This window comes from Emys orbicularis, chromosome 21 (assembly GCF_028017835.1).
Source record: "Emys orbicularis isolate rEmyOrb1 chromosome 21, rEmyOrb1.hap1, whole genome shotgun sequence".
NCBI classification, from domain to species: domain Eukaryota; kingdom Metazoa; phylum Chordata; order Testudines; family Emydidae; genus Emys; species Emys orbicularis.
Window position 1 is genome coordinate 5978110 of NC_088703.1, and position 68843 is coordinate 6046952.

The 68843-nt window shown below is 62.0% G+C and overlaps 1 protein-coding gene across 1 annotated transcript; it reads left to right on the forward strand.

Moving 5' to 3' along the window:
- The first annotated feature begins 15051 nt into the window (after positions 1 to 15051).
- On the forward strand, positions 15052 to 59940 carry EML2 (EMAP like 2). Its single transcript, XM_065421040.1, has 22 exons — positions 15052 to 15118; positions 26376 to 26558; positions 27483 to 27615; positions 29731 to 29844; positions 35574 to 35602; positions 35871 to 36000; positions 37261 to 37410; positions 37776 to 37845; positions 38145 to 38255; positions 38965 to 39060; positions 39151 to 39285; positions 46029 to 46128; positions 46807 to 46961; positions 47485 to 47610; positions 54531 to 54662; positions 54773 to 54840; positions 55374 to 55462; positions 56865 to 56962; positions 57330 to 57417; positions 58564 to 58659; positions 59336 to 59466; positions 59815 to 59940. The coding sequence occupies exons 1-22, from the start codon at positions 15052 to 15054 to the stop codon at positions 59938 to 59940; spliced, it is 2427 nt and encodes an 808-aa protein (XP_065277112.1).
- Positions 59941 to 68843: the final 8903 nt, after the last annotated feature.

Sequence of the window (68843 nt, forward strand, 5' to 3'; positions counted from 1 at the left end):
CTCCTTCCTATGCCTAGGGGAAGGGTGGGGAGGAGCCCAGCAAATACCGAGGGCGCAGGGACCCCCCCGGCCAGCAGGGGATCCTCCCGGCCACGCGCAGCATCCGTGGAGCGGAATGGGCTGGAATGGGAGATAGAGCTAAAACTGAGAGAGCTGGAGGATCGTGAACAACAGAGACAGCATGAACGGGAGGAGAAAGAGAAACTGAGGCAGCATGAACGGGAGGAGAATGAGAGACAAAGGCATCATGAACTGGAGCTGGCGAGGCTGAAGGGCCGCGAGCCCCCGGCTGCGGTGAGTGAGGGGGGACCCAGGACTGCACGGAGCTTTGATAAGTGCATCCTGGCCCCACGTAAGGAAGGGGAGGACATGGATGACGTCCTGGATGCCTTTGAGACGGCCTGCGAGCTGCACCAGGTTGATCCTGCGGACAGACTCCGGGTTCTCACCCCCTTACTGGACCCCAAAGCCGTGGCCTTGTACCGCCAACTGGAAGAGGCGGAGAAAGGGAACTACGAGCTATTCAAAAAGGCCCTGCTACGTGAGTTTGGGCTGACTTCTGAGATGTACCGGGAAAGGTTCCAGAGTCAGGATAAAACCCCTGAGATCTCATATCTGCAACTAGCCGTCCGCATGGAAGGATACGCCAGCAAGTGGGCTGATGGGGCCCAGACAAAGGAGGACCTGGTTAAACTGCTGGTATTGGAGCAACTGTATGAGCGGTGCCCATCCGACCTGAGGCTGTGGTTGAGGGACAAAAAACCAGAGAACCCGCGACATGCAGGCCGGCTGGCCGATGAGTTTGTGAAGAGCCGGTCAGGGGCTGGCAGGGAGGAGTCCCAAAGGAACAGTCCCACCACAACGCAGAGCGAGAGTCACCATGGGCCCTCCCAGCGGGAAAATACGGAGAAACCCCACCAAAGGGGAAGATCCAGCGTCAGGTCCATCCAACCCACTCGAGGGGACCCCTGGGACATGGTCTGCTATCACTGTGACCAGAGAGGTCACATACGGGCCCAGTGCCCCAGGCTCAGGGACAGACTGAGCAGACCAAACCCACAGAGGGTTGACTGGGTAGAGACCCAGCCGGGCGAGAGGCAGCACTCCCAGGGAAGGGGGGCTGGCAGAGTACCACCTGCTAAGGAGGGAGGAGAGCTCCAGGCCAGCTCCTCTGGGGGGCTGGATGCTCCAGACTCAGGGTTTTTGGTTTATACGGTGGGCGCGGGGCGGTCCCTCCGGAGAGAGTACCTTGTTCCCCTGGAGGTGGATGGGAGGAAGGTCGATGGATACTGGGATACGGGCGCAGAGGTGACACTGGTCCGGCCCGAGGTGGTGGCCTCAGATCTGATGGTGCCCAACACCTTCCTGACTCTGACGGGGGTGGGTGGGATCCCATTCAAGGTACCTGTGGCGAGGGTACGCCTGAAGTGGGGGCCCAAGGAGGGCCCCAAGGACGTGGGGGTACACCCGTATTTGCCCACTGAGGTGTTGATGGGGGGGGACCTGGAGGACTGGCCAAGCAACCCCCAGAATGCACTGGTTGTGACCCGCAGTCAGAGCCGGCGAGGAGCACTGCGCCCTGGCCTTGGGGAGGGTGCCTTGCCCGAGGCGCAGGACCCTAACCTGGTGGGGAGGGAACGCCCAGGGACACGGCTCAGGGAGGCTGCGGCTTCAGACCCAGCCGGCGAGAGAGAGCAGGTGGCCATCCCTGTCCCAGCTGCTGAGTTCCAGGCCGAGGTGCAAAAAGATCCCTCCTTACGGAAGATAAGGGACCTAGCCGACCTCGGTGCGGTACAGACCATGGGGAGAGGTGGCCGGAAAAGGTTCCTGTGGGAGAAGGGGTTCCTGTACCGAGAATGGGCTCCCCCAGGGAAGATGGGGTCAGGGGGGATCAGGAGGCAGCTGGTGGTACCCCAGAAGTATCGCCGCCAGCTGCTGTACCGGGCCCATGACATTCCCCTCTCAGGGCACCAGGGAACCTGGCGTACCCAGCAGAGGCTGCTACGGAGCTTTTACTGGCCTGGGGTCTTTGTTACTGTCCGGCAGTACTGCCGGTCCTGTGACCCCTGTCAGAGGGGGAGGAAGGCCCGGGACAAGGGGAAAACGGCTTTAGGACCCTTGCCCAGCGTAGAGGAGCCTTTCCGGAGGGTGGCCAAGGTTAAAAGGGGGGCTCTGAACCAAGAGAGCCCGAAGCACAGACCTCCAGACTGGAGCGCTGGGAGAAGACCACAGCCCACTTGGAACCCCAGGGGTATTGGGGTGGGAAAAGGGCACAGGCCGCATAACCCTTCCCACATGCGAACTGCGAATGCCCTCGAGCACCCCCGACCTAAGGGGGGGCGTGAAACTGGAGGGGCCTGGTGTAATTCTCACCAAGGAATGGGAGGGATGCTGGGGCATCCACGGGAACGGGGGTAGGTTCGAACTTCCCCGGGTCACTGGCTGAAGTGACCCCGCTCAGTTCGGTCTCGAAGGGGGGAGATGTGACGAACTGGGACTGTTCTTACTGTGGTCTGTGAGTGCTGACAGGGGAGTGTGGCTGGGATAGTCTGCATTGGGGGATGGGAGACTGACTGAAAATACCTGAGCCTGTAACATGAGAACCCAGGAGGGGGCTGGGGCGAGGTGACACCTTTGCCCGGGAAACTGAACAAAGGCTGTGGGAAGGGTCGCTGAAGGCAGAGTCTGGGAAGCTGGCTGGTGAGGTGGCTGGAGGCAGGGAGGGCTCTGACCTCTGGAGGGGGGCTGAGGTGCCCGAGGACCCCAGGATGGACCTAACTGAGGGGTATCCTGTTGTCTGTGCCTGCAAGACCTGTCTCGGGCTGTATTCCCGTCGTCTAAATAAACCTTCTGCTTTACTGGCTGGCTGAGAGTCATGGTGAATCGCAGGAAGCCGGGGGTGCAGGGCCCTGAGTCCCCCCCTACTCCGTGACAACGTAAAATTGTCCACCTTCCCCAGTTTCTCTTTTTCAATTTTGATTTCTGTACCTGTAGTCCCCATTAACAGGACTTTACATTTTTTTGCATTGTAGCTCAAACTTATCTTCTCCATTACTTCTTTTACTTGGTTTGTGCATTTTTGTAGCCCGTTGGCATCTTCATTGATAAGAACGATGTTGTTAGTGAAGTCTAGATCAAATAGCCTTGAATTGTTCCATTGTAGGCCATATGTATCATTGTCACATTGACTATGAATTAAAACAATGACTAGTATAAACAAAAAAGGAGACAGGACTTACACCTGTCTTGATGCTGAATACCTCACTCCGCCAGTGCCGGTCCCAAGCCCGGATCAAAAAGGAGGAGGGTTGTCAATGGGGCGGCTTCCCGTCACCGTAAAAAAAAAAATTCTAGCTACAGAAACTACTCACATAAATCACATAAACCAAAGCTCACGGCCTGAGGAGGATGGAAAGCGTTCGGATGCACATACGACAGCAGATGGTCAAATCCATCGGGAAGTCACCCGCTCGAGGGTCCAAATTCTGACGGCCAAAAAGAGTACATCCATTGCTACCTGGAGCGTACAAACTCTGAATAGTGCAGGAAAATTAGCACAGGTAACCCAAGAAATGGATAGATATAAAATTGTCATCCGAGGACTTTGTGAAGTTAGATGGAAAAATCAAGGCATGATAACATCTGAAGAAAAAACAGTGTTATATTCAGGTGGAAGCCAACATGAGAGAGGTGTAGGAATCATCATGAATAGCACTGCAAAGAAATCACTTATGAACTGTCTTCTTACCAAGATGGTATTCCTATCATCCACACTGGGGGCCAATGTCTCTGGGGGGCTGCATCTGCTCTCTCAGACACTCCTAGGGGAGACCGCTGTTATTGACCGAATTGTATCCAGCTGCCAATGCCATGGCTGGCCTGGGAGGAGCTAGAAGACATCGAGGGACAGTGCCTTCTGCTCCCTCTACTGGAGAAAAGGAGAAAGACAGCCTTGCAAGCTCGTTTACATGAATTCAAATAGGATTTACCCATAATTCCACTGACTCGGGGTTGTGGTTTTGGCTGAGTTTTGTTTCCATTTTGATGTGTGACTGTGATAACTGAGGATTATTTGTGATGTGCTCATGCTAGGACAGATGGATTTGTGCTGGATATGGCCAGGGTGAAGGTCACCCTGACTGAACAAGCATCAGACTTGGGCTAGTAACAAATATTGGCAAAGGAAGGGTTTTCCCCACAAAAAAACGTGTGTGTGTGTGTGTTTTTGAGATAAAATGTTTGGGTTTGTTGCAAAATTTTCTCTCATTTTATTTTTGAAAAATTCAAAACTCTTTAAAAATGGAGAAAATCAAAAGTAAACATTTTGTCCAACTCAAAATAGAGATTTGACTTTTCCATTGCCCAGAAATGCCAGCAAGGTTTGGTTTAAATCCAACCGCAACCCATTTTTAAAATTCTTTTCGAAATTTCCAAAGAACTAGAAAATCTGTTATTTGCCCAGCTCCGGTGCTGACGCAATAAAGGGGACACTGCTTTGTCCTGGCAATGAGGGGTCTGGTCCAGCCGAAGCCCTGGCAGAAGGTCTGGGTCATTCTGGGTCCTCTGAAGCGTCTGGTCTCTGTGCAAAGGATTCCAGCAGGACTGCCCGGGTCAGGGCAACAGCAGAGCAGAGCTGACTCCATCAGTGCAGCGGTGACCGATTGCACGGCACACCGGTCCAGCTGGCCTGTGGGCACAGAGCTGAACTGGCTGAACTGGACCAGGTTGCTTGTTAGGGAGGGATATGGTGGGGTGGGTCCAGGGCCGGCGCTTCCACTAGGCGACCCTAGGCGGTCGCCTAGGGCGGCAGGATTTGGGGGGCAGCTTTTTGCCGTCCTCGGCGGAAATTCGGCGGCGGGGGGTCCTTCCACTCCGGGTCTTCGGCGGAAATTCAGCGGCGGGTCCTTCACTCGCTCCGAGACCCACCGCCGAAGTGCCCCGAAGAAGCGGAGCGGAAGGACCCCCGCCGCCGAATGCTCAGAGGAGGAGCGCTGCCGCCTAGGACGGTAAAAACCCTGGTGCCGCTCCTGGGTAGGTCTATCCAGACTGGAGCAGAGCAGTGGAGACTGCCGGAGACTGACGCCCCATGGGCATAGCCTCATGGTGAGGCAGGTTTTCTGGCCCTCCGGCAGCCGGACATTCACTATTAAGCTGGGGTGGCTGACCCCACTCCTGGGCTGTGGATCAGGGTGGTTTGGTTGCTTATTGGCCGAGCACAGCACGGTCCTGCACGCAACTCGACAGCATGTGTCTGTAACGCGATCACTTCCGAATGCCACTTCCAGAACTCCAGGGGATGTTTGAGGCAAAACCTTCCTGATCTGGGGGGAGAGCGGAAAACCAGGCGGGGAAAATGGGGAACACATGGCCTGATTAGCAAACCCTGTAGCTTCAACCCCCTCTGTAACTGTCTATACAGCAAAGATGCCTGGCAGCCACCAGCAAATTTCAGAAAGGGGAATGACCCAAAAATGAGGAAAATGGAAATTAAAAGGTACAGTCCCCAAAGTGAAACGCCTGCAAACTGCATGGAAACTTTTAAAAAATGCCATAATTGAGGCGCCGAATAAATGCATATCCCCCAATTAAAAAACATAGTAAAAGGACCAAAAAAGTGCCACTGTGGCTAAACAACAAAGTAAAAGAAGTGGTTAGAGGCAAAAAGGCATCTTTTAAAAGTTAAATCCTATTGAGGAAAATAGAAAGAAGCATAAACTCTGGCAAGTCAAGTGTAAAAGTATAATAAGGCAGGCCAAAAAAGAATTTGAAGGGCAACTAGCCAAAGACTCAAAAAGTAACAGCAAAAAAAAATGTAAGTACATCAGAAGCCAGAAGCCTGCTAAGCAATCAGTGGGGTCACTGGATGATCGAGGTGCTAAAGGAGCACTCAAGGACGATAAGGCTGTTGCGGAGAAACTAAATGAATTCTTTGCATCGGTCTTCACTGCAGAGGATGTGAGGGAGATTCCCACACCTGAGCCATTCTTTTTAGGTGACAAATCTGAGGAACTGTCCCACACTGAGGTGTCATTAGAGGAGGTTTTGAACAAATCGGTACATTAAACAGTAATAAGTCACCAGGACCAAATGGTTTTTACCCAAGAGAAAGGAACTCAACTATGAAATGGCAGAACTACTCACTGTGGTATGTAACCTCTCTCTTAAATCAGCTTCTGTACCAGATGACTGGAGGATAGCTAATGTGATGCTAATTTTTTTTAAAGGCTCCAGAGGCGATCCTGGCTATTACAGGCTCATAAGGCTAACTTCAGTACCAGGCAAATTGGTTGTATACCTTGGGGGAGCATCCCGGAACCCCCATATTCCTCGTTTTTATATCATCGTGATCTTGCATATAAAGCATGCCTTGTAAGGTATCAGGGGAAAGGTTATGATCGGCAGAAACCCACTGGTCTATCTAAATATGTATATCTTTAGTGCATATGAAGTTATGAGATTGTATTGTAGGGTTGTCAGTAAAACATGCTGTAAGTTGGGGAATCGGCCAGATATTAGCTCCCCAGAGACAACTGCAAGGAAAGTAACCAACTCCCGGGTGGGTGTCAAACAACCATCAACAGCCATTGTCCAGCAAGGGAGCTACAATGCAACGACTCACCTGCATGAGGCCACCCCAGGGGAATTGCTCAGCCTTGCTTGGAGAGACTCAGCAGTGCCCCCCAGACACGCCTGGACTTGTGCTCCCCAAGCACATGGGACTGAGGATATAAAGCAGAACACAGGGGCCACATGCTGGGCCTTTCTCCTGCCCCCACCTACGCTGCAAGCAACAAGGACACTCTGAAGGCTCCAACTGAGGGGACTGGCCCAGATTTCAAGGGTGAAACCTGTGTACTATGAACTGCAATATCCAGTGGGGTGAGAAAAACTGCTTACTCTAGATGTTGCCCAGGCTCATAGTGTTGAGAGTTTAGACCAGTGGTCTCCAAACTTTTTTGATCCCACACCCCTATCAGTAAAAAGTTTTTGAGCACGCACCCCCCTGCCGCGCCGGCTCTACCATTTTTGCCAAAGCAAAAACAAAACAAAACAAAAAAACGTTCCTCCTGTCGCGCACCCCCAAGAATCCTCTTGCGCACTCCCTGGGGTGCGCGCATCCCACTTTGGAGACCACTGGTTTAGACTGTGGGGTTATATTTTATTTTGGTAACTAACTCTGACTTTTTGCCTATCACTTAAAATCTCTCTTTTGTAGTCAATAAACTCCTTTTACTGTTTATCTTTACCAGTGAGTTTGCCTGAAGTGTGTGGCACATCTGCTCAGGTTAGCAAAGGCTGGTGTATGTCCACTTTCCATGGATGAAGTCAGGGCCATCCTTTGGATTTATGGGGCCCTACGCAGGATTATTAAACTGGTGCCCCTGTGCCCGACTTGCTCTTAGCAACACAAACATAAGCTGACAGTATTGGAAAACTTGCCACATGCACTTTATTAAAACCAGTTTAAACTAATTAAGCACACTGTAATGCTGATGGACTCTACTTGCACTAAAGGAGTAGCGCTATAGCAAAAATTCTGATTTATTGGCAGAATGATGCAAATAATATAACTTTTTTAATTTGTCAACATTTTATTGGAAATTTCTATGAAGAGGTATTGAAACAAGGATTTGTTTTTAATTAAAAGCAATCTTTCCGGCTTTTTTGGCTGCAAAATCAGTAATAATGTCATCATATGACAAAGACAAAGTGATGTCTTGTTCGATTGCAAGAACAGCAAGACCAGTCAAGTGTTCCTGACTCATTGTAGAGCGGAGATAATTTTTAATGAGCTTTAGTTTTGAGAAACTCCGTTCTTCTGATGCTACTGTTACAGGAAGTGTCAGTAGAATACGAGTGGCAATGTACACATTAGGATATATGTCAACAAGTTTGCTGGTATGAATAAAACTGTACAATGTCCATCACCGATTTTGCATGTGACAACATTGATGACAATGTACTCAATTCCTTGTACAGTTCAAGTCCATTTAAATCAGAACTATCACCGTGCTTCAGGAGGCGCTCTCGGTTCTTGCACTTTGTCATTTGCTGCTCTTGTTTTCCTATTTCGTTGAATTTAGTTATGTCATACAAAAATCCAAACTGTTCATGGTGTGCTCGTAAGGTATTAAACCTTTCATCAACGGCAGATATTGCTTTATCCATCACAACATTAAAAAGTTCAACCTCAAATTTCCTTTCTGGACCTTCTATGAGCTCATCTGCTCCTTCATATTCCGCTTGCCGTTTTTTCCTCGAAACTCTTGTCATGTTCGGACATGGAAATTTTGGTTCTACACCGAGCGCCTGTGCAAGCTCTTTTGCTGTAACCTGTGCTTCTTTGAATCCATTTTCTCTGTATTTCACTAAAAAGTCTCGTGTGGTGTTTATAAGGTAAGTGTTGAATCAAGCTGCATCGTTGGACTCTGCATTATTTTGCTTACACTTGAGATTTTAACAAGAATGTCATACCAGATTATGACAGATGTTAGAAACTTGAAGCTGGATAGTTCAGAGGCCAATGATCGTGCTTCACTTTTAGCTTTTGGATCTCTGGCTTCTTCCGAAATAGCAACCAGCGCTTCGTAAACTTCCTCAGATTGATATCGCAATGTTTTTGCACTTTCCCAGCGTGTCTCAGATAGAGGCTTAATGGTAATACCACTGACATGCGCTTTGAATATTTGCCATCGTTGAGTGGAAGCTGAAAAGAGCACGTAAATGCATTGCAGCAAACCAAAACAAGAAATAGCTTCTATAGAAGACATGGCCATATCACACAAAATCAAATTAAGGCTGTGGCATGCACACGGAACAAAAAAGGCTCGTGGATTTTCTGCCAACAATCTAGCTTGCACGCCAGAAATGCATCCTCTCATATTGGCGCCATTATCATAGCCTTGTCCTCTAATGTTCATTACGGACAATCCCATTCGTTTTAGTTCATCAAGGAGAGCCTGAAGAAGTCCAAAACCTGTAGTGTCCTCTACTTCTAAAAATGGGATAAATGATTCCTTAACTGTAATCTGTGCTGAATCACTAATGTCGACAAATCTCACTACTAACGACATCTGTTCTTGATGACTTATGTCTAAATCAGGTGGACCCGCCACGGGAAGAGCACGGTGAGAACAGGGATGCTGAATGCTCTGAGGTCAGACCAGGAAGGCCGTAGCCGAGGATGCTCCTTGCCCAGGACAACGTGCCCTGAAGGGAGTCACGCTCCCCAGAGTCCTGGCTGGCTTCATCCAGAGCAGTGTCAGAGCATCGGGCCTGCGACTCTGTCACACCCCACTCCATGAATGTTCAAACATGACAAATGACTGAAGGTTGGTACTTCACGACGTCAATAGCCCGAGGCGACCGTCTCTTTGAATTGCTCGGCGAGCGCCCCTATCAGCCCTTTAGGGGGAACTCTGACGGGGATGTGCTAATTATCTCAGAACCGTGCGTTCGAACCCCAAAACGTTCTGAGCTCCCGTCCAACGCAAAAGAAATCCCAACGTGTTGACGTCTAGAAATGCACAGCTGGAGCGATACTGCTTGGGGAGAGGGAATGAAGGGTTGTGAGTTCAATCCTTGAGGGGGCCATTTAGGGATATGGGGCAAAAATCTGTTGGATGATTTAATTGGGGATTGGTCCTGTTTTGAGCAGGGGGTCGGACTAGATGATCTCCTGATGTCCCTTCCAACCCTGATATTCTATGATTCTATGAAATACCTGATGTGCTTTAGCTAAAGTGGTCCCAAAGACACCGGAATGCCGTAATCAGCTGGTTTTGCGTTGCATCAGCTGGGGTGAGTCAAGGTTCTTGCCGAAGGAGACGCTTTCCGTTATGCATAAAGGGGAACTGATCATTAACCTTTAACGCCGAAGTATTTACGTACACAAGATGTCAGGCGGTTTGGGCGAGCAGGTTTTGCGGTAGGGCGGAGTTAAGGTTGTTGGGTGTCCGGCCTGTGCATTCCCAGGTCTTAATGTATCAGGACTTTTTAAATTTCACCTTAACTGTAAAGATTGTGGTTGTGGCTCTGGGCTGATTGCAATCTCCTAGCAAAGGGGTCAGTTCTTGTCTGGGAATCGATATTCCCGGGTGTCTGGCAGTGTCTGTGTTTAATTGCCCCCAAACTTTGTGAACCGTTGCCTTGAACTGCTTCAGAAGCCACAATGATGAATTGAGCCAGTCCTTTAAGGACCCAGACAGCGAGGTGACACATACCCCTCCTGTGCCCTGCTCTGCCCCAACCGCCGCTGTTTAACCCTTTGCACTCTGTGCAGGGCAGTGCAAAGCCCAGGGGGAAACTGAGGCACAAGTAGGCATCTTAAACATATTACCAAAATTCTCCCTTTGTCTGGCTTTGCCTCGCCAGGGCCTCTGGCAGCCTCTCCCAGCACCGTTCCTGCTCCGGCTCCTCAGTGACACCCTGTTCCTACAGGCTCTTTACACCTGCCCCCTTCTCAGCCCTGTCTGATTAATGAGCAGCGTCGCTGGGCCCAGGCCACTGGTCCTTAAAGGGCCGGCCACCCTTTACCCATCCCTCCAATGTCAAGCCTTGGGCCTTTACGCCCACCTGGGCTGGGATCCCGCAGTTCTCCTGAGCTCAGGGCGTGCACCCCATTTACTGACCACGCTGACCCAGCAGGTCCAACGGGGCTTGGCGCCTGCTGTTCCTGTCATTGGGGGTCAGAGACCCGGCTGCCTGCTCCCACCAAAGGGGGTGTTATTTTGCAGTAGGAACCAATGACTAGAGGAAATGAATTTTAAACAACAGTCTGTATGCATGGGGAGGGGGGATGCCCTGCTATAGGGGATGGGGGAAGGGGGGATGCCCTCCTATAGGGGATGGGGGGGATGGGTGCACTGCTGTGTGGGGGAGGAGGGGAGATGCATGCCATACTACAAGGGAGTGGGGGGATGGATGCCATGCTATAAGGTGAGGGGGATGAGAACTGGGAGGGAAGTAACTCAGTGTGCAGGCAGGGGGTAGCTCAAGGTCCAGACAGGGGGTAGCTCAGGGTGCAGTCAGGGGGTAGCTCAGGGTGCAGTCAGGGGGTAGTTCAGGGTGCAGGCCGGGCGTAGCTCAAGGTCCAGACAGGGGGTAGCTCAGGGTGCAGTCAGGGGGTAGCTCAGGGTGCAGGCCGGGCGTAGCTCAAGGTCCAGACAGGGGGTAGCTCAGGGTGCAGTCAGGGGGTAGCTCAGGGTGCAGGCTGGGCGTAGCTCAAGGTCCAGACAGGGGGTAGCTCAGGGTGCAGGCGGGGAATAGCTCAGGGTGAAGGCAGCGGGTAGCTCAGGGTGCAGGCAGGGGGTAGCTCAGGGTATAAGCAGGGGGTAGTTCGTGGTGCAGGCAGGGGGTAGCTCAGGGTGTAGGCAGAGGGTAACTCAGGCTGCAGGTAGGGGGTAGCTCAGGGTCCAGGCAGGGGGTAGTTCAAGGTCCAGGCAGGGGGTAGCTCAGGGTCCAGGCGGGGAATAGCTCAGGGTGCAGGCAGGGGGTAGCTCAGGGTGCAGGCAGGGGGTAGTTCATGTTGCAGGCAGGGGGTAGCTCAGGGTGCAGGCAGGGGGTAGCTCAGGGTGCAGGCAGGGGGTAGCTCAGGTGCAGGCAGGGGGTAGCTCAGGCTGCAGGTAGGGGGTAGCTCAGGTGCAGGCAGGGGGTAGCTCAGGCTGCAGGTAGGGGGTAGCTCAGGGTCCAGGCAGGGAGTAGCTCAGGTGCAGGCAGGGGGTAGCTCAGGTGCAGGCAGGGGGTAGCTCAGGGTGCAGGCAGGGGGTAGCTCAGGTGCAGGCAGGGGGTAGCTCAGGGTCCAGGCAGGGGGTAGCTCAGGGTCCAGGCAGGGAGTAGCTCATGGTACAGGCAGGGGAGTAGCTCAGGGTCCAGGCAGGGGGTAGCTCAGGGTCCAGGCAGGGGGTAGCTCAGGGTCCAGGCAGGGGGTAGCTCAGGGTGCAGGCAGGGAGTAGCTCAAGGTCCAGGCAGGGGGTAGCTCAGGGTGCAGGCAGGGGGTAGCTCAGGTCCAGGCAGGGGGTAGCTCAGGGTCCAGGCAGGGGGTAGCTCAGGGTGCAGGCAGGGAGTAGCTCAGGGTCCAGGCAGGGAGTAGCTCATGGTACAGGCAGGGGGTAGCTCAGGGTCCAGGCAGGGGGTAGCTCAGGGTGCAGGCAGGGAGTAGCTCAAGGTCCAGGCAGGGAGTAGCTCAGGGTGCAGGCAGGGGGTAGCTCAGGGTCCAGGCAGGGAGTAGCTCAAGGGCCAGGCAGTGGGTAGCTCAGGGTGCAGGCAGGGGGTAGCTCAGGTCCAGGCAGGGGGTAGCTCAGGGTCTAGGCAGGGGGTAGCTCAGGGTCCAGGCAGGGGGTAGCTCAGGGTGCAGGCAGGGGGTAGCTCAGGGTCCAGGCAGGGCAGCCAGCTGTATGCTCAGTGCCTAGTTGGTACAGTGGGGGCAGTTCCGTGGGGCAGGGGCTGGGGTAAGGGGTGCATTCTGCCTGCCCAGGTGCACAAGGGTCAGGGAGGAGGGGGACACCCCGACATCAGCTCCCATGGGCTCTGGTCCTGAGCAGTGCTGCCAGGGGCGGCTCCGTGGCTGTGCGGGGCGGGGGGAGGATCACCTGGGAACCTGCAGATGGTAGCAGAGCTGGCAGCGGGAGTGGGGGGCAGTACTATCTTCCCTCCTGCTGCAAACGTCCCCCAAATGTGGCACAAAACTCGGGGGGCAGGTGCCTCTCCACCCCTGCAGTCCCTAAATGGTGCCCCCGCACTGGGTGTCACCACAGGATGTGTCAGGCAGGGCCAGGGTTTCCATGGGCAGTGGCATGGATGCCCTGAGATAGATAGATAGATAGATAGATAGATAGATAGATAGATAGATAGATAGATAGATAGATAGATAGATAGATAGTCTATGGGGATAGAGAGAGAGTAAGAGAGTTGGGGGTGTATGGGGATCGATACTGTGCAGGGAAGCAGAGGCGTAGCGAGCGCCCTCCGTACCCTCTGACCGGAGGGGGCCCCGCAAGGAAGGGGGCCCCTAAAAGTGGCAAAAGAAATACCGCATTCCAGTTTCTGCATTGTAAGGGGCCCCACCCGGAGGGGCCCCGCAAGGAAGGGGGCCCCTAAAAGTGGCAAAATAAATACCGCATTCCAGTTTCTGCATTGTAAGGGGCCCCGCCCGGACATATGTTCGGAGGGGGCCACCGTTCAGAGGGGGCCACGTTCTTTGTTGCTACGGCCCTGCAGGGAAGGACAGACAGTCAGACGCTGTGGACAGAGGGACGGATGCTGTCCGTGGAGACGGGGGAATCTCTGCCTGGTGCAGCAACTCCCTCTCCGTGCCCCCACCCCCGTCCCTGCTCCCAATGAATGCAGTGGCTGTGGCAGCCCCCCCTGTCTCCGGCTGGCACCCGCGCTGCAGCCTCTCCGCCTCTGGCCTGGTGCTCCCTGCCTGCCTGCCATGAACTCTGTGCCCCCCACCAGGCTGGGGCGTGTAATAGATCTAAGGCTCCTGACCCCATGGGGGCCCCCCAGGGTGACAAGGTGACCTTCGGGGGGGGGCAGTGGGAGCACAACAGAAGCAGCTCAGGCTCTGTACTGAGGGGGGGCATCCTAATCCACCCCAACCCCCCCTCAGTCTCCCCTCCTCTCTGGGCGGCTGAAGGGGGTGCAGAGGGCTGAGGGGAGGGGCTGAGAAGCATTCAGGGGGGCTGACGGGGAAAAGGCTGAAGGGTGCAGGGGACTGAGAGGGCACAGGGTGGCTGAGGGGCTGAAGAGGGCATGGGGATGCTTAGAGGGGAGGGGCTGAGGGGGAGGCAGGGGCTGAGGGGGAGGGGATGCAGGGGGCACAGGGGGCTGCAGGGGGATGAGGGGGAGGGGCTGAGGGGAATTCACGGGGGCTGAGGGGAGGGGATGCAGGGGGAATGGGGGGGCTGAGGAGGGGGGCTGACGGGAATGCAGGAGGGCTGAGGGGAGAGGATGAGGGGGGCTGAGGGGCGGGGCTGAAGGGCGCTGAGGGGAAGGGGCTGGGGGAATGCAGGAGGGCTGAGGGGAGAGGGGATGAGGGAGGCTGGGGGCGGGGCTGAGGGGAATGCAGGAGGGCTGAGGGGAGAGGGGATGAGGGAGGCTGAGAGGGGACAGGAGGGGCTGAGGGGGAATGGGGACCAAGCCCAGCAAGAGAATCGGCGAGAGAAAAGGCGTCAAAAACTGGGCGACACCTGACATGTCCATGCTGACTCCGCCCCTTCGCCTCCGACTCCGCCCCCTCAGACCTTGCCCCAGCTGCTCTCTCATTTGCTACTGGTGGGTGGGCGGAGCCTCGCCAGTGACTCTCCAATCAGTGTGGTGTGTCCCCGCGGCACCTCAGGCCAGCCCCCCGCCCCCACCTGGCGCCCCACTGGCCCCGCCCCCTGGTTCTCAGTGGGGCTGGAGGGAGGGAATCCGCCAATCAGCATCTGGTCTGGCATCTCCTCCCCCCACAGCCCTAAGTTCTGTCCGTCCCCCCGCTGGGGCAGCCCGGGAATGGGGACGCGGTGGGGAGCTCGGGGGGAGGGGCGGGGTAGCTGAGTGGGGAGCCGCCCTGGGGACTCTGGGGGGCTGACAGGAGGGGTGGGGGGAGCTCAGTTGGGGGACTGAGGGGGAGGTGGGGGTGCAGTGGGGGTTCAGGGCGGGAACGGGCAGTGGCAGTGGGGGGCTAAGGGTGGGTGAGAGGGTGGGGAGGGGCCACGGGGGGGCTGAAGGGGGCGGGGCTGGAGTGGGGGCGGAGCTGAGGGGGCGGGCCGCATGGGGGCAGGGGCGGAGGCAGAAGGGGGACTGAGGGGATGGGGCGGACTGCATGGGGGCTGAGGGAGGGGGCGGGGCGGGGGCAGAATGGGGGGGCTGAGGGAGTGGGGCGCATTTCAGGGGGCGGGGCGAGAGAGGGGGCGGGGCGCTCCGCGATGTCTCCCCTTCCAGGCAGAGATGATGCAGGAGAAAGGCGGTTGCCATGGGAACGGGAGGCAGGGAGGGACCGGGAGGGAGGGAGGGAGGCGCGGGGCGGGGGGCAGCGGCCGGCGGGGCCGGGCCGGGCCGGGTGCGGGCATGGCCGAGCGGGCTCCGGGCTGCGCTGGCCCCTACGACACGGCCACGCTGCTCCAGTTCTGCAACGGTGAGTTAGCGCGATCCGGGCCCTGCTGCCAGCCTGCCCCTCACTGCCCCCAGCCGTGACCGGAGCTGGCACCCAGCACCCCCTGCAGCCGTGCCCGGCGCTACCCCCCTGCAGCCCCCCAGCCATGCCGGGGCTGGCACCCAGCACCCCCCCCCAGCCGTGCCCTGGGCTGGCTCCCTGCAGCCCCCCAGCCATGCCCGGCGCTGGCACCCAGCACCCCCCCAGCCATGCCCGGCGCTGGCACCCAGCACCCCCTGCAGCCGTGCCCGGCGCTACCCCCCTGCAGCCCCCCAGCCATGCCGGGGCTGGCACCCAGCACCCCCTCCAGCTGTGCCCGGCGCTGGCTCCCTGCAGCCCCCCAGCCGTGCCCGGCGCTGGCCCCCTGCAGCCCCCCAGCCATGCCGGGGCTGGCACCCAGCACCCCCTCCAGCTGTGCCCGGCGCTGGCTCCCTGCAGCCCCCCAGCCGTGCCCGGCGCTGGCCCCCTGCAGCCCCCCAGCCGTGCCCGTCGCTGGCACCCAGCACCTCCTCCAGCTGTGCCCGGCGCTGGCTCCCTGCAGCCCCCCAGCCGTGCCCGGCGCTGGCACCCAGCACCCCCCCCCCAGCCGTGCCCTGGGCTGGCTCCCTGCAGCCCCCCAGCTGTGTCCGGCGCTGGCACCCAGCACATCCTCCAGCCATGCCAGGGCTGGCACCCAGCACCCCCTCCAGCCTGTGCCCGGCGCTGGCCCCCTGCAGTCCCCCAGCCGTGCCCTGGGTTGGCCCCCTGCAGCCCCCCAGCTGTGCCCAGCACTGGCACCCTTCTGCTCTGCTGTGGGTGCAGGTCACGGAGCACAGATCCATCCGCCTGGAGCTGTGAGTCCCCCCATCACCCCACGGGTGCTCCGGGGGGGCCAGTGTTGCCCTGCGCGTGGGGGTCGTGCTGGGTCACAGAGGAGGCAGGTTTATGCGGACGATGTGGCAGAATGGCATTTGGGCAGGATTCGCTCTCGGGCAGCACCAGAGCTGATTGCAGCATTGGGCAGAAAGCTGTAGAGAAAGGGGCTTCTCTGTCAGTGGGTGCCCCTCAACCCTGACCTCCAGCCCCCTGCTATCCCAGCCCTGGGCTCCCTCCAACCTTCCCGCACACAGCTGTGCTGATGCCCCTCACTCCCGACCCCCACCCCCACTGCTGTTGCAGCCCGGGCCCTCTCCTGCACTGATCTCACATTGCCGATCCTGTCCGGATGCTGGATTGCTTTTGCTTAATGACCAGAATAAACGTCCTGGGGGGGCTCGTCTGAGACCCACCAAACTCGCTGCACGTGTGCCCTTTGCCAGCCTTTCCCCAGAACTCTGCGGATTGCAGCCACTCCTTTCCCCAGCAGGACTTGGGGCCCATGTCCAAGCAGCCTGGAAATTCCATCTGGCCCTGGCGCGATGGCGCGTGACCCTCAGTGCCTCCCCGTTGGGTGCAGTGGGGGCTCATCTGCTGCCAGCCCGAGATGCTGGGCATGGCCAGCCAGCCACTAGGTTCCTTCACATCCTGCTGAGGACAATGTAACCTGGTTCCCCCAGATCCCGTTGCCGGGGTCCCAAGTGGCGAAGCTAGTGCTGCCTGGCACTGCCCCAGACTCCCCTGTGAGTAGAATATTGCAATACCGCCCCGTTCGATGGCTTTTCTCAGCTTCCCCCATTTCGAAGCCCTTTACAGGCTGCAGTGTCTCTACAGAGATCCTTCCCCCGGCATTGAGATGCAACCACCTCTGGGGTGGGGCATGGGGCTGTTTATACAGGGGTCCCTTGACTGGTGTTGAGATGCAGCCTCCTCTGGGGTGTGGCGTGGGGGCTGTTTATAAAGGGGTCCTTTGCCAGACACTGAGATGCAGCTGCCTGTGGGGAGGGGAGGGGCACAGCGACTGTACACAGGGATTCCTCTCCTGAGGCTGGGTGGTCGCTGTTTCTGGGGTGGGGCGCACAAGCCATTTAACAGCCACCCTGCCCCGCTGCACAACAGGACAGGGCAGGAAGTGTAGAAGGGCCCCATATCCAGCCGAAACTGCAGGGGGCTGGAATTTGATGAGGATCCTGGGGCTAAATCCTTAGTGACCTGTCCTGGCATCTTCAGACACCTCGAGCATCCAGACCCTCCTCTGGGAGAAGGCATCTCCTGTAGCACAGCGCCCCCTGGTGCCACCCTGCGGTGATGCTCCAGGGGCAAGAGAAAAGGGGAGGCGTGTGAGGGTGGGGCAAAAGAGGAGAGGGGTGAGGCAGGAGTATTTCCCCTGTGCTAGCTCTGGGCCTCTGTCTGCTCTCTGGTGGGACCTAGGCACCTTGTCTTGATCCCCATGGCAACAAACCCAAAGTAGGGTCTACAGCAGGCCCTGGAGTAGGGGGCGGGCCCGGTCATGATATGACCCCCGCCCCCGATCCCAGTGTCTATAGGGCCAGTCCTGGTCCCTACAGGGAATACCCGCACCCCCACTCCTGACGGTGATGCAGCCCGTGGGGGTGCCCAGCGCAGGGCTCCCCAGGGCTGGGGCTCCAGGCCTGGAGCCAGGATCGATGGGGGAAGGGCTCTGCTAGGTCCTGCTTCATTAGACTCTGGCGCTGCCCGTCTCCTTGGGGCACTGCCAGCCCCAGCAGTGGGGAGAGCAGGGGGGGAGGGGGGCTATGGGGCTTGCTGAGGGGGCACCTCGGAGCTGCTCTATCCTTTACATGTTCCTTTACCGCGCTTGTCCCCACGGCATCTGCTCTGTGCAGGCCGCTCAGCGAAGGGCCCCTGGGACTGGGAGGTGGGAGGGCTGGGGTGGTCCTTAGCTCCTGGGGGACAGGCCCCCAAGGCCGCTCTGCTCCTGCACAGATGGGGGCGGGTCCCTCTGGACCAGAGGGGCTGGAGCTTTTGGGCTCTTGTAAATCCCCGGGCACAGGTCCCGGGGATCGGGACCGAGCCCTCGGCCTCGTCTCCGGCCTGTGGGCAGCCAGTGTAGGGAAGCAGGGCAGGGCGATGGGCTCATGGCAGCCCGGATCACTGAGGAGACGCTGCCACGTTCTCGACTAGCTGGGGAGCTGACGGCTCCGTGCCCAGGCCTAGGGCATTGCTGTGCCCGGCCGGGAGGGGAGGGAGTGCCCTCACCAATGCCACTCCCTGGGAGCCTGGCTTCAGCCTCCTGAACTACAGAGCAAACTGGCCGGGTGTGGGGGCACCTTTCCCCAGAGGAGACGGTTCTGGGGCTGCCACCCCCTGGCTGGCACACATGGGCCCCCCACCCCCTAGGCAGCAGTACAAGTGAGCCCTGGCCCGGCTCCAGCACCCGGCTCTTAGTCCAGCTCTGCCCCTTCCCACTGCCAGGAACCAGCCACTCCCTCCTGGCACCTGGAGTGCTGGCACTCCCCTCCCCTGGTGCCAGGGCCACCAGTTCCCCTCCCTGCCCCCCCAGTGACAGCCCATTCCCCATCCTCTCTCATACCAGCCCCTTCCTATGCCCTGGGCTGCCTGGCATCCCAGCCCCCAGTGCCAGGCCCCCTCCTCGGCCCCCCTGCAGCTGATTCCCCCCAGGGCAGGGCCAAGGTGGAGCCCAGCGGTGCCCAGCTCAGGCGCTCTGGCTGCAGCGGGCGGGCAGTGCTGCCCCCAGCCCAGCCCCAGCTGTTCCCACGGGAGCGGTGCCAGCCAGAGAGGAGCGGGCGGCTGCCATTGGGCCGGCCGCCGGGATGCTGCAGGGAGGGCGGGCCGAGGAGTGAAATACGATTGCAGAGGAGCGAGCAGGCAGGGACAGAGGAACCGCCACTGCAGAGGCCGGGAGCGGGGCTGGGGGCGGGCAGCGCAGGCAGAGCATGGGGCCCCCGGGTGGCTCCCAACACAACAGGTGGGTGCCAGCCCCTATGCCCATCCCGGTGCCCGGGCTGCGGCTGGCTCTGCAGAGAGCTGCAGCATGTCAAGGGGGGCTCCCGGGGATGGGGGCCCTGGGGAGGGAGCATCTGTAGGGGATGGGGGGATGCCAGGCTCTAGCGGGCTCTGCCCAGTGGGTGGCAGTGGGGAGGGGGCGCTGCAGCGGGGTGGGGAAGGAGCGGGGATGGTTCTGGCGCTGATGGGGACCTGTAAAGTTCTGCAGAGCCTGACCTTGCAGAGATGAACTGGTCTCCAGCCAGGCTGGGAGGTACCAACCCCCCCCCCCCCCCGTTCCCCCCTCTCCCCCCCCCCCCCCGTGCTCCAGGGCCCAGACCTACCCCCACTCAGGCAGGAAGGAAATGCCCCCCCACAACCAGGACTGGGGGCAGGACTGGGCTAGTTGGGCCCATCGGTCTGACCCCGCTTGTCACCCATCTGCTCCCCTCGCATGCTCTGGGGGTGTCACGCCTGGGGGCCAAAGTCACTGCAGGGAGGCGTCACAAGGACCCGGCTGCCCCGGCCTGGCATCAGCATCTGATTTCGCTGATCACAGCCAGGGCATCGGCCCCTGCAAGAGACAGATTCCCACCCCTGGGGCAGGATGTGCCGAGATCATAGTCCCCTTATGTGAAATGGGCACAGCAGGCCATGGGGCGGTGGCTTGAGGATGGGCATGGCCGGTCGGGGGGCACTCGGGGATGGGCACGGCCAGTTGGGGGGCGGGTTTGCACGAGGACAGGGGTCCGGGGGGGTCGCTCGGGGACGGGCATGGGGGGGGGTTGCGCGAGGACAGGCACGGTGGGTTGGGGGGAGTCGCTCAGGGACAGGCATGGCTGGTCGGGGGGGTGTCGGGGACAGGCAAGGCTGGCTCAGATGGGTGCTCCCATCTAGGCTGGGCATGGCCCATGGGTGCTCCCCAGCTGAGTGTCTGGGGGTCTCCCGGGGGGGTTCTGTGTCTGTCTGTCTCAGGGTGGCAGATCTTGCGGGACAGTTTCAGCTTTGTGCCCGCCGCAGCATCTGGACCCTCCCAGCATGGAGGTCCCAGGGGCAGGGAGGCCACTCTCTGCCCGGCCTGTGGGCCCTAGGGCTGGGGTCCCCGTTCAGGGTGAGCGATGAGTGTGGGGCCAGAGCAACCTCGGCAGGGAGGGGCTGGCACTTCCCACTGAGCAGCAGGATTCTGGCAGGGGTCGGGATTATTTCTTGTCCCATGCCAGGTGGGGAGAGGGACAGATGGCGTCTCCCCCACAAGGCCAAACCCCTCCCCACGGGGCCATGGAGACGCTCCAGGAGCAGGGGTGACTACAGCTGCTTTCCCTTTAAGGGGAGGGGGGCAACCTGGCTGCAAAGGGCAGGGTCCTGGTACACGCGGGGTGAGGGGAGTCAGTGGATGGGGGGTGTAAAGCCCATGGGGGTGGTGTTTAGAAAGTGAAACCTAGGCTGAATATCAGGTCAAACCGAAATAGCTCTTTGGGAGAGGACAGGGGCCCGGTCACTCCCTGATGGGGGGACGGATCTGGCCTAGAATTGCCCTCATAGAAGGTGCCCGGCCGGCCAGGGAGGGTACAATCGGGGCTTTCCGTTCCCAGGGCAGGGTTGGGATCCATGGGGCAGCAGGGGGTTATAGTTGGGGGCGGGGAGGCGACTCCTCTCTCTCTTCCCATTGTGGGCCAGGTGGAGGGGACTTAAAACTTTGTGAGAGGGAGGAGATGAATTCCTCATCCGACCCCCAGCAAGATCTGCCTGTAGCTAGCTGTTGCCTCCCCTCCATCTGCCAGTGCATCCTGCACTGACAAACTAACCCTCTAGACTGATGCGTCTGCAGTGAAATCACTACCAACAACCATTCACGTGTCATCAGCAGGTTTCAGAGTTAACGGCCAATTGAACTGAATGGGGGCAGCTCGCCTGCTCAGAGCTGTCATTCCAGGCTGGGCAGAGGCTGCTGCTGGGGTCACATCCCCTTTGCGGCCACGGAGAGAGCAGGTGTTTCCCTAGAACAGGTAGCGGGGATCCGAATCCCGACTGAGAACCGAGATTGTGAATGAAGGGCCGAGGCTCCTTCCTCTGTGATGGGCACCATGTCGCGCTGCACGCCTGGCAGCTGCTATCCAATGGGATCTCAGAGCACTTCGTATGCTACACAGCCCTACAGCACAGCAGGAGCGGCGCCAGGGTTTTTGCTGCCCTAGGCGGGGGTCCTTCCGCGCTCCCGGTCTTCGGCGGCAATTCTGCGGCGGGGGGTCCTTCCGCGCTCCCGGTCTTCGGGGCACTTCGGTGGCGGGTCCTGGAGTGTGGAAGGATCCTCTGCCACAGAATTGCCGCCGAAGACCCGGAGCGCGGAAGGACGCCACGCCGCAGAATTGCCGCCCCCCAAATCCTGCTGCCCTAGGCGACTGCCTAGGTCGCCTAAATGGAAGCACCGGCCCTGCAGCATGGCCCCCTCTGGGGGGCAGCAGGATAGGTGACAGCCAGGGGGCGAGTCTTATCCAAACAACCTCTCTCTGTCCACCCCTCTGCAGCATCCATCCGTCCCTGCGAGCTCTCCCACCATCCCTTAGTACCTTCCCCCATCTCCCTTTCTGGGTGGGCCTGTCACACACTCACCTCGAGCCACCAGGGGGTGCTGCTGCTGCTCCACCCACGGGGAACAGCTGGGACCTGGCCGCGCCCGCTGATGGGCTCATAGCAGAGTGCTGGGCCCCCAGGAGGGGGAGCAGCTGGTAGGGGTCTGTGCCCGGACCGGCCATTAGCTCCTCTGCCCCAAGCCTTGGGGCAGGACAGAATCATAGAAATGTGGGGCTGGAAGGGCCCTCCAGAGATCACCAGCTCCAGCCCCCTGCACTGAGGCTGGAGCAAGTCACCCTAGACCAGCCCTGGCAGGGGTCAGTGCGACCTGGTCTTAAAAACCTCCAGTGACAGGGATCCCCCCGCCTCCCTCGGGGTCCGTGCCAGAGATGAACTCCCCTGAGCGTTTGTGCTAATCTCTACCGTAGAGCCCCCATGCTGCCGCGTAAGCCCATCGCTGCTTGCCCTACCTTCGGTGGGCATGGCGAACAATCGATCCTCATCCGCTGTATAACAGCCCTAAAGGGCAGCGCCCAGAGCTGGGCCCAGCCCTCCAGCTGAGCCCTCCCCAGGGACAATTACGGGCAGTCCTCGGACTTACGGCACAATTGGTTCCTTACAATTGCATCGTAAGTCATGGATTCACCAAGGGCAAGTCATGCTTGACCAACCTGATTGCCTTCTATGATGAGATAACTGGTTCTGTGGATAGGGGGAAAGCGGTGGATGTGATATATCTTGACTTTAGCAAAGCTTTTGCTATGGTCTCCCACAGTATTCTTGCCAGCAAGTTAAAGAAGTATGGATTGGATGAATGGACTATAAGGTGGCTAGAAAGCTGGCTAGATTGTCGGGCTCAACGGGTAGTGATCAACGGCTTGATGTCTAGTTGGCAGCCGGTATCAAGCGGAGTGTCCCAGGGGTTGGTCCTGGGGCCGGTTTTGTTCAACATCTTTATCAATGATGTGGATGATGGGATGGATTGCACCCTCAGCAAGTTCGCAGATGACACTAAGCTGGGGGGAGAGGTAGATACGCTGGAGGGTAGGGATAGAGTCCAGAGTGACCTAGACAAATTGGAGGATTGGGCCAAAAGAAATCTGATGAAGTTCAACAAGGACAAGTGCAGAGTCCTGCACTTAGGACGGAAGAATCCCATGAACCGCTACAGGCTGGGGACCGACTGGCTAAGCAGCAGTTCTGCAGAAAAGGACCTGGGGATTACAGTGGACGAGAAGCTGGATATGAGTCAGCAGTGTGCCCTTGTTGCCAAGAAGGCCAGCAGCATATTGGGCTGTATTAGTAGGAGCATTGCCAGCCGATCGAGGGAAGTGATTATTCCCTTCTATTTGGCACTGGTGAGGCCACACCTGAAGTATTGCTTCCAGTTTTGGTCCCCCCGCTACAGAAAGGATGTGGACAAATTGGAGAGAGTCCAGAGGAGGGCAAAGAAAATTATTAGGGGGCCGGGGCACATGATTTATGAGGAGAGGCTGAGGGAACTGGGGTTATTTAGTCTGCAGAAAAGAAGAGTGGGGGGGATTTGATAGCAGCCTTCAACTATCTGAAGGGGGTTTCCAAAGAGGATGGAGCTTAGCTGTTCTCAGTAGTGGCAAATGACAGAACAAGGAGTAATGGTCTCAAGTTGCAGTGGGGGAGGTCTAGGTTGGATATTAGGAAACACTATTTCACTAGGAGGGTGGTGAAGCACTGGAATGGGTTACCTAGGGAGGTGGTGGAATCTCCTTCCTTAGAGGTTTTTAAGGTCAGGCTTGACAAAGCCCTGGCTGGGATGATTTAGTTGGGGATTGGTCCTGCTTTGAGCAGGGGGTTGGACTAGAACCTCCTGAGGTCTCTTCCAACCCTAATCTTCTATGATTCTATAAGTCGGAACGTCGGACTCCATTGCGGGACCGAGTGTCGTAAACTCGAAACCTATAGTCATAAGTCGAATCAGGGTGTCAATGTAGAAGCGTCGTAAGTGCCATTCGTCATAACTTGAACGTCGTAAAGTCGAGGACTGCCTGTACCTCCCGTGTCTTACCTGCACTCCTAGCAGCACACCCAGAATGAGATGGGCCCTTTCTGCAGCTCCATCCCATTGTTGGCTCATATTTACTTTGTGATCCACTAGAACCCGGATCCTGTCCAGTAGCTATGCCACCCAGCCAGCCAGGCCCCACTTTGTCCTTGGGTGCTGGATTTTTCCTTCCTAAGGGAAGTGCTTGGCACTTGTCTGTATTGAATTTCATCTTGTTCATTTCAGACCGGTTCACCCCTTCCACCACCGCCGCCCCACAGGCCCGGGCAAGAGCGCCCCCTCCACTCCCCCTGGGGCAGGCTCATCCCCTGCATCCCCCAGGGCACGAACATTCCCTCCTCTCCCCCAGAGCAGAATTGCCCCCTCCATCACCACCCAGGGCAGGATCGCCCCCTCCATCCCCTGGGGCAGAATCGCCCCCTCCATCCCCGGGGACAGGATCAGCCCCTCCATCCTCCGGGGCAGAATCGCCCCCTCCATCCCCGGGGACAGGATCAGCCCCTCATCCTCCGGGGCAGAATCGCCCCCTCCATCCCCGGGGACAGGATCAGCCCCTCCATCCTCCAGGGCAGAATTGCCCCCTCCATCCCCGGGGACAGGATCAGCCCCTCCAGCCCAATCCCCAGGACTCTGCCCTCTCTGGTTGTCAGTTCCCCCAGCTCTAGCCCTTCCCTCCTCAGGGCTGGGGGACAATGCCCCCGCTGGATCCATCTCATGCAGCCTCGATTTCCCCTCCCAACCTCTTCCCTCCAGTCCCCCCTTCCATGCCTCCCTCTCCCCCCATGGGGTTCACCCCCTTCACAGGCATGCCGTGTTTGCCGATCAAGGCAGATTCCCCCATCTCAACTGGGGTCTCCCCGGGGCCGAGTTGAGGGGCTGCACCCCCCTGCACACTCCTTTCCAACACCTCCCCTGCTGCCCAGATCCCCAGAGCTGCCAAGTTTGGGGTGCCTATGCCAATTATGTAATGATCTAATTTACATGTAACTGTAAAGGCGAGTGTCAGTGAAGGGCATCGCCTTGAGAGTGAACCCCTCTGTCTACCCACAGGGCAGCAGCTGGGTGAGCTTCCCACTCCCCCAGCCCTGCCAGCACCCCTGTTCTGGGGGGGATCGGGGGCAGTCCTCTGGGCATGACAGAGGCAGGTCACTCCCCATGGCCCCGGCAGCTCTCAGCTTCTCTGCAGAATTGTAATCATGTGATGTGGAACTGGAGCTGAGACCCCCCAAACTCATCTCACCCAGAGCTTCCCCCATTAGCAGCCTTCAGTCCCTGCGCAGCTGGGCTGGACCCACCCTGGGGCACTGCGGGCGAAAGGCTCTGTGGCTCATCAGCGCTGCCTTGTGGCAGCCAGTCCCAGGGCGCTAACAGTCCACCTCGGGGAAGGAGGCTGCTCTCTGTGGAAGTGCAGCTAGGAAATCCCGCGCTGCCCTTCCCAGGGCGCCTCACGGCGGCATCGCTGGGAGGCGGCAAAGGATCCTTGGGCACGCCCACCCCCCTGGCAAAGGGCTGGCTCTCGTTAGCCGAACGCCGCCAGCACCAACTAAACCAACACAGGGCAGCCTGCATCCGCGATCAGGGCATCAGCAAGTCCAGACCCCTCCCGCCGGCTCCGAGGCATTTTGCTCCAGCCTGGGGCATCGTGCAGACTTGAACCCCTGACCCACAGCTAGACCACTTTGTTCTCAGCTCTAGAAGGGGCCAGCCAGCTGTCAGCCCTTCAGAGGGGCAGCCCAAAGTGGGAGGCCCAGCATGCCCGTCACTCCCGGTTTATCCACCTGTTTGTGCACTAACACTGCAGTGTTGGGTGGCAGGACTCCTGGGTTCTGTTCCTGGCACTGGGGGCAGAATATAATCTAGCGGTTAGAGTGGGGCTGGCTGGGAGTCAGGACTCCTGGGTTCTATCCACAGCTCTGGGAAGGGAGTGGGGTCTAGTGGGTTAGGGCAGGGGGCTGGGAGTCAGGACTCCTGGGTTCTTTGCCTGGGTCTGGTGGTTACAGCAGGGGGCTGGGAGTCAGGACTCCTGGGTTCTACCCCTGGCTCTGGGAGGAGTGTGGGGTCTAGTGGTTAGAGACAGCACAGCCAAGTGTAACAATGCCTGTCTGGATTATCTGCAGGGGGTTGGACGTGGGCTCTCTGTACCTGAAAGCCTGAGCGTCTAGCCCTCCCACTAGGACGATGCCCGTTAGCACGGAGGCCGGCGCAGCCTCAGGAACTGTGTTAGCGGGGGTTACACCAGCACAGCTTTGCATGGTCTTTTCTACGAGGCAAAACAGCGGAGACTTCGGCCTGTTGAATTCGGGGTCTGTTCCCAGCTCTGCCTGCTGCGACCCTGGCTATCCTCTCGCTTACCGTGGCTGTGCGGGAGGGGTCGCTGCCTGCACTAAGGCCGGGTGGGGATGTGGGGGCCGGGGGGCGCAGTTAATAAGGGTGGGGCAGTGCACAGAATATGAGGAGCTGGGATCAGAGACCCTAGGCTGCCTGCTGGCAGCTCAGTGCCCCTCCCCGGGCCGCAGGGCTCCCTTGTGTCCAGCCTGTGTCATGTTTTACCAGGTCCGTGTGACAGGCTGGGGTACAGCTTGGGCCCCACCTCTGAGCCAGCAGCTCCTCTCACTCTCACATCAGCTGAGAGTCTGAGCTCCTCCCCCCACCCCCGCTTCCAGGGCATGGATGACGACGTTATGCTGTGGGTGGGGATCCCAGGGGGGCGTTTCTGTTGGGGGGAGCAGGAGGGGCCCAGATCCCAGGGCAGCGGCTCATCGGTCCCTCTGCTTGCCCCCCCCCCAGATGATAACCTGTCAGGCACCAGCGGGATGGAGGTGGACGACCGCATCTCGTACCTGGAGCAGCGGCTGCAGCTGCAGGAAGACGAGATCCAGGTGCTGAAGGCGGCGCTGGCCGACGTGCTGCGGCGCCTGAGCGCCTGTGAAGAGAACGGACTCAGCCTGCAGAGGAAGGGGCCCACAAAAGGTACCGGGCTCCAGAGCTCCTCCCTCCGGGCTGCTCAGCCCACACCCTGGGTGCTCTCTTCCCAGAGAGCTCCTCTCGCTTCCCTTGGATCCAGTCACCTGCTTCACCGAGCCTGTTCCAAGCAGGATCAGCACCCTCGTCCCCATTTGAAGCTATCCCTGACGTGGGGAACATCCGGCAGCCCCTGCACCGGCTCAGCTGCCCCACATGTTTGGCTCAGACTGAGAGCCCCAAGGGGGCTGGGTCAGGCCAGGCGAGCCGCCTGCCCACACAGCACTGCGGGCCTAAGGCCCACCCTGCTACCTATGCAGCGGCCCGCTTCCCCAGCAGCAGCTCTGAAAGGAGCCGTCCTCGATGCCAGGGCAGAGCCAGGAGGGCTGGGTGGTTACCCCGGCGCCTGGAGGGAGGGGCCGAGCCCCGCCTTGAGGAGTGAGGGGAAGGGCTGAGCCCCACGGAGCCCCCTGGGGCCTGGACAAAGGTGCGTGCCCTCCCTCACACCTCAGATCCACAGCCAGACCCGGAGGGCGGCTCTGACAGCCCCACAGCGGGTGGTAGCCCCCCGCTCCCGAGGTCCCAGCCTGGACCCCTCCTGCTGTAGAAGGAGGTAAGGGCTCCTTGTGCTGCCCTCGCTCCCCACACCCAGCACCCTGGGGCTGAGGCCATGCTGGGGGCAGGAGGGGGCGCTGTCGGGTGAGCCCAGCCAAGTGTTTCCCATCACAGCCTGTGGGGCTGAGCCAGCAGGGAGGGGCCAGCCCCCCAGGGAGCCCGAGGCGGAAGCAGGGCCACCTCCTGGGGGTCCCTTCCCACCCACCCCCCATTGGGAACAACGGAGGCTGTGGGAAGAGCTCACCAGCAGTCGGGGGGCCGGTGGGGGCTGAGACTCTGAGCAGTGACACCCCCCACTCTGTCTCCCCACCCCCGCAGTGTGCCAGCTGCTCAAGGGACTGCCCTCCAAGCCCATCCTCAGCAATGGGATCCTGCCGCAGAAGAGATCTGGGGGTTACTCCACCTCCCCGTCGTCCCCCAAGAGAGAGCCGGCCCACGGTGCCGCGAGGAGGTAGGCGCTGGGCCCGGCCCACCCTGCGCTGGAGGGTGGGGGGCTGAGACGCAGGATGGCTGCTGGGGCGGAGGTCACGCTCCCCTCCTGGACTGGGAGGCCCCTTGGGACACTGGGCGGCTGGGGAAGGGGGAGCTGTAGTACAGCCCCAGAGATGGGGGCTAGGGGCAGCAGTACGGCCTGGGGGGCAGGGCTAGGGGCTCGAGTATGGACCAGTGGGCAGTGCTACAGGGCTGTGGTACAACATGGGGCAGGGTTTAGGAGCTGCCGTGTGACCCAGTGGGCGGGGCTAGGGGGCTGCAGCGTGGCGCAGTGGGCGGGGCTAGGGGCTGCAGCGTGGCGCAGTGGGCGGGGCTAGGGGCTGCAGCATGGCCCAGTGTGGTGGGGCTAGGGGCTGCGCATGGCCCAGTGCGCGGGGCTGGGAGTTGCAGCATGGCCCAGTGGTCGGGGTAGGGGACTGCAGCGTGGCCCAGTGGGCGGGGCTTGGGGCTGCAGCATGGCCCAGTGGTCAGGGGTAGGGGGCTGCAGCGTGGCCCAGTGGGCGGGGCTTGGGGCTGCAGCATGGCCCAGTGGTCAGGGGTAGGGGGCTGCAGCGTGGCCCAGTGGGCGGGGGTAGGGGTTGCAGCGTGGCCAGTGGGTGGAGCTGGGGGCTGCAACGTGGCCCAGTAGGCAGGGCTGGGGGCTGCAGCGTGGCCCAGTGGTCAGGGGTAGGGGGTTACAGCGTGGCCCTGTGGGCGGGGCTGGGGGCTGGAGCGTGGCCCAGTGGGCGGGGCTGGGGGCTGCAGTATAGGTGCTGGGGTTTGGCTGGGCAGATGAGGGCTCAGACACTGGGAGCACCCAACGGCTGTGGGGGGAAGATGCTGTTGGCAGGTCTCCCCGTCTCTCCAGACCCATCCTGCATCGCTCCCCTGGGAGCGGCAGCAGCAGGGCTGGGCCAGCCGCTAACGGGCCTAGAACTGACCGAGCAGCTCCAGACGCCCAGGCCCGTGAGCGGTGCTGCAGCAAGCGGGGGGCGACAACCCCAGCTGGCATCCTGTCCTGCTCCCATTGGGGTGAGCAGCGCCGATCCGCCCGATTTGGGGCCCAATCCTGCCCCCACCCCCCCAAATCCCCAAATCCTCCACAGCAACAGCTGCTCCTGCCTTTGCCTGCTCCTGCTGCTCTCTCCCAGCACAGCCGGCGTGCGAGTCCCTGGGGGGGCCAGATCCTGTGTGATCCTGGCTGGGCCTGCGTTTCCACGTGCTCGCCGTCTCAGCCCCAGCCCCAGGTGGGAGGGAAATTAGGTTTCACCGGCTTCCCCGTCCCCGCTACCCAGCGCCCGGTACTCCGGGGGTTAATGCCGCCTGGCGCCAGCCGGCTACTTGGGGGCTCTCCACTCACAAAGGGCAGCCGAGCGGGGGTGCACGTGTCGGACGCTGGGGTGTAGCTGGGACCCAGGGAGGCGCAGGGGGCGCTGGGTGTCTGTATATGTACAGTGCATGGGGGGCTGTAGCAGCTTTGGAGGGTCTGTATCTCTGCAGTGTGTGTCTGGGGACCTGGGCTGGGGCTGTCTGTGTGTCCGTGTGTCCGGCCCGTGTTGGGGGGGCAGGTTGCTGTATGGGCTCCGGGGTCGTGTGTAGCTGGGGAGGGGGGGTGTCTCCGTCTGTCAGTGCTGACGTGCCCAGGCCCCCCGTCGCTGTGGCATGGCTTCCGTCGCACCCCCCGGGGCCAGCAGCCTCGGGCTCACGTCCTGCCTCGTGCCGCCTGCTCTCCTGCTGCACCCACTGCTCCTCCACCGCGGCCGGTCGCTCCTGGGGGGGGGAGGGTCTCACCATGGACCCTGCTGCCTGGTCACACACAGACGGGGCAGCGCCTTCACAGATGTAATGGGGGGGCGGGGGAGTGGTGCACTGGGAAATTAAATGCCCAGCTTGACCCTCTGTGCAGCCCCCCAGCAATGACACGGGGCTCCGGCCCCATCCCGGTACTCAGCCCACCCCTCACCCCTCCTCTTCCACTCGCTCCCCCCACCGTGCCTCTTGCACGCTCATGTCCTGTGCCCCCTGCTGTCTGGCTGGCTGCCCCCCACCCCTTGGCTGGCCCCCTTCTGGCTGGCTGATGCTCTCTCTCCTGCAGCGGGCACAGGTGCCCCTCCCTGGAGCGGCCGGCCGCGCTCAGACGCGACTGTTTCAGAGAGCAGAGGAGCCGCACCACCTCGTCCAGCAGCTCCTGCAGTGGGCAGCGCGAAGGGTACGTGTCTCAGACCCCACCCTTCCTCCTGCACCCCTGCCCCCGGCTGCACCCCCCTTCACCAGGCTCCTACCCGTGCTCTGAGCCCTGCGTCCTCCTTGCTATTGGCGGCAGTGCCAGCTGGGCTTTCTCCTGGCCGCGCTAGGACCTGGCCGCGCCATGGCACTGTGCCCAAGGAACCGCCGGCGCTGCTGGACCATGCGGCGGGGACCAAACCTGCGACCTCAGGATCTGACGGCTCAAGGCCCTGCGCCGGAGCGACAGGATCGGGCCCCAGAGTGGCCAGACACGGATTGCGGCCACTAGAGGGCGCCAAGCCGCGCTGCACTAGCCCTCATGCCCAGAGAGACCCTTTGGGGACAGGCCCCCCCATCCTGCTGCAGGGCCCCCTGCCCCTTCCTAGGGCTCCCAGAGGGCACTAGCCTGTCCCTGGAAGCGGTTCAGTGGCAAGTGGGTGGTTCAGTCGGGCCAGCAGCACCCCGGGACCTGTCTCCCAGAGCCCCCCGGTAGGGCTGGGATGGGGCGCTGGGCAGGCCAGGCTGCACTGGGGCAGGCTCCAGCACAGGGTGGGCAGCCAGCCAGTCACCAAGTGTCACCCAGGCCGTCCAGCAGGGCTGTGAGCGGTCGGAGAGGGAGAGCCCCAGGCCAGGCCCGCGGCTCGGAGCCAGGCTCTAGGGTGGAATTGGGGTTGGGAGCCAGGCCCCGCCTGAGCTCGGGATACTGGGGTGGGCCAGGCTCAGAGGGATGGGCCCTGGGGCAACCCAGCCAGACGGGGTTGAGAGAAACCGCTCCCGGGACTCTGTGAAGCCCCCAGAGCTGGGGCAGTCCAGGGGGGCGGCTGGGACCCAGTGCCAGGTTGGCTCTGGTGTTCGTGTTGGGGGGCAGGTTCAGGGCATACTGTGCGGGTGGGGTACCAGGCCCCAGCACCAGACTGGGGGAGCTCAGCATTGAGGTGGCTCTGGGGAGGGTCAGGATGCTGGGGTGCGTTGGGGTTCGGGCCCCAGTGTGACTCTGGGGGAGTTGGAGGCATGGTGGCAGGGGCCCTTTGCGGGGGTTAGGAGGGGCCTAAGGCTGCTCAGTGGGTTGGGGGTCCAGCCCTTGGGTGACTTAAGGCTGAGGGGAGCTGGGGGCCCTGGGGGTTGGGATGGTCCAGCACTGGAGGTGTCTAGAAGGGGTATCTGAAGGTGCTGGGGACCTAGCATTGGAGGGTTTCTGGGAGGGGTGATTCAGGGATGGGGGGCTGATGGTGAGCCAGGAAGACTTGGCACTGGGGGTTGGCCCTAGGGATGTCTGAGGGCCTGGGGGTGACTCATGGGTGTGGGGGGCCTGACACTGCGTGGCTGGGGGCCTGGGGACCTGGCACTACAGGAGGGACAGGAAGGTGGGGCCCAGCACTGGGGGGTTGCTGCTAGGAGTGTCCAGAGAAGTAGGGAGGGTCTGGGGGTGACTGGCAGTGTGGGCGGGCCGGCACTATGGGAGGGGCAGGGGTGCATGTTTGGGAGGGGGTCGGGATTCCTTGGGGAGCAGAATCCCTGGCATTAGAGGGCTAGCACTTGGGGTGACTCAGGCCAGCACTGGGGGGCTGGCACTGGGGGTGACCTGGAGCGTGGGGATCGGGCACGGGGGGGAGGCCTGGGGAGACACAGGAAGCAGAGGATCTGAAAACTGGGGGTGATTCAGGATGTGGGGGTCCAGCGCTGGAGGGCTGGCACTGGAGGTTGGGGGTGACTTCATGTGGGGGGGGGGCTGGCACTGGGGGTGACTAAGAGTCCGGGCATGGGGGTCCAGGACTGGTGGTGAGTCAGGGTCTGGGCACTGGCGGTGACTCAGGGGCCAGGTGCTGGGGCACTGGGGTTGTGAGGGGCCAGGCACTGGTGTACTGGGGTTGTGAGGGGCTGGGGCTGATTCTGGATCTGGGCACTGGAAGTGGGGGGAGGAGGTGGGGGGGGGGTTGGGTGCTGGTGGTGACTCAGGATCCGGGCACTGGGGAGGACTGAGGGACTGGGAGGCCGAGCGCTGGGGGTGACCAGGGGATTGGGGGGGACCTGGGGGCTGGTGGAGGACTTGGGGTCCAGGTGCTGCGGGATCCAGGAACTGGGGGGAGACTCGGGGTCTGGGCACTGGGGGGGACCCAGGAGCTGGGGGTGCTGGGCGCTAGGGAGGGCTGGGGGGCGAGGGGGGACAGGGACTCTGGGAGGCCAGGTACTGCGGAGAACTCGGGGCCCTGGGAGGCCAGGCGCTGGAGGGACTCAGGGGCTTGGAGGCCAGGTGCTGGGGGGGAACTCGGGGGGGTACCCGGGGGCTGGGACGACTGGGAGACCAGGCGCTGGGGGGGAACTCGGGGGGTACCCGGGGGCTGGGACGACTGGGAGGCCAGGCGCTGCGGGGGGGGGGGGGGGCTCGGGGGCAGGTGGGACTGGAGGCCAGGCGCTGGAGAGGACGGATTCAGATGGGACCCGGGTGCTGGGGGGACTCGGGGTCCCGGCGCTGGGGGGGACCCGGGTGCTGGGGGGACTCGGGGAGTCGGGTGCTGGGGGGACTCGGGGGCACGGCGCTGGGGGGGGGACCCGGGTGCTGGGGGGACTCGGGGAGTCGGGTGCTGGGGGGACTCGGGGGCACGGCGCTGGGGGGGGGACCCGGGCGCTGGGGGGACTTGGGGTCCCGGCGCTGGGGGGGACTCGGGTGCTGGGGGGACTCGGGGTCCCGGCGCTGGGGGGGACCCGGGTGCTGGGGGGACTCGGGGAGTCGGGTGCTGGGGGGACTCGGGGGCACGGCGCTGGGGGGGGGACCCGGGCGCTGGGGGGACTTGGGGTCCTGGCACTGGGGGGGACTCGGGTGCTGGGGGGACTCGGGGAGTCGGGTGCTGGGGGGACTCGGGGTCCCGGCGCTGGGGGGGGGGACCCGGGCGCTGGGGGACTTGGGGTCCCGGCGCTGGGGGGGACTCGGGTGCTGGGGGAACTCGGGGAGTCGGGTGCTGGGGGGACTTGGGGTCCCAGCGCTGGGGGGGACCCGGGTGCTGGGGGGACTCGGGGTCCCGGCGCTGGGGGGACGGGACCCAGGCGCTGGGGGGACTCGGGGTCCCGGCGCTGGGGGGGGGGGACCCGGGCGCTGGGGGGACTTGGGGTCCCGGCTCTGGGGGGGACTCGGGTGCTGGGGAGACTCGGGGTCCCGGCGCTGGGGGGGACCCGGGTGCTGGGGGGACTCAGGGAGTCGGGTGCTGGGGGGACTCGGGGGCACGGCGCTGGGGGGGGGGGACCCGGGCGCTGGGGGGACTTGGGGTCCCGGCGCTGGGGGGGGACTCGGGTGCTGGGGGGACTCGGGGAGTCGGGTGCTGGGGGGACTTGGGGTCCCAGCGCTGGGGGGGACCCGGGTGCTGGGGGGACTCGGGGTCCCGGCGCTGGGGGGACGGGACCCAGGCGCTGGGGGGACTCGGGGTCCCGGCGCTGGGGGGTGGGGGACCCGGGCGCTGGGGGGACTTGGGGTCCCGGCTCTGGGGGGGACTCGGGTGCTGGGGAGACTCGGGGTCCCGGCGCTGGGGGGGACCCGGGTGCTGGGGGGACTCAGGGAGTCGGGTGCTGGGGGGACTCGGGGGCACGGCGCTGGGGGGGGGGGACCCGGGCGCTGGGGGGACTTGGGGTCCCGGCGCTGGGGGGGACTCGGGTGCTGGGGAGACTCGGGGTCCCGGCGCTGGGGGGGACCCGGGTGCTGGGGGGACTCAGGGAGTCGGGTGCTGGGGGGACTCGGGGGCACGGCGCTGGGGGGGGGGGACCCGGGCGCTGGGGGGACTTGGGGTCCCGGCGCTGGGGGGGACTCGGGTGCTGGGGGGACTCGGGGAGTCGGGTGCTGGGGGGACTCGGGGTCCCGGCGCTGGGGGGGACTCGGGTGCTGGGGGGACTCGGGGAGTCGGGTGCTGGGGGGACTCGGGGTCCCGGCGCTGGGGGGGGGGGGGTGTCTCGTTCCGCCCTGCAGCCGGGCCGGGAGGAGGGACCGCGCCGGGGCTCCCTTCCAGCCTCCCGGGGGTGGAGCCGGACTCGGCCCGTCCGGGAAGCGCCGGGCCCGCAGCTCCGCCCCGCAGCCCGGGACCCCAGCACAGCGCAGCCGGCACCATGCGAAGGGCAGCGGCCGGGGCCGGGGCCAGCCCCAGGTAACCCCCCCGCACCCCGACCTCTCCCCCCGCCTGCCCGCGCTTCCTTGATGGGCCCCCGGGCCCGCCCCTTTCCCTGCCCCGGGCGGGGTCACGCCCCCCCCCCCCCCCCGGGGGTGCCGCTGCAGCCTATAGGGAGCCACGTCCCCCCATCGTTGGAGCTCAGGCTCCTGTCCCCCCCCATCGGGGTCTGGCCCCAATGCGCCTTTCCAGAGACTGACGGGGTCGGGAGCGGTGCAGGGTGCCCAGGGGAAGTGGGGCAGGTGGGGAGGGGGGTCCTGGCTGAGAGAGCAGGGCAAGCTGGTGCAGCAGGGAAGGGCAGGTGGTGGGGCCGGCTGGTGCAATGGGGATCGGGGGGGGACGGGACGGGACAGGCTGATGGGATAGACTGGTGGGTGGGGGAGGGGTCGTGGGGCAGGCTGGTGCAGGGGGGGAGTTGATGATGTGGGGCAGTTGGGTGCAGTGGGGGAGGGGCTATGGGGCTGGCTGGCACAGTCAGGATCTTGGGGGCAGGCTGGTGTGGCAGAAGAGGGGCAATGACACAGGCTAGTGTAATGGGGATGGGGCAGGTGGTGCAACAGGGCGGGGGAGGGGCAGTGGGGCTGGAAGGTGCCAGGGGAAGGGGAGGGGAGGGGCGGGGCGGGGCTGGCTGGCTGGCGCAGTGGGGGAAGAGTTGTGGGGCTGGCTGGGGGAGGGGCAGGCTGATGCAGTGGGGAAGAGTTGTGGGGCTGACCGGGGAACAGGGGAGGGGCAGGCTAGCGCAGTGGGGAAGAGTTGTGGGGCTGGCTGGGGAAGGGTTATGGGGCTGTCTGGGGAAGGGGGGAGGGGCAGGCTAGCACAGTGGGGAAGAGTTGTGGGGCTGTCTGGGGAAGGGGGGAGGGGCAGGCTAGCGCAGTGGGGAAGAGTTGTGGGGCTGGCCGGGGAAGGGGGGAGGGGCAGGCTAGCGCAGTGGGGAAGAGTTGTGGGGCTGGCTGGGGAAGGGGGGAGGGGCAGAAGGGGGGAGGGGCAGGCTAGCGCAGTGGGGGAAGAGTTGTGGGGCTGGCTGGGGAAGGGAGGAGGGGCAGGCTGGCGCAGTGGGGGAAGAGTTGTGGGGCTGGCTGGGGAAGGGGGGAGGGGCAGGCTAGCGCAGTGGGGAAGGGGGGAGGGGCAGGCTAGCGCAGTGGGGGAAGAGTTGTGGGGCTGGCCGGGGAAGATAAAAGATAAAAGCTGCGGCAGATGGGCAGAACCGCCCTGTGCCCGGAGCCTTAACCCCTTCTCTGCTGGGAGTTTCCATCCTGGCCACAGGGGGGATGGGCGCGTCTGTGGGGCGGGGGAGGGATCTCTGGGACAGGCTAGCTGAGCCCCCTAGTAAGAGAGGGCCCCCGCACACTCTTGCATTGGCCACCAGAGGCCTGAGGGAGGTGGCCGTGGGTGTTTTGGGGGGTCCTGATCCCCAGCTCTGCTGGCCCCGAGTGCAGAGGACATGGCCCACGCCGGGGTGTGGGTGGGGACGGGGACGCCGCTCCCTGCTGGTGGGGGGAGGGGGTGGTGTCATGGGGTGCCAGTCAGGGTCCCTGGATGTAATATCTCCGGTTCTCGCCTGCAGCAAACCCAAGGAGGCCACCTTCAGCGCTGGTGAGTGGGTGCCCCGTGCACGCTGGGCAGGGGGAGGCGGGGGGGGGGAGTTATGGGGCAGCTGGGAGGGGGCAGGATGGGGAGGCCCCTGATGAACATGTGTGGGTGCGGAGGAGATTGTGCCCTGGATTGTGTGGGACGGTGGGGAGCGGTGCGCAGGGGGCTGGCTGCAGGGCGTGGGGGGCAGGTAGATCTGAGCCGGGGAGTGCCAGGGGGCAGGGGCAGTGGCTCCCTCCCCGCCCCCCCAACGACCCCTGTCCTTACGCAGAGGATGGCTACGTGAAGATGTTCCTGCGGGGCCGTCCCGTCCCCATGTACGTCCCCGATGCCCTCGTCGCCACCTACAGCCTGGACACCAGGCTGGAGCTGCCACCCAAGAAGCTGAAGCTGGACTGGGTGTATCCGCCGCTTGCGAGCCCTGGCCCGTGGCTTGGGGGGCTGCCAGCCAGTGCCTCTGGCGGTGCCCGCCCTCCCCCGCTACGGATGGGTGGATTGGGCCCCATGGCTGGCTCCACGGGGGCGGGCGGGGGGAACAACCACAAGTTTGAAATGAAATCTTTTTAAGCAAAACTTTTGTGATCCCTAGAGCCCTGTTTACACAGAAACGTTTGACCGGTTACACCAGTATAACCAGGGGCCACGCGCTTTGTGATGCCTGCCAGAGAGCCCGGGGCAGCAAACAGAGCTTAACAACTGGCACTGGACTGGGAGCCAGGACTCTTGGGTCCTATCGCAGCTCAGGGGGAAGTGGGGTCTAGTGGTTAGAGCGGGGCGGGGCTGGGAGCCAGGACTCCTGGGTTCTATCCCTGGTTCTGGGAGGGGAGTGGTGGCTAGTGATTAGAGCCGGGGGCTGGGAGCCAGGACTCCTGGGTTCTATCCCTGGTTCTGGGAGGGGAGTGGGGGCTAGTGGTTAGAGCAGGGGGCTGGGAGCCAGGACTCCTGGGTTCTATTCCTGGTTCTGGGAGGGGAGTGGGGGCTAGTGGTTAGAGCGTGGGGGGAGGGGGCTGGGAGTCAGGACTCCTGGTTCTATCCCTGGTTCTGGGAGGGGAGTGGGGGCTAGTGGTTAGAGCAGGGGGGCGGGGGACTGGGAGTCAGGACTCCTGGTTCTATCCCTGGTTCTGGGAGGGGAGTGGGGGCTAGTGGTTAGAGCGTGGGGGACGGGGCTGGGAGTCAGGACTCCTGGTTCTATCCCTAGTTCTGGGAGGGGAGTGGGGGCTAGTGGTTAGAGCAGGGGGGCGGGGGACTGGGAGTCAGGACTCCTGGTTCTATCCCTGGTTCTGGGAGGGGAGTGGGGGCTAGGGGTTAGAGCAGGGGGGCGGGGGACTGGGAGCCAGGACTCCTGGGTTCTATCTCTGGTTCTGGGAGGGGAGTGGGGGCTAGTGGTTAGAGCAGGGGGGCGGGGGACTGGGAGTCAGGACTCCTGGTTCTATCCCTGGTTCAGGTAGGGGAGTGGAGGCTAGTGGTTAGAGCAGGGGGGCTGGGAGTCAGGACTCCTGGGTGACTGGGAAGGGGCATCACTTGGTGCCTCAGTTTCTGCCTCTCATGTAGTTGAGGGGGCTGCAGGGTTATTGGCCGCAGCCCGAAGATCGCGAAGGTGCTGGGTGGGCAGAGGGGATGGGGAGCTGCCTCCCCCTCTTTTCCTTGACCCGTCGCCCCAGCTACGGGTACCGGGGCCGCGACTGCCGGGCCAACCTCTTCCTGCTGCCCACCGGGGAGATCGTCTATTTCGTGGCAGCCGTGGCCGTGCTGTACAGCGTGGAGGAGCAGCGCCAGCGCCACTACCTGGGCCACAACGACGACATTAAGTGGTGAGGGGGGGCCCCCGGCGAGCCATTCCTTGGAGGGCCCCAGTGGGGGGATGTGCTGGGGGGGGGGGGAAGGTGTCACAGGCAGCTACAGCAGCACATGGCTCTGTCCTGGATCAGACTCAGCGCCCCCTAGAGGGGAAAGGCCCCGTGTCCCACCCCCAAGCAGCCCCCCAGGGCATTAGGGATAGCAAATGAAGGGGAAGGGGAGGACAGAACTTCAATCCCTCCCCCCCCCCCCCCCGTTCATCTTGCCCCAAAGTGGGTTGGATGGCGGGGGAGGGAGAGCTGCCCCAGCGCCCATGGAGAGCTGAGACCCAGCAGTTCGTGTCACTTGTGGGGCCTGAACTTGCTCCTCTCTCTCCTAGCCTGGCTGTGCACCCCGACATGGTAACCATAGCAACCGGGCAGGTGGCTGGGACATCCAAGGACGGCAAGGTGAGGAGATGGGGGCACCGTGGGTCTGCAATGGGGACAGGGCAGATGCCTATGGGCGGGGCGGGGTCGTGCCAGGAAAATGCCAGTCCCTGGGTGTGGGGTTATGGAGGTGGCAATAGCAAAGGGGGAGACCCCAGGCTGTCTGGGCTGTGGGGGAGGGGGCTCGATGGGGGGAGGGGTCTCCCGGGGGTGTCTCCCCAGGCCCAGCGGCTGCTGGGGGGATTTGATCCCGCCCCCAGTGAGCAGTGCGGGGGCTGGGCCAGGCTGATGGTCTCCCCCCACCCCGGCTTCTCCTGCAGCCGCTACTGCCCCACGTGCGGGTCTGGGACTCGGTCAGCCTGAACACGCTGCACGTGCTGGGCCTGGGGGCCTTCGACCGAGCCGTGAGCTGCGTGGGATTCTCAAAGTCCGTAAGTGACCTGGTCCCGCCCCCTTTGCCGGTTACCTGGCCCCGCCCCCCTCACCTGTTATCTGCCCCTACACTGCCCCATCACCTCAGCTGTGTCCTCTCACCTCCCCCTCGACCTCTCCTGACCCTTCCCTTTGGCCCCTTCACCACTCCCCCCTCCCTTTCAGACCCCTCCCCATGGCCTGCCCCATCAGGCGGTCCCTTTCCCTCTGCCCCCTGTCTTGGGGTGCAAGGGACTGCATTGCGCTACAGGGGATGCATGGGGCTAGGGGTTCTGGGGGTGCAGGAGGAGTCTGTTGGGCTGGGGGGTTCTGGGGTGCAAGGAGTGGGGGGCTGGGGGCTCCCTTCTGTCTCTCAGTCCTGGTGCGGGGGAGCTGGCGCTCGGCTGGGTGAGTCTCCTGGTTGCAGGGTCCTGGGGGGACAACAAGGGGCAACCGCCTTGCACTAGAAGGCAGGATCCCCCCGCCCCACTGAGCCAGCCCTTCCCCCCCTTGAAAAGGGGGCTGGGTCTGAAGGCTGGGAGTGGCTGGGACAGGAGAATGGGGGGAGAGCTGGTGAGCAGGGTGGGGGCAGCGTTGAGGGGGTCAGGGGGCTCAGGGTGGGGGGTCAGAGGGCGTGGGGGGCTATGTGCACAGTGGGGGGGGTCAGCAGGCAGGGGGCATCTGTACAGTGGGGGGTGACCCCCACCTGAGCCCCCCACCTCTCCGCAGAACGGCGGGGGGCTGCTGTGTGCCGTCGATGAGTCCAACGAGCACGTGCTGTCGGTGTGGGACTGGCAGAAGGAGCAGAAAATCGCTGATGTCAAGGTAACCACACCCCCCTCCCCCCGAGATCTCCCCCCACGTTCCCCCTCTCCCCCGGCACCCGCCCCCCCTCACGCTCTCTCTCCCGCACAGTGCTCAAACGAGTCGGTCCTGGCCGCCACCTTCCATCCCACGGAGCCGACGCTGCTCATCACCTGCGGGAAGTCGCACATCTACTTCTGGAACCTGGACAAGGGCAGCCTGAGCAAACGGCAGGGCATCTTCGAGGTGAGAGGGTCCGGGGGAGCTGAGCCGGGGCTGGGAATTGGGGGGGCCACTAGGGCTGCGCCAGAGGGAGTTGGGAGGCCTTTGCCCTCGTTAGGGGGTTCCGTTTCTGTGCCCTCAAGGTTGGAGGTTGGGGGGTACTGAGGCCTGTGTCCTAGTAATGGGGTTTTTGGGGGGGGGTGTCAAGTCCCTGATAATGGGGACTTGAGGGTCCTGGCCTGGGGGGCAGGTCCCTGGTCCCAGGCCGGGGGATGTTTGCCTCAAGCTGGGCGAGGCAGGTCCCTGCGAAGAAGCAGGGTTTAAGAAACGTTCATCATGTCCTATGGTCTTCCCATCTTCTAACGCCCACGCCTGGCGCCTGAAATTCTGGCGTGAAAATCATTTCCCGGCAGGCTGTCAGGTGTGCAGCACATTCGCGCCTCGTGCCAGGAGCGGGAGGCAAAACACACGGCAGGCTCTTGCGTTACAAGAGGCCTCGGTCACTAACGCGTTGGGACCCAATAGCTCTAAGGGATCTGAGGCTAAGAATAGGAGACTGGAATCGGCTCTGACCATGTCCGGACCCAAGAAACTCTCCGGATCAGAAACAGGAGCTTGGATCCAGTGCCAGTCTGTAGCCCCAGCTCATCCTCGAATCTGGCTTTAACCTCGGTACATTCCCCACTGGCCCGGGTCTGGACAAGCGACCGATGGATCCTCGGAGCGTCTCAGGAGCATCTCCCTCCGTTCCCCAGAAGAGAGAGGCCAGTCTGCAGCCTGTCTCCAGCAGCTCCTCCGATCACTCTCATTTCACAGATCCGAAGTCTGAAGACTCAGGAGAGATTTTCGGATCTGGTTGGACAAAGCCAGCAATAAAGGTTATGGCTTAAATTCATCTGGCTCCTCACCCCTCTTCAGATCCAATCGGATTGTATTTCCTGCCGGGCAAAAGACCGAGACGAGAGGTGCTGAGAGAGAGGTCTCCGGGGTTATTACCGCCACTGCCTCGAACCCTTCCTGGGCCGCCGGGAGAGACCTTTTCTCCACCGTTCTGTGGTTAGGATCCCTACATCGCAGCGTTCACCGACGCTATCGGCTTCAGGATTGGATCTGCTGTCAGACAGGGAACGAGATTGCATGCTCATGCCGAAGAGATGGTCTTTCCCCAAGTGAAGTTTTCATGCATGAGGTAATACCGGATTGCCGGTGTGTCCTACTGGGGAAGTTGGCAGGACTGGCCTGTGCCTCCTTGGATGGCCTAGTCGCACTGGCCAACTCCTCCTCTCTCTCCCCTTACCAGACTAGAAGGCCGGACTCTCCGGTGCCAGAAAGCAGTCTGTGGATCTAGGCCATTCGGTTCAGAGTTACAGAACATGTGTCAGACTCACAGGCCTGGGCTCTCTCAGCTCCGTATGGGAGGAACCCCCATCAGTGTGACAGCACTTCTTGGGGGCCCACTCTCGGGGGTTAAGCCCTGGGCTCTGCCGCCTCCTGGAACAGCCCTCAGCACACCTGTCTCTGCCGTGGGCCCCTCCGGGAGTCCACATGCTCTGGACCTCCAGGGCCTCCACGCCCAGAGGAAATAATGCAACCCTGTTCTGTGCCTGCAGTGACTCTCAGCCAGCGTAAAACAGAAGGATTTATTGAACGACTGAACCTAGCACAGGAAGTTCTCAGGGCCCTGGGGCCTAGCAACCCTCAGCCCAGTCCAACTGGGTCTGTCTCCATCCCCATGGGCTCCGGCTGCTCTCTCTGTTCCCAGTCCAGAAGCCCCCTCCTTCCAGCCAAGCATCCTATATCACCTCCCCCAACTGCCTTTGTCTTCGGTCCCAGGTAAACAGGCCGCCTGGGCCTCCTCTTCCATCTTTTGTTCCCCCATTGGCTGAAACTGGCTACCGAGGTCCTCTCTCCTCAGCCCATTGTCGTCCCACTGGTCAGAACCAGCTGACTTCCAAGCTGGGGTGGGCCTCCCGGTCAGCAGTTGCTGGGGTCCCCAATCTCCAGGCCATCGTCTGGAGTCCCGGCTGCTAGGCAAGGTCACACCTGGTCCTTTGCAACAACAAACCCTCTCCCACCACCTCGTTAAACGCGCAGCACACGGGGGAATCAGACACACATAGTATTCTTGCAAAACGCTAAGAAAATCCCCCACTTCGTCACAGCCCCCCCACCCCAGACCAGGAGGTATTCTCGGAAGAGGATTCCCAGGAGGGATCTCCACGGGGTGACCTTGAATGCGACGTCATACTCCAGACTCAGAGGGGCTCGGCTGATGACAACGTTGGCGTAGCGACAGCATTGTCTCCCTCTGAGGCTGTAATTCAGTTTGATGAATTGGTTGGTAGGATGGCATCAGTAGCATTCGAGGAGACCTCCCATCGAGTTTTCAATATTCTGGGTCCTACTGTCACGGACTCACAGGACTCGTGCTCTCTCGTGGCTCCGTGCGGTCCCTGGGGGGACCCCCTTCAGTGCGACAGCCCTTCTCGGGGATCCATTCTCTCTCGGGGGTTAAGCCGTAGGCCCCTCTGCCTCCTGGAACCGCACCTCTCTGAGCCCTCAGCACGCCTGTCTCTCGCTGTGAGTCCCCTCAGGGAGTCGACTCACTCTGGACCCCCGGGGCCTCCACTCCTAGAGGGAATAATGCCACCCTGATCTCTAGACTGGAGCGACTCTCAGCCAGCGTAACACAGGAGGGTTTATTGAGCATCTGAACCCAGCATAGGAAACTGTCCGGGCCTCAGGCCTAGCATCCCTCAGCACGGGACATCTAGGTCTGTCCAGCCTCCGGGTGGGCTCTGGCTGCTCCCTCCTCCCAGCCCAGGACCCCCTCCTTCCAGTTGGGCAGCCAATACCACCGTCCCCCAAGTCCCGCCTCTGTCCTTTGTCTTCTGTCCCAGGTAAACAGGCTGTCTGGGCCTCCTCTCCTCCCAGCCTCTCCTCTCATCCATCCTTTGTTTCCCCTCTGGCTGGAACCAGATGGTCAAGTCACTGGGGTCCTCTCTTCACATCCCATTGTCCTCCCACTGGCCAGAACCGGATGGAGCTGGGCCTCCTGGTCAGCAGGTCATCAGTCGCTGGGGTATCCATTTTCCAGGCCGTTCGCCGGCCCTCTGTAACAACAAACACCCTCTCCCACCACCTCATTAAACCAGTAACACCCAGGGAAACTGAGTCCCACACCTACTGCCAAGGCTACAGCCTCCTTGCCTGTAGTAGAAGGGCAACTGGCAAAGTCCCTTTGGCCCAGTCCATCTTCGTGCCAACCAGTTTCTGGAAAGGCCACAAATTATGTCCTATCCCCAATGAGGGATTTTCTTGTTTGCATGTGCATCCTCAGCCTGACTCTTTGGTTATAGCAGCAGCTCTTGAAAGTCTAGATCAAGGTTTTCAACTTTCCACCTCCATGGATAAAGACGGGGGGAAACTGGAGGCACTGGGCAAAAAATCATTTTCTTCCAGCATCCTTAAACACGCGCATAGCTAGCTACCAAGCCGTAATGGCTCGGTGTCAGTTTCAGTTATGGGAGCAGAAGTCTATTGAACATTTACCAGAATGGCAGAGGAAATTAACATCAGCCCCTATTAAGGAGGGCCAAAACGAGGCCAAAGATGTTCTTAGGGCATGATCATTTCGTGTCTCCGATACCACTTCCACTTCGGTGGCATCTGCAGTAGCTCTGTGAAGACATCCTTAGTTATGTTCATCTTCTGTCCCATTTGATATAAAACAAAGGACTTACCCTTTGCAGGGGATGGCATATTTGGTGCAAAAACAGATGAGACAGTGGCAAGACTGAGAGAGACTTGATCCACAGGAAGATAAGAACTTCTACCTCCTTATAGAAGGAGAATGTCTACACTCAAGTGCATGTATCACAGGCAACATATCTCACCATCTTCCTCTTGCCCGAGTCAGAGGAGACAGCCTTACTGTCAACAGCGAATGTCTTTTCAGAACCAAGACAGAAAGAAACCCTGCAAACCCCTTTTGAGAACAAAGATTTCCTCAGTCACATCTTCCCTATTGAACAACAGGACACAGGTTTGATGTGTTAGTTGAGAGCTTCGAAGCAAAGTCGGAAGGTCCCACCTATGGTCTCCAAAACCATCTGTCCAAATTTGACAATGCATGGACAGCTGTCACCTCGGACAGATGGCATTAGATACAGCGAGGGAAGACTATACCATCCTGTTCAAATCACTTCCTCCCTGCAGCCTTCCTCATGCATCCCGTGCCTTTTCAGGATCCTTCCCACAAGAGACTATCACCTCTCTAAGTTCTCTGATCGCTAAAGGATTCAGTATTTTGGCGTATCTTCAACGATTGGAGATTTCTGGACATTGCTCTGTTAGCCACCAGACTCAGTAAGAAATGACCCCGTTTTCGCTCAAGAGCGGGTCTGGACAGACAATCATTGGCAAATCGGTTCCTCTTAGATTGGGGGAAAGGTCTTGTGTCTGCATCTCCCCCCAGTTCCCAAAGTTCTAGAGAGAAGGACACAGGATTCTGCCTGGATGATCTTGATTGCTGCAGCATGATGGGGACAATAGTGGTACCCCAAGCTACTCCACTTAGCCAACGGCAAATACACAATGCTGCAGTTGTCAGCGGACCTACTCCGACAGCAGGAGAGGAGAGTCCTATCCCTAGATCTCAAATCATACATCTAACAGCCAGGGCGATAGGACTTTGAGGGACCTAGAAAGGTTATGTTCCATTGAGGGCCAGCGAATTCTCATTAGTGGTGGAAAACCTGGTACTAGGAGAAGTTATGACTTTAAATGGGAAAGATTCGTTATACAGGCAGCTAATAGAAATGTGGACCCAGTTTCAACCCATGTTCAATTGATCTTAGAATACCTGTTGCGCTTAGACTCCCTTTTATCTTTCTCCTGTGAAAGTACATCTAGCAGTTTTTGCATCAGTCCATATTCCTCTTCAGGGTAAATCCATGTTCTCTCACAAGCTGGTGAGGGACGTTGTAGAAGGTTTATTGAATATTTATCCTCCTGTCCCTACGTGGAAGCTGAATTGAGTATTAACTCGGCTCACGTCTCCCCCGTGTGAGCTGTTACGGTTGTTCCCTGTTTCATCTTTCTACCAAGACAGCCTTTATACGAGCAATTGCTTACGCCAGGAGAATCAGTGAGCTGCATAGAATCATAGAATATCTGGGTTGGAAGAGACCTCAGGAGATCATCTAGTCTAATCCCCTGCTCAAAGCAGGACCAACACCAACTAAATCATCCCAGCCAGGGCTTTGTCAAGCTGGGCCTTAAAAACCTCTAAGGATGGAGATTCCACCACCTCCTTAGGTAACCCATTCCAGTGCTTCACCAGCCTCCTAGTGAAAAAGTTTTTCCTAATATCCAACCTAAACCTCCCCCACTGCAACTTGAGACCATTGCTCCTTGTTCTGCATGCATTGATGGTGCGCTCCCCAGACAAAGCAGTTCTTAGACCACATCCTACATCCCTTCTGAAGGCAGCTTTGGATTTCCGGGTTAATCAAAGTGTAACCTTACCTGGGTTTTCTCCTAAACCTCGTACCAGTGAAGGGGATCCACGCTCTGTGGATGCGGAAAAAGCGCTCTTCGTATTCTCTAGGTAGAATTCAGGTCATTTCATATACGGGTGCTGTCAGGGTTTCCTCCCCACTCTGAACTCTGGGGTACAGATGTGGGGACCCGCATGAAAGACCCCCTAAGCTTATTTCTACCAGCTTAGGTTAAAAACTTCCCCAAGGCACAAATCCGTCCTTGTCCTTGGATGAGTACTGCTGCCACCACCAAGTGATTTAAACAAAGATTCAGGGAGGACCACTTGGATCCCCATCTCCCCCAAAATATCCCCCCAAGCCCCTACACCCCCTTTCCTGGGGAGGTTTGAGAATAATATCCTAACCAATTGGTTACAAAGTGAGCACAGATCAACCCCCCCTGGGTCTTTAGGACACTGAAAAACAAGCAGGTTCCTAAAAGAAGTTTATTTAAAAAAAGATAAAAGAATCACCTCTGTAAAGTCAGGTTGGAAGATAACTTTACAGGGTAACAAAAAGATTCAAAACACGGAGGATTTCCCCTCTAGGCAAAACTTTAAAATTACAAAAATAGGGATAAACCTCCCTCTTAGCACAGGGAAAATTCACAAGCTAAAACAAAAGATAATCTAACGCATTTCCTTCCTATTACTTACAATTTGTAATCTTAGAGGCCTTTAGTTCAGGTACGGCTTTGGGGGATGTATTTTCCCTGCCCTGGTTCCTCGCTGTCCCGGAGATAACACACAAAGAGAGCACAAAACAAAAACCTTCCCCTACAGATTTGAAAGTATCTTCTCCCCGCATTGGTCCTTTTGGTCAGGTGCCAACCAGGTTACTTGAGCTTCTTAACCCTTTACAGGTAAAGGAAGGATTTTATGCTACCCTTAGCTGTATGTTTATGACAGGTGCTTTGAAGGGTCAGGCTGTTTCCTAGCTAGACGGGTCGGGCTTTGCATCGAAGAATGTTCTCGGGCAGCTTGGCATTACGCTCCTGCTCCTCTCTGAGCTCACTGGTTAGAGGGACAACTACACCGGTAGCACAGCCCCCTTATTGAGCTTGGCCAGGCTGCTCCGTGGGGTACGGTTCCCATGAGACAAGACGTTGTGCATCAGGGCTGGGTTTGGCAGAGGGGCCCACCCGTTGCTGGTCAGTTCCGACTCGGTCCCAAGCCCGCAGAGGCCGGTTACAGGTGGGTCACCTGCATTTTCCTCCTCCCCCAGAAACACGAGAAGCCCAAGTACGTGCTGTGTGTGGCCTTCACCGAGAATGGGGACGTGGTCACCGGGGACTCCGGGGGCAACCTCTACATCTGGGGCAAAGGTCAGCGCCGGGAGGGGTGGGGGGCAGTGGGAGCTGCCCAGGGCAGGGGACTGGCTGGGGGAGGGAGAATTCCAGGTGGGAGGAGCTACCAGAAAGAGCATCTGGATTTGGATGGGGGGTGTGGAAGCTGGAGTCCTAGCAGCACAAGTGACCCTGTAACCACCACTTGGGGACCCTAAATTACAGCTGCCTCTCCCCCTGCAAGGGTGGGGGAGGGAGGGCGTTGGGTCACGGGTGGGGGAGGGGGGCATGGGTCCCAGTGGGGGGGGGTCCAGAAGGGGCATGGTGGGTCCCAGTGGGGGGGTCCTCCAGGGGTGGGGGCGTGGTGGGTCCCAGCGGGGGGGGGGTCCTGCAGTGGCGGGCGCGTGGTGGGTCCCAGCGGGGGGGTCCTGCAGGGGCGGGGGCGTGGTGGGTCCCAGCGGGGGGGGAGCCTGCAGGGGTGGGGACATGGGGGGTCCTGCAGGGGCGGGGGCGTGGTGGGTCCCAGCGTAGGGGGGGGGGCTGCAGGGGGGGGGACATGGGGGGTCCTGCAGGGGTGGGGGCGTGGTGGGTCCCAGCGGGGGGGGGGTCCTGCTGTGGCGGGCGCGTGGTGGGTCCCAGCGGGGGGGGTCCTGCAGGGGCGGGGGCGTGGTGGGTCCCAGCAGGGGGTCTCCCTGCTGACTGTGCCCTTGCCGGCAGGGGGGAACCGGATCAGCCAAGCGGTGCTGGGGGCCCACGAGGGTGGCGTCTTCGGGCTGTGTGTGCTGCACAATGGCACCATCGTCTCGGGCGGCGGCAAGGACCGCCGGGTTGTGCTCTGGGGGCGCGACTACCAGAAGCTGCAGGAGAATGAGGTGAGGGGGGTCAGTGGGGGGGAGCAGCTACTGCCCCCGCTCAAGGGTCCCCTTTGGGGTGCAGTGTTCTGCCGCCACGCAGGCACCACGAGGCAGGAGGGAGGGTGGGCAGAATCCCAGGAGCCAGGACTCCTGGGTTCTCTCCCCAGCTTGGGCTGGGGGAGGCTGGGAGCCAGGACTCCTGGGTTCTCTCCCCAGCTTGGGTTGAGGGAGGCTGGGAGCCAGGACTCCTGGGTTCTCTCCCCAGCTCTGGGAGGGGAGTGGGGGGCTAGTGGGTTAGAGCAGGTGGGGGCTGGGAGCCAGGACTCCGGGGTTCTCTCCCCAGCTCTGGGAGGGGAGTGGGGGGCTAGTGGGTTAGAGCAGGTGGGGGCTGGGAGCCAGGACTCTGGGGTTCTGCCTCGAGCTCTGGGAGGGGAGTGGGGTCTGGTGGGTTGGAGCGGGGAGGGGGGGCAGGGCTGGGAGCCAGGACACCTGGGTTCTATCCCCAGCTATGCCTGTGGCTCAGTGCCCTCCCCTCCCCCAGGTCCCAGAGAGCTTCGGGCCCGTGCGCACCATCGCAGAAGGCAAAGACGACACCCTCTTCGTGGGGACGACCCGCAACTCTGTGCTGCAGGGCTCGCTGGCCACCGGCTTCTCCTCCCTGGTGCAGGTACCCCTCCCCCCTCTCCCATGCAGGTTCCCCTCCCCCCCATGCAAGTCGTCCCCCGCCCCCATGCAAGTCCTCTTCATTACGGACCCAAAGGGTCGGGGCTCTGGCCCCAGCTTTGGAACAGTCTCTGGGAGGCCCCGTCAATGCGCCGGACCCCCGGGGTCTCACTCTTCCTCTGGGGCAGGCCCCGCGGCTTCACCGCCTCTCTAGGCCGGACCCCTGGGCCGCCAGCCCCACTGTGAGCTCCGCTCAGTGAGACCCACTGAGGCCGACCCTGAGGGAGACTCGTACAGCGCAGGCACCGGCAGGGTTATTAGGCAACTGGCCCCAGCATAGAAAGTCCTTGGTCAGCAGAGAGGAGAAAGTTACAGCCTGGCCCGTCCCGACCAGCCCCAAGCCCGGCCAAGCCGTGCGACCCCCTTTGTGTGTCATCTTTGGTCACGTTTCCAGATGTCCCACCTGGCCTCTTCTCAGTCCTTTGTTCCCAGCTGCTCAAAGCAGGCTGTGGTCCTGCAATGGGGGGCCTCCATGGTCATTAGGTGCTAGGTAGGAAATGTCCTGCTGATTGGATTGGGCGTTGCCTTCGGGGACTCTCCATTGACCAGGGCCCCCAGACAGCCCGGCACCATTCACACCTGCATCTCTAGGCCTCCACCGAGAGTAACCAGCCCGTTCCCACCCCCTCGGTGACAATGCAGCATGGGGGAAACTGAGGCACGCACAGTATTCATACCAAATGTTTGCAGAAAATTCCCACTTGGTCACATCATTTCCTGCTTCGAGAGCAAACTGATCGGGATCACTTCAGCCAGGGACCTGGGGAAGTTCAGCCCCACCTTCCCCCACCCCGGGTAGCTGCACTGCCAGGACCTTTCGGGTTTGAAACTGGCCTGGGGTCCTGCCACTCCCTGCCCCCCTCATCTGCCAGGGAGCAAGGAGAGCAGTGACCCCCATTCCGCTACGTGCCAGTTGTCTCGGGGGCAGCTGGGGTGGGACTCCTTGCCCCAGCCGTATCTCAGGGACTCTGGTGTCCCAGGGGCTGGTGAGGCCAGGATACAGGGGGCTCCCCAACATCATAGAATCATAGAATATCAGGGTTGGAAGGGACCTCAGGAGATCATTTAGTCCAACCCCCTGCTCAAAGCAGGACCAATCCCCAGACAGATTTTTACCCCAGTTCCCTAAATGGCCCCCTCAAGGATTGAACTCACAACCCTAGGTTTAGCAGGCCAATGCTCAAATCACTGAGCTATCCCTCCCGCCATGGGCATGCCTCCCTTTGGTCCTGGGTCCCAACCCCAGGGCTGCTCATATGCAAGGTGCCCATCTCCCCTCTTGGGGTAACCTGTTGCCCTCACCCCCAGGGCAGAGTCCTCTCATCTCCCCCCCACTTCTGGAAGGCTGGGATTCCCTGGCCACAGCCTTCCAGCTGCTTCCCCCTTCCCCGGGCTTCTCTCATCCGTGGACAAGGCAAACCGGTTTGGCTGCCCCCTGCCCCGCCTGCATGTGCCCAGGCTCAGCTGGGGTCTCCTGGGAACTGGGGTGTGGCTCACATCTGCGGTGTGGAGCTGGGCGGGGACCGGATCCAGGTGTCTGGTTACAGACCAGCAGGTGTCCTGAGCCAGGGGGAAAATCCCCCCTCCCTCACGGATAGCTGCATCTCACCTGGCTGGCGTGACTCAGAGCTTTGGCAGTTACAGAAGCTGGGCCTGGATCCTGTCTTAGAGCGGCACAGTCATTCCCTCAAGGGCATCAAACCTGATAACTTGGAGAGCCCCAAGGACCAGCCCCCCCACCCCCCCCCAATCCTTCCTGAGCCGCGGGGATCTGAGGGCGAACGGCTTCACGTTTGGCTCCTTCGCCCCAGGTCCCAGCCCTTCAGCGTCGGGTGGGGTCACGCTGCACAGGGCTTGAGCAGGGTTCTCTCTGTCCCAGCATCTCTCCACCCCATGAATGTCTCCCCCGCCGACCGCGCCCACTCGGGTGTGTCTGAGCCCGGGGGAGTACAACCGGACACGTGGAGTGGGAGCCTGTCTGTGCCCCAGGGGCTGCCTGGGTCACGGCTTCCTCCCCATGCTCAGTCACACATCGCTCACTCTGGGGGTTTGAGCTGCAGGCTGCCTGCCTGGGCTGACGGAGTGTGACTCAGCCTCTGTCCTGGCCAAACCAGCCGTGGGCATTTGGCCCACTTACACCCTGTCCGCCTGCAGATATTACCCTCCGGTCAGGGAGGTCCCTTGGAGGAGGTCTGACCTCCCCCCCCCCCCGGATACTCCCCCAACTGTGGCTTTCCCCGAGTCCCCCTCCTGGGATGCCGTCGTTGGCTCCCCTTCCCCAGACCCATGCTCAGGCCAGTCCCCTTTGGGTCTCTTTCCATACCCGGCCCTGCTGCCCACTCCCTCCTCTGCCAGCCAGCCAGTAGTGGGCAGATCCTTCGGCTCCCTGTCCGCTAGCCACGGTTTAAGCTCGTGGGGGACAGATCTTACCTCACAGCTCCAACCCAGCCAGGTTATCCAGCTCCTCCAGCCTGGGGGCCCCTGCTGCGGAGAGATTCTTCCAGCTTCTCTGTAGGTGTCTTTGCCCGCCCCGAAACCACCTCCTCCATGCCGCAGGGTCCATTCCAGTGGAGCCTGTTTGAACTGTCCCCAGTCTCCACTCCATCCCCCCATATGGCTCTGGGGCTGAGGGAGGGGTGAGACAGCCGGGTTCAGATCACAGGCCCAGGCAAAGGCAGGGAGGTCGGCGTCTATATCATGCCCCTCCTCCCCACTAAACTGGGGCAACAATGTGGTATCTAGGCTCCTTGTGGAGTTGGCATCCCGGGGCCTTTCCCACTTGCTCCTCACAGGGTCCTCTCACTCCTCCATCTCCAGTCCCTGCTCTTCTGGGTCCTACAGCTCCTTCCCTCTCAGCTCCAGCTCCCACCTGGCACAGGCTGTCTGTGTCACTGCCCAGCTGCTGCCTCGGCCACTCTCAGACCCGCTTGGGGTCTGGAACCTGCTTCGTGGACCCATCGTCCTTCTCCAGCTGTGCAATCAGCCGCTCCTTGTTGAGCATCCCAACGCCTAACCCTGTCTCCCTGCCCGGGTTGTGATGTCCTTAGGGAGATGGTTCTATGCCATTTCCTTTAACTGCCCTTGTTTTACTGCTGCACGTCACTTACTGCAAACGGCTTCTTGTGTATTCAGCATCCCACTACTGCCACCACCAGTCATGGATCAGCAGGGTTGGTGCTCTGGCCCCAGCTTTGGAGAGGCCCCCTTCAGTGTGCCAGACACCCGGGGGTCTCACTCTTCCTCCAGAGCAGGATCCGCGGTGTCACCACCTCCCTAGGCTGGACCCTGGGCCACCAGCCCCTGTGCTTCCCACTGTGAGATCTACTCAGCGAGACCCACTGAGGCAGACCCTGAGGGACAGTTGTACGATCTTAGGGAGCAACACCCCTCACTCAGAATCTGCAGGGATGCTCAGCCAGTGTTGTTTAAACAGCTGGCTGTATTAGTCGACTGGACCCCAGCATAGAAAGTGTTTGGTCAGCCGAGAGAAGAAAGTTATCGCCTGGCCCATTGTGGTCAGCTCAGAGCCCAGCTGAGCAGTGTGACCCCCTTCACTCCTAGCCTGTCCCTCCGTGTCATTTTTGTTCAAGTTCCCAGGCCCGTCCCACCTGGCCCCTCCTGTTCCCAGCTGCTCAAACCTGGGTGACTTTCTGCGTGGGGGGAGCCCTCCATGGTCGTTAGTTGCTAGGTACCAAGTGTCCCGCTGATTGGATTGACTATTGTCTTCGGGGACTCTCCATTGACCCGGGCCCCCAAACCTGAGACAGCCAGGCGCCATTCACACCTGCATCTCTAGGCCACCACCAAGAGAAACCAGCCCTTTCCTGACCCCTTGGTGACAGTGCAGCATAGGGGGAAACTGAGGCACACACAGTATTCATACTAAATGTTTACAGAAAATTCCAACTTCAACATACCTATCCCTTCCCCCTCTCCCCCTTGCAGGTACCCATCCCCTCCCCCTCTCTTCCCCCTTGCAGGTATCCATCCCCACCTCCACCCCCACAGGTACCCATCCCCACCCCACACCCGCACAGGTATCCATATCCGCCCCCCATGCAGGATGCCCTGCCATGCCCTGGAGTAGGAGTCTGGGGCAGGACAAATGGTGCTGAGACTTCCCTGACAGCCAAAAGAAGAGCTCTGTGCTGGCTCAGCCCCTCCCTCTGCCTTCTTGGTTGGCGGGGTGCGGGTGGGGCTCTCTGCGCTTTGGGGTCCGGATACTGGGGGTCACATGCCACATCCTGAGCCTGGTTCTTGGGGGCATCAGGCTGTGGGGAGCAAACGCGGGTAGGGGGTGCCTAGAATACTCCATGATCTGACTGAGGAGATTAGCGATTATCTTCAAAGCCTCATGGAAGACGGGAGAGATTCCAGAGAACTGGGAAAGGGCAAATATGGTGTCCATCGATAGAAAGGGGAATGAAGACATCCCAGGGAATTACAGACCAGTCAGCTTAACGTCCGTACCCAGAATGGAGCAAATAATCCATCAATCAATTTGCAAACACCTAGAAGATAATAAGGTGATAAGTTGTCACGGACTCACAGATCGTGCCCACTCTTGGCCCCGTGCGGTCCGTAGGGGGTGCCCCTGTTAGTGAGACAGCCCTTCTCGGGGGTCCACTCTCTCTCGGGGTCAGGCCCCTCCACCTCCTGGAGCCGCACCTCTCGGAGCCTTAGCATGTCTGTCTCTCGCCGTGGGCCCCCTTAGGGAGTGCACTTGCTCTGGACCCCCCGGGCCTCCACTCCGGAAGGGGTTGATGCCACCCTGTTCTCTAGACCGGAATGACTCTCAGCCAGCGTAAAACAGGAGGGTTTATTGAGAGTTGAACACAGCACAGGAAACTCTCAGGGCCTCAGGCCTGGCCTCCCTCAGCCCAGCACACCCCAGTCTCTCTGCATCCAGGTGGGCTCTGCCTGCTCCCCCTCTCCAGCCCAGAGCCCCCCTGCTTCCCAGCTGGGCATCTGATATCACCGGCCCCAGGCCCCGCCTCTGTCTGTTGTCTTCTCTCCAGGTAAACAGGGTCGTAAACCGGGGCTGCCTCTCCTCGCTTCTGTCCTCTGGCTGGAACCGGCTGGTTAGGTCACTGGCTCCTCACTCTGCAGGCCATTGTCCTCCCACTGGCCAGAACCAGCTGCGTCTCCTAAGCTGGGCCTCCGGGTCACCAGTCGCTGGGGTATCCATCCTCCAGGCCATTGGCAGGGGTCCCAAGTTCCCTCTCCAGTCCTCTGTAACAACAAACTCCCTCTCCCCTCACCTCGTTAAACCAGTAACAAACTGAGTCCCACCCCCTCCGCATGCAAACCATTGAAACTCCACAGAAAACAAGAACCCCCCGCCCCCCACTTCGTCAGCATGGCTTTGTCAAGAACAGATTGTGTCCGACCAACTAGATAGCTTTCTTTGACAGTGTAACAAGCCTTGTGGATGGGGTGGGGAGAGCGGTAGCTATGGTATAGCTTGCCTTTGTAAGGCTTTTGATTCAGTCTCGCATGACCGCCTCATAAACAAACTAGGGAAATACAACCTAGATGGAGCTACTATAAGGTGGGTGCATAACTGGTTGGAAAATCGTTCCCAGAGAGTAGTTATCGGTGGTTCACAGTCATGCTGGAAGGACATAACGAGCGGGGTCCCACAGGGATCGGTTCTGTTCAATATCTTCATCGATGATGTAGATAATGGCATAGAGAGGACACTCATAAAGTTTGCGGACGATACCAAGCTGGGAGGGGTTGCAAGTGCTTTGGAGGATAGGATGAAAATTCAAAATGATCTGGACAAACTGGAGAAATGGTCTGAAGTAAATAGGATGAAATTCAATAAGGACAAATGCAAAGTGGTCCACTTAGGAAGGAACAATCAGTTGCACACCTACAAAATGGGAAATGACTGCCTAGGAAGGAGTACTGCGGAAAGGGATCTGGGGGCCTTAGTGAATCACAAGCTAAATATGAGTCAACAGTGTAACACTTGCAAAAAAAGCAAATATTCTGGTATGTATTAGCAGCAATGTTGTAAGTAAGACACGAGAAGTCATTCTTCCGCTCTACTCCGCGCTGATTAGGCCTCAGCTGGAGTATTGTTCCAGTTCTGGGCGCCACATTTCAGGAAAGATGTGGAGAAATTGGAGAGAGTCCATGATGAAAGGTCTAGAAAACATGACCTATGAGGGAAGACTGAACAAACTGGGTTTGTTTAGTCTGGAGAAGAGAAGACTGAGCGGGGACATGATAACAGTTTCAAGTACATAAAAGGTTGTTACAAGGAGGAGGGTGAAAATTGTTCTCGTTAACCTCTGAGGACAGGACAAGAAGCAATGGGCTTAAATTGCAGCACGGGAGGTTTGTGTACGACATTAGGAAGAAGTTCCTGTCAGGGCAGCTAAGCCCTGGAACAAATCGCCCAGGGAGGGTTGGAATCTCTGTCCCTGGAGGTTTTTAAAAGCAGGTTGGACGAGCAGCTGGCAGGGGCGGGCGAGTTATTACGTGGTCCTGCCGTGAGTGCAGGGGGCTGGACTACGTGCCCTCTCCAGGTCCCTTCCTGTCCTACACTTCTGTGATTCTGTGGTCACCTGGGAGGAGGGGAGGGCTCATGAGGGCCTTGGGTGTGGGGGTGAGCGCTTGGGAGCGGGGCAAGGTGGGGGTCGCAGCCATAGGGACATACACAGGACACAGAGAAAACAGTTGCAACCTGGGTTGTGGGTCAGGAGTCAGGACACCTGGGTTCTCTGGGAGGGGAGGGGGCCAGGACTCCTGGGTTCTATCCCCATATCTGAGGGGGATTATGCCCACCTTGCTGAGGCCCAGGGGGCCCTGGGTGGGAAGGGCTGGGCACTCAGCAGGCCCATCTCTCCCCAGGGTCACACGGAGGAGCTCTGGGGCCTGGCCACCCACCCCAGCCTGGACCAGTTCCTGACCTGCGGCCAGGACAGGCAGGTTCATCTGTGGAGCGTGGCCACCCGCCGGCCGCTGTGGAGCAAAGCCATCGAGGTGAGCGGATTGGGGGGCCCACCGGCTGGGAGGGTCCCACAGAGTGGAGGTGGGGCATTGGCTGCAGTTCTCCTAGGCCTGGAGTGAACCTGTCTCTCTCTGCCCCCCAGGACTCGGCCCGCTCGGCTGGCTTCCATCCCAACGGCTCCGTGCTGGCGGTGGGGACGGTGACGGGAAGGTATGGGGGTAGGGCGTGGAAGGGGCTGGCCCTGGGGGGGGCACTGCAGCCCTACAGGGAGCCCAGGGCAAAGTGGGGAGTGGGGCACAGAGCCTCGTTCCTGTGGGGTGGGGGAGGGCGCAGGGTCCGTGCCGCTGCCCCCGAGCCGGCAGCCCCTTGACGGTGGTGGCGCCCGGCATAGCCCCAGTGCCTGGCAGAGCTCAGGCCTGGCCCGGGAGCCAGCGCTGTAGTGACCCCCCGTCCCTGGGCAGCTGTGTCTGGGCACCCCCAGGGTGGGGTTTGCCAGCCGGCTCCGGCCGTGCTGCCTGCGGGCAGGAGGCGCTGCTGCTGCTCCAACTCGGGGGCCTGCACCCTAGAGTGCCCGCCCTCCCGAGATCCCAGCCCCACAGAGGGCCAGACCCCAAGATGAAGGATTATTGGAGGGGAGGGGGTGCCAGGCCCTTCTTCCCCCCCCCCCCCCAGGTATCTGTCACCCATCGGACATGCTGGGCAGGTGCAGGGTCCCTGGACCACAGTCCCGTTCTCCCCGCCAGGTGGCTGGTGCTGGACACGGAGACGCGGGACCTGGTCACAATCCACACGGACGGCAGCGAGCCCATCTCCGTCGTCAGCTTCTCGCCAGGTAGGGGACACCTAGCGCACTGCGGGGGCAGCTGCAGCTGAGCTAGCAGGGGCCGCGGGTCGGGAGTGATGGGCACCAGCAGAGCTGGGGGGAGCCCAGGGCTGGGCCAGCAGGGGCTGTGGGTCGGGAGTGAGGGGCACCGGCAGAGCTGGGGGTGGGGAGCCCAGGGCTGGGCTGGCAGGGGCTGTGGGTCGGGAGTGAGGGGCACCGGCAGAGCTGGGGGTGGGGAGCCCAGGGCTGGGCTAGCAGGGGCTGCGGGTCGGGAGTGACGGGCACCAGCAGTGCTGGGGGGAGCCCAGGGCTGGGCTGGCAGGGGCTGCGGGTCGGGAGTGAGGGGCACCGGCAGAGCTGGGGGTGGGGAGCCCAGGGCTGGGCTAGCAGGGGGCTGCGGGTCGGGAGTGAGGGGCACCGGCAGAGCTGGGGGTGGGGAGCCCAGGGCTGGGCTAGCAGGGGCTGTGGGTCGGGAGTGAGGGGCACCGGCAGAGCTGGGGGTGGGGAGCCCAGGGCTGGGCTAGCAGGGGGCTGCGGGTCGGGAGTGACGGGCACCGGCAGAGCTGGGGGGAGCCCAGGGCTGGGCTGGCAGGGGCTGCGGGTCGGGAGTGAGGGACACCGGCAGAGCTGGGGGTGGGGAGCCCAGGGCTGGGCTGGCAGGGGCTGTGGGTCGGGAGTGACGGGCACCGGCAGAGCTGGGGGTGGGGAGCCCAGGGCTGGGCTAGCAGGGGCTGTGGGTCGGGAGTGAGGGGCACCGGCAGAGCTGGGGGTGGGGAGCCCAGGGCTGGGCTAGCAGGGGGCTGCGGGTCAGGAGTGAGGGACACCGGCAGAGCTGGGGGTGGGGAGCCCAGGGCTGGGCTGGCAGGGGCTGTGGGTCAGGAGTGAGGGGCACCGGCAGAGCTGGGGGTGGGGAGCCCGGGGCTGGGCTGGCAGGGGCTGTGGGTCGGGAGTGACGGGCACCGGCAGAGCTGGGGGTGGGGAGCCCAGGGCTGGGCTGGCAGGGGCTGTGGGTCGGGAGTGACGGGCACCGGCAGAGCTGGGGGTGGGGAGCCCAGGGCTGGGCTGTCAGGGGCTGTGGGTCAGGAGTGAGGGGCACCGGCAGAGCTGGGGGTGGGGAGCCCGGGGCTGGGCTGGCAGGGGCTGTGGGTCGGGAGTGATGGGCACCGGCAGAGCTGCGGGGGAGCCCAGGGCCGGGCTAGCAGGGGCTGTGGGTCGGGAGTGAGGGGCACCAGCAGAGCTGGGGGAGCCGACCCTGTCATGCCTGCCTTGACCCCGCATCCTCAGCCCTTCCCGTCCCCAATTCCAGTAGCCCCTTGGCTCCCGTGACGGGCGTCCCGCCGTCCGTCCCTGGCCCAGGCCCTGCTCCGCAGCCCGTGTGGCTCTGCCCAGCTCCCCCTCTCTGTGCCCCCAGATGGCAGCTACCTGGCCGTGGGCTCCCACGATAACTTCGTCTACGTGTACGGCGTCTCCGAGGGCGGCAGGAAGTACAGCCGCGTCGGCAAGTGCTCGGTAGGTGGGGGCCGGGCGGGGAAGGAGGGGCCCTCGCTGGGGCTCTGCTGGAGGGGCGCCCATGGGGCTGGCGGAGCCACTCGCCCTGCAGCGCAGGGGGTGGCCAGCGGCGGGCACTGCCGAGCTTGTACCCCACGAGGCTCACCACAGGGCTGCCCTGGCCGGGGGCGGGGAGCGAGTCGGGGGCCTCTCGGGGCCCCTCTGGAACCAGCCGCTTGTTCTCTCTGTAGCACAGGCACCCCCAGAACCCCAGGTCAATACTCCCACTGGGGTCAGTCACACCCCCCGCTAGCCCCCTGCCCTGCCCCCCAGGATCAGTCACCCTACCCCCCCCCCCCCATTAACCCCCTCTGCCCCTCCCCCACAGGGTCATTCCAGTTTCATCACTCACCTAGACTGGGCAGCCGACAGCAGCTGTTTCGTCACCAACTCTGGGGACTACGAGATCCTGTACTGTGAGTGTGGCCTGGGGTGTGCTGGGGAGCCGTGTCCCGCTGGGCGTCGGGCCGGGCTCTGGGCATCGGGCTGGGGAGCCAGGCCCCGCTGGGTGCCGCGCCAGGCTCTGGGCATCAGGCCGGGGAGCTGGGCCCCCCTGGGTGCTGTGCCAGGCTCTGGGCATCGGGTCGGGGAGCCGGGCCCCGCTGGGTGCCGCGCCAGGCTCTGGGCATCGGGTCGGGGAGCCGGGCCCCGCTGGGCGCCGCGCCAGGCTCTGGGCATCGGGTCGGGGAGCCGGGCCCTGCTGGGCGCCGTGCCAGGCTCTGGGCATCAGGCAGGGGAGCCGGGCCCCCCTGGGTGCTGTGCCAGGCTCTGGGTATCGGGTTGGGGAGCCGGGCCCCGCTGGGCGCCGGGCCAGGCTCTGGGCATCAGGCAGGGGAGCCGGGGCCCCCTGGGTGCTGTGCCAGGCTCTGGGTATCGGGCCGGGGAGCCGGGCCCTGCTGGACGCCATGCCAGGCTCTGGGCATCGGGTCGGGGAGCCGGGCCCCGCTGGACGCCATGCCAGGCTCTGGGCATCGGGCCGGGGAGCCGGGCCCCGCTAGGCGCCGTGCCAGGCTCTGGGCATCGGGCTGGGGAGCCGGGCCCCGCTGGAGGCTGTACCAGGAGCCTGGCCCAACTGGGCACCATGCCAGGAGCTGGGGTCCCGCTGGGCACCACCCTTTAAAGGCTGGGATGCTTTGGCCCCAAGGTGGCAGTGACAAATCAAACCAGGGGCAGGCGTGTTCTTCCCCCCTGGGAGGAGAGAAATAGTCCCGTGTCCCCAGTGGGGCATCTCGGCATTTCCCTGCGGGGCCCAGAGACACCCACATCCTCAGCCTGGGGAGTAAACGGTTAATACAGGAAGGTACTTGGGGGGCCCAAGGTGCAGCCAGCTCAGGGCTGACCTGGAGGCCAGGACTCCTGGGTTCCACTGCTGGCGCTGGCTGGTGGCAGGGCTGCACCCTGGTCCCCCCCTATAATGGGGGGATTATGGGACTGCCCCCCCCCCCGGGGCGGCACAGGGAGACCCCCGCGGCTAGGTGAGTATCCTGGGCTGTTGGGGTCGGGGGCTCTGGGGCTGCTCTGTGGGGCAGGGTCCCCTGCTCATCCGGCCCCCTTGTCTCCAGGGGACCCCACCACCTGCCGGCAGATCCCCAATGCCGGGGCCGTGCGCAACCTGGAGTGGGCCACGGCCAGCTGCGTGCTGGGCTTCGGGGTCTTCGGTGAGTTCCGGGGCAGCAGGGAGCTGGGGGCCAGCCCCACTCAGGACACACACACCCCGGCTGTGGGGCGTGGCTGGTCCCGCTGCGCTGGGGGGCTGTTTGGGGAACAGGGCTGGGGGTGGCTGTAGGGGCTGGGGGTGGCAGGTGAGTAAAAGGTTGTGGAGCAGATTGGGGGTCTGGTCAGGAAGCGAGGGGGTGGGGCGGCTGGGGGGGCTGGTCAGGGCGGGGGCTAGGGGCGTGGGTGGGGATGGGGTCGCTGGTTGGGGAGCAGGGCTTAGGGGGCAGGTTGGGGAGCGGTGCTGGGAGTGTGGGGCGGAAGGTCGGGGAGCGGGGCTCGGTGGGCTGGTCGGGGATTGGGATTGGGGAGTGGATTGTGCTGGAGGGGAGGTCGGGGAGCGGGGTTTGGGGGGCTGGTTAGGGAGTGGTGCAGGGGGCTGGGGGTGTGGGGCAGAAGGTCGGGGAGCGGGGCTCAGGGGGCTGGTCGGGGAGTGGGGCTGGGGTGTGGGTGCGGCTGGGGGGGCTGGTCAGGGAGCAGGATTGGGTGGGGAGCAGGGCTGGGGGCTGGTCGGGGAGCAGGGCCAGGGGGTGAATGGGGCTCAGTCAGGGAGCGGGAGTGGGGGCTCTGGGGTGGCCCCATGCTCAGGCCTGACCTGAGCTGCCCTGTCTGCCCTGGCAGGGATCTGGCCGGAGGGTGCGGACGGGACAGACATCAACGCCGTGTGCCGCTCTCACGACGGCAAACTCCTGGCCTCCGCCGACGACTTCGGCAAAGTGCACTTGTTCTCCTACCCCTGCTGCCAGCCGCGGGTGAGTGCCAGCCCCGTGTCCACCCCCTGGTGCCCCATGCCAGCTGTGGGTGAGTGCCAGCCCGTGCCCCACCCCCTGGTGCCCCACGCCAGCTGTGGGTGGGTGGCATCCACATCCCTAAGTGCCCTGGTCCCCCCAGTGCCAGCTATGTCCCCGGTGCTGCAGCACTGCCCCCCCCCCATCTCTCACTGCCCCTAGCTGTGGGGGCCCCTTCTCCAGGCTGTGTCTCCTCTGGGTCGTTCCCTGCCCTCCCCCACAACCCAGCCCCTCTGGCCCCCGTGGGCCCCCCCAGCCATGGCCCCGGCTGCCGCAGGCTCCCGGCCCTGACCCCGCCCGTCTCCTTGGCAGGCCCCGAGCCACGCGGCCGGCGGGCACAGCAGCCACGTGACCAACGTTGCCTTCCTGCCCGACGACAGCCTGCTGCTCTCCACCGGCGGCACCGACACCAGCGTCCTGCAGTGGCGCCTCGTCTAGGGGGCGGGGCGTGGGGGGCCGGCATGGGGCGGGGGGGGGCGGGGGCTGTATTTTCCAGAGATCTATATATGTATTGAGTCTATATCCAGAGCTATATTGAAAGGCTGGGGCGGGACAGGGCCCGGGGGGCAGACCCAGACTCCGGGGGGTCACTTTGTGGGGGAGGGTGCCTGGTGCTGCCCTTTCTTAGGGGGCTCAGGCTCCCCTCCCCCCCAAGGACCGGGGAGGAAGCTGCTTGGGGAATGGGGGGGGGGAATCAAGGGTGACATGTGCCCCTTCCTGGGGGGGATGGGAGAAGAACACAGAATCTACCCCCCAGCCAGGATTGGGGCTGGCTCTGCCCTTCCCCACCCCCACCAGGCTGCTGGGCATGTGGGTTGCGCCCCCCTCCCCAGCCAGCCGTATTTGCACTGGACGTGGGGGTGGTCCTGGCGTCCCTGGCGCGGGGGGAGGGGGCGAAGGGCAGGGGCCAAAGCATGAACCTGTATTTCCAAAGAGCGGGGGCACCGAGCTCTTCTACGCCCGGCCCAGCCAATAAAGGCAAGTGATTGAACCGGCCCGTGTGTGTGTGTGTGTGTGTGTGTGTGTGTGTGTGTGTGTGTGTGTGTGTGTGTGAGAACCGCCCTGGGGCCAGCTGTGTGAGTGTGTGTGTGAACCGCCCTGGGGCTGGCTGTGTGTGTGTGTGTTAGGGGGGATACGCCCAGGGACCAGTTCTGTGTGTGTGTGTGTTGGGGGGGACGCACTCAGGGGCCGGCTCTGTGTGTGTGTGTGTGTGTGTTGGGGCGGACACACTTGGGTTCATGCACGGAGGGAGGTGGAATTAATTGCTGGTGCGTATCCCATTTTAGCCTGAGCCAAGCAGCGACGTCCCAGCTGCAGCCCCTAGGGGGTGCCATTGCGCTGCACGACTCCCCTCTGAGAAAAGAAAAAACCCCGGGGCAGTTTTCGCCCCCCTCCCCCCGGCTGTGGGGCGAGGGGCTGGGCAGGGCTGGCGGCAGAGCACTGGCCGGCACCCCCTGGGGGAGGGACACGACCTGTCAGCCATGGGGCTGCCATGAGGGGGGCTCAGTCGCCCCTCCCCTGCTCACACGCCCCTGGGGACTGCCAGCCCCTCGTGTGGGGGGTGCCCTGGTGACAGGAAATGGGGGCAGGCCCCACAGCAGCGGGATTGGGGCCACAGAGCTGGAGCGGCAGCGGGTGACGCCCTCACTGGCAGGGACCCAGGGGCTGCACCCGTGGAGGCCTCCAGGCCTGGGGGGAGAGAGGCGATCCCCCCCCACACACATATCCTGTACTTGAATCTAGGCCCCTTGTTACCAGGGAGACCCTGAGAACCCAGGGGGGCAACTCAGGGCTGGGGGGCATCTGTCCTGATGGGTGGGGTTGCCAACTTTCTGATTGCAGAAAACCGAATGCCCTTGCCCCGCCCCTTCTCTGAGGCCCCGCCCCTGCTCACTCCATCCCCCCTTCCCCCTCCATGGCTTGCTCTCCCCCACCCACACTCACTCGCTCATTTTCACTGGGCTGGGGCAGGGGGTTGGGGCGCGGGAGGGGGCTCAGGGCTGGGGCAGGGGGTTAGGCTGTGGGAGGGGGCTCAGGCTTGGGGCAGGGGGTTGGGGCGTGGGAGGGGGCTCAGGGCTGGGGCAGGGGGTTGGGGCGTGGGAGGGGGCTCAGGGCTAGGGCAGGGGGTTGGGGCGTGGGAGGAGGCTCAGGGCTGGGGTAGGGGGTTGGGGCGCTGTCCCTGGGGGGGGGGGTGCATGGCCCAGGCCCTAGGCACCAAATTTCTAATCTGCCAGGGGGCGCTCTGCCCAGGTCCTGCCCCCCTCCACTCCTTCCCCCAAGGCCCTACCCCTGCCCCGCCTCTTCCCACCCTGCCTCTCCCCCACCCAGTTCTGCTCCCTCCCCCGAGTGCGCTGTGCCCTCGCTCCTCTCCCCTCCCACCCCCCCAGCGCCTCCTGACATGGCAAAATGTCGGATCTGTGGGAGACGCTGGGAGGGAGGGGGAGCCGCTGATTGGCGAGGCCTGCCAGCGGGCAGGAGGCATTGGGGGGAGGTTCTGGTAGGGGGGCTCCTCGCCCCCCCCCCTCCGCTCGCCTCCTCAACCTGCTCGCTCCCGCTCGCATCCAGCAGGTCTCTCTGGCGGCCGGGTGGCTCCACGTGCTGCCCCCACCTGGAGGCACCTTCCCCGCAGCTCTCATTGGCTGTGGTTCCCGGCCAATGGGAGCTGCGGAGCCGGCGCTCTGGGCAGGGGCAGTGCACGGAGCCCCTGTGGCTGCCCCCCCTAGGAGCTGGACAGGCCGCCGCTTCTGGGAGCTGCGCGGAGCCGGTGAGGGAGCCTGCCTTAGCCCTACTGCGCCGCTGACTGGACTTTTAACGGCCTGGTCAGCAGTGCCGACCGGAGCCACCCGGGTCCCTTTCCACTGGGCGTTCTGGTCGGAAACCGGCCACCCGGCAACCCTACTGATGGGCCCAGAGACGACGCGGGGGGCAGAGGGCTGGGAAGGGAAAGGGCCAGGATAATGATCTGTGGGAGGTGGATGGAGCCAGCTGGAGACCCGACGGGCTCGAGTCTAGCTGGGCATTGCCCCCTGGGGCTGGACGTCAGGCTGGGGCTAAATAACCAGCAGGAGCTCAGCCTACAGCCACTAGAGGGGGACAAAGCCTCCGGCAACCCCAGGGCCCAGACCTGCAGGGCCAGCCCCTCTGGGGTTCAGTGCTGGGGGGCACAAGGTGGCACTCTCCTGCCGTACCACCCCACACAGCCAAAAACCAGAGCAGGTGCCGCGTACCCCTCTGCCCCCCAGGGAACATCTCCTGCACTAGCCTCCCCTGCCCTTGGCAGTGCCATGGGCATTGGGCATGCGGAAGGGTGCAAGGAGCGCCGTGTAGCCACATCCAGCCCAGCTCTCGCCGTCCCTGCCAGGGATCCATGAAGGGAACGTCAGCGCTCGGCTGCAGCCCGTCCTGCCCAGCCCTTGTGCAGCGCCGGCAGGGCTCCCCATTCCCACCCGCTGGCAGCGCCGGGGCATGAATCACCGCTTGCCCCGAGGCTCGGGCGGAGTAACCCCCATCGAGATACCACAGGGCAGCACGGCCCACGGCTGGGACTCGGGCAGCTTCCTCTCGACGGCCCCTCGGAGAGGAGCGCCAGTGCCGCCGGGTGAGAGCTCCCCGTAAGCACACCCAGCTGGCCCCAGCCCAGGGGTCCCTGCCTGTTCCCCTGGGCCACCCTCCCCCAGGAGCAGGGCAGCCCCTCAGCCTGCTGGGAGGGGGAGGAGCTCCAGGAGTTAGAGGTGGGGCTGTGGGGCAGAAGCATTTCCTGGGCCAGGGGGCAGGCAGCTGTGGGGGTGATGAGAGACACCCGACATTCAGACCAGTGTGAGACCTGTGCACCCCCCCCACCCTGCCCAGAGGGGCCACAAGCCTAGATCTCCTGTGGGGGGAGGGCAGCTCTAGCCCCCCTCAGCCACTGCGTGAGCCCGGGCCAGGCTGGGCTCCGGACGGGCAGCTGGCAGAGGTGGGCCGTGGCTGGCAGAGGGGCCGACAGGCGGGTGGGGCCGTGACTCTGGCAATATTTCTAACGTGCCGCGTTGGGCTGGTGATGAGCTCGGGGACAGCAATTGGGGGCGAGGGGGGCTGCGTTTTTCCCTCCTTCTGCATCAAAAGACTCAATATTTTCAAATCAGCTGGGGGGCGGGGGGCTGTCTCTCAGCAGCCCCTTGACCAAAGAGTGCCAAATGTGCACCACAAACACTCGCCCAGCCCGTGCTCTGACCCGCCGGGTTTCCTGCTCCGTCTCCCGAGGCGTGTGGATGTTTCAAGCGCTTTGCAAAGGACATGGGGCTGGGCTGTGTCTGGGGAAGCCTGGCCCCAAGTGACCCCTATGGCACCAGCTGCTGCGAGCGACCTGCCCGTTTGCAAGCCCGGCTACCTAGGCAACTGGCTTTGAGAGCACGGGGGCGGCTGGGTCTCAGGAACTCCTTGAGTAAATGCCACAACATTTGCTCCACGGAGTCGTGCCCTGGCCCTGGGGTGACAAACCAATTTTCAAGCCGATCCCCCACAGCATGGGAATTTTTGAGTGCTCCATAGGTTGAAATGTCCGGGACAGCCTGTGCACGAGGAAGCCTTTCACCAAATCCACGCCCCCCCCCCCCCCCCGCCGCCATTACTGACACACACACCCTGCCCTGACAAGACCCACACATTGTCACATCAGTGTGCGGAGTTTAGAGCAACTTTCGGAGATTGTCACTGCCACAGACCCCCCTCTGCGCTCAGCCCCTCGTCACCCAGCCGCTGCTGACAGTCACCGGCGCGGGGCGGGACCCGAACTCGCAGCCCTGGGGTGGCGTTTGTGTGCAAGGGCTACGGGCCGGTCACTTGCAGCAGGACGTGCCAGCCGGTCGCGCTCACCCCCGGCTGGTCGCTGCAGCGCCTGCCCCGGCCTGGAGGTGCTTCAGGGCAGAGCCCAGGTCTCTGTGGCCAGACTGAACGGCTGTGAAAGCCTCAGCTGTCAGACACCCTGCTCGGCAGGGGGCTCTGACCCCCACGTGGAGCCGGGCGGATCTGAGCCCCACGTGGGCCCAAAACACCAGCTTGGGACGGGCTGGTCTCACGGGTGCTGCTCCATCCACTGAGCCTCAGTTGGTTTCATTTCTGCAATGACGCTCTCCCCCGTTTCGAGGGCAGGGAGCCGGCCAGAACCTGCGCCCACGGCCCCGGGGGGCAGAGAAGGCCCTGGCCTCAGAGCCAGGACCCCTGGGTTCCAGTCCCATGTCAGCCAGGACACCTGGAGGCTCCCAGTGGTGGGTGAGCTTGTCCCACCCAGGGGCAACGGGCCCTCGCTGCTCCCTGCCAATCCGATGGGTGAGGTCTCGCGTTCGACCCTCCACGCCGCTAGTCCCACCCGAAAACCGGGGCCTTGGATTGGAAACCCAGCTGTACCCCCACTCCTGGGGGCAGGCCCCTCCGCTCCCCAGGCCCCAGTGGGACTCGTGTCCCCCATGTGGGGCGCTGGGCTCTCGGGTTGAGGAACATGACTGATTAACAAGCAAGACAGTGTCAGCCAAGCCCTTTCACTGGGGTGGGAACAGGCGGATCCCACAGACGAGTCGGCACTGGGGGAACCTCGGCGCATGGGGGTTTCTAGGGGCCCCCAGGCTCGGCTCCAGGCCTGACACTGGCCAGTGTCCCCGGGGAGGAGCTGGCAGTCAATGTAGCAGCACCGTGGAGCCGGTTTGCGGGGCCCCAGGGTCTCACTCATCCTCCACCCCACGTGGGCTCCCTGCGTCTGAGACTGAACCTCTGGGCTCCAGCCCTCCTGCCGCGCTCCGCGAGCTCTGCCCAGCGGGGCCAGCCAAGCTCCTGGGAGAACCTTGTCCCCCCTGCAAGGACTGACACCCCCAGCGCGGGCAGAACAGAACCGGGTTGATTGGTCGACTGAAGCCCAGCGTCGGGCCTCCACGGGGGAGTCCAGAGGAACCAAGGTTAAGCGATGGTCCACCCGGCCCAGCCAGCGCCATCCACCAGCCCAGCTGGTCTGTTCCGGACTCTGTCTCGCCGGCCCTTTGTCTGCGTCTGGCGAAAGCAGCCCAAACACCTCACCGCCCTTCCCATCACCTCCCATCCCTTTGTTCTCCAGCCGGGGCCCTGCTCAGCGGTGGGGAAACCCCGGTGGGTGCCGGTGGGCTCGGATTTTCCACACTGTGGGTCCTTGCAGCTAGTCCTTTGACCCAGTCGTTGGGCCCCAGCCAGGGAGGCGACGCACACCTCCTGCACTGCCCCAAGAGCAGACGTAACCCTTTAGCCCCCGCTGGGGAGCAATGCAGAGTACGGGGGAAACTGAGGCACGCATGGGCGTCATAAAAAATAGGACAGAAAATTCCCCCTTGGGCTCCAAGAGCGATTAACACATGGAACGGCTTCCCCGGGGCCATGGTGGATTCTCCATTTTATGGGGTCTTCCTGTGCAGCCTGGCTGCCTTTGGGGGTGATGCTTCAGCCAAACAAGGTACCGGGCAAGATGCCTGGACCTAGGCTAGCCAGGAGCTGAGCCCAGAGCCGCTAATGGCTCCCCCCAGCCTTAAACCCTGTGGCTTGATCCCTAATCATGTGACTCCCTCCACTCTGCCAGTGACACCTCCCCACCCCCCCTGCAGTGTCGCTGACCCCCCATCCCACAAACAGCCCCTCTGCTGTTCCATACACACACACCCCCCCAGGCTGCAGCCTTCCCTGCTCTAACCACTAGACCATGCTCCCCTCCCAGAGCTGGGTCCTGGCTCCCAGTCCAGTGCCCGTAGCGACGAGTTCTTCAGCTCTGTTTGCGGCACAGACCCTACAAAGCGTGTAAGTCCTGGTGTAACTGGTCGTCCCACGCAAACAAAGACACGGGCCGAAAAAGTGCTGCATAAAACACTTTCATTTCAAACTTGTGGTTCCCTCCCCCCAAACAAAAATCCCCCCCCCCCCCGCCCTTTTCCCCTTTGGACAGTAAAAGTCAGGCATTCCCCTTCCATCTCAGCCAGGAATAAAAAAGCAAAAAGGAGTGAGCGAGCGTGGAAACGGCCTCACTATTTTGAAACAAACGTTAGAAAAAAAGTCCCCCCGAAATTCTCATGTAGAAATTGGTTCCGAACCTGACAAATTGGACCCAAAGTGCTGCTTGTGTGCGTGTGAAAAGTGTCACGTCGTTTACTGAGTGAACAAACCAACCCAGACCCCTTTCATTGAACATGATCCCAGCCAGCGCCCCCCCCCCCCCAGCCATGGCCCAGCTCCCTGCATGAAAACTGCCCAGGAAAGCCCCCGCTGATCTCAGAGCAGGAGCAGCCACCCAGCGCTCTGACAGTTCCCACCCGCCCTCAGCCCGGACTCACTTTCCCAGCGCCACACGCCCCGTAGGGGCTGTTATACCTGCCTGAGACCATCAGTGGCACCTGAGCCCAGCTCTCGCCCGCCTGCTCCCCATGCCCACGCAGGCAGAGCTGGCCGAGGGAATGCCAGGCCGGTGCCAGGCCATGCTGCCACGTGCTGATCACGGTGCTAAGCAGCCGGGGCAGCCCCCTGATGGTGACCTCTGTGCAGGAGACCGCGGCAAAGTCTCGGCACCACTTAAATCCGGCTCCAGCCCAGCGGGTGCTGAGGCCTTATTGCGGACTCCCCCGCCGCCGTCAGCTTCACTGCTAATTATTAAACAGCGTTTCTCTAGGGCTGGCCACATTGGGAGGGGAAGTCCCCGGAGTGAGGCCTGTTCCCTGCCCCCCTCCACCCCCACCCCCCGGAAGGGCCGTGGCAGAGGGTCTCAGACATTTCATCTCATGATCTCCCCATTCCATCAAAGGGCTTTGATATCTGATATACAGCCACTGGCATGGTGCTGAGATGCAGCCACTTCTGGGGTGGGGCTGTTTATATAGGGACCCTGCACCCCGATGCAGCCACCTCTGGGGTGGGGCATGGGGGCTGTTTATACAGGGTCCCTGCACCCCGATGCAGCCACCTCTGGGGTGGGGTATGGGGGCTGTTTATACAGGGTCCCTGCACCTAGATGCAGCCACCTCTGGGGTGGGGCATGGGGTGTTTATACAGGGACCCTCGCCCAGCGCCAAGATGTAGCAGAACCGGAAGGGATGAGCCCGTATTCACCCACAGTGGGTCCCACGAGGCAGTAGGAGGTTCCCGGCAGGGCATCCTCCCAGGGACACCAGTGATTCATGGCCCATTGTTCCCAACCAGGAAGTGACTCCGAACAGCTCCCATGCCTCAGAGGGGCTGGGCGCAGCCTGGAGCAGGATGCTGACCTGGCTTTTGGCTGCCTCCTGGATCCTCCCTGCCCCATGCTTTGCCTCCTGCAACACCCGGCTGCCCCAGGCACTGCCCCTAGGGTCCCCCCTGCCCCAGGCTCCACCCCCACAGGGTCCCCCCTACCCCAGGCTCTGCCCCTGCAGGGTCCCCCCTGCCCCAGGCTTTGCCCCCACAAGGTCCCCACCTCCCCCAGGCTCTGCCCCCACAGGGTCTCCCATGCCCCAGACTCCACCCCCATTGCCAGGCTCCACCCCCTCCGCATCCCCCCCCCCCCGCCCCAAGCTCCCTCTGACGTGGGGGGAGCCTGGCTCAATCCGGGGAGGAGTTTGGGGTCTAAGCTCTCACTTAGAGCAGGGGCCCATTGGGTGGAATTTAGGGGCCTTGCTCTGGAAGTCGCTGGGGCATTAGGGGTTCCTGGGGTGGGGCCTTTCTGAGATCACTCGGGGGGAACTGGGGGGGGCTGCCAGCATGGGGGGCACAGAGCCCATGCCGGGAGTGCACCGGGGGTGCTGACACCAGGGAGGTGCAGAGCGGGGTGAGGGTGCTGCTGTTATGGCACAAAGGGAGGCAGTGAGAAGGCAGCAAATCCCAAGTTAAGGTTACCACCACAGCCTTAACTCTGCCCCTTTGCGTCCCTAACTCTGCCCCTTGGGAGCAAGAACTGTGAGCCAGCCTTTACCGTGCACTAGTGCACGTCCAGTTCTATTGCATTCCCCTGTCTCTGCTGCGGCTGCGACGGCTCCACTCCTCACTCCGTAACCCCATGCCCTTCCCCACGGCGACTAGCTCCTGGGCTAGCCCAAGCCCCGGCTGCTTTCACGGTGGCACACTGAGCCCTGCCGCTCATGCGGTGACACCTGGCTGTGAGAGAGGGGCCAAAACCTGCTCACCCAGCATGACCCCGGTCCCCCCGTGTCTCCAACTGGCTCCCTGAGGGCAGGAGCTGCCTGCGTCTCTCCCAGCCAGCGGCCGCGGGATCCGTCCCATCTGCGCAGAGGGTCCTGGCAGAGCCGCCGGCTGGGGGAGGCAGAGTTTCGGCCTTTCCGTTCCCTCACACGGAGCTGGGACTCTGGGGAGCCCCCAGTGTGACGCAG

Bases quoted from the DNA above. Each gene is read 5' to 3' on its own strand.
- EML2 (XM_065421040.1), top strand. From the start codon at position 15,052: ATGGCCGAGCGGGCTCCGGGCTGCGCTGGCCCCTACGACACGGCCACG. The intron at 39,061-39,150 runs GTAACCACACCC...TCTCCCGCACAG, and splicing joins AGAAAATCGCTGATGTCAAG to TGCTCAAACGAGTCGGTCCT. The intron at 46,129-46,806 runs GTCAGCGCCGGG...CCTTGCCGGCAG, and splicing joins CCTCTACATCTGGGGCAAAG to GGGGGAACCGGATCAGCCAA.